The sequence below is a fragment of the Pseudophryne corroboree genome, chromosome 4 (assembly GCF_028390025.1).
Source record: "Pseudophryne corroboree isolate aPseCor3 chromosome 4, aPseCor3.hap2, whole genome shotgun sequence".
In the NCBI taxonomy this organism is placed as follows: domain Eukaryota; kingdom Metazoa; phylum Chordata; class Amphibia; order Anura; family Myobatrachidae; genus Pseudophryne; species Pseudophryne corroboree.
Genome location: NC_086447.1, coordinates 188,538,230 through 188,610,318, shown reverse-complemented (window position 1 = coordinate 188,610,318; position 72,089 = coordinate 188,538,230). Strand labels below are relative to the sequence as shown.

The following is a 72,089-nucleotide window of genomic DNA, read 5'->3' as shown; positions in this document are numbered from 1 at the left end:
AGAATTTCAGCTAGGACGTTTTCTCCATTTTCTACAAGCAGGTGTGGATGCGGGCCTAAAGTTGGGCTCAATTAAGGTACAGATTTCAGCCTTACCGGTTTTCTTTCAAAAACAATTGGCCTCCCTTCCAGAAGTTCAGACTTTCGTGAAAGGTGTGTTGCAAATCCAACCTCCATTTGTGCCCCCAGTGGCACCATGGGATCTTAACGTGGTGTTGCAGTTCCTTCAATCACATTGGTTTGAACCTTTACAGAAGGTGGGGTTGAAATTCCTCACTTGGAAAGTGGTAATTCTGTTGGTCTTGGCATCCGCAAGGCGTGTGTCTGAGTTAGCGGCCTTGTCTCACAAGAGCCCTTATTTGATCTTCCATGAAGATAGAGCAGAGTTGAGGACTCATTAGCAATTTCTGCCGATGGTGGTTTTCATCTTTCCGCATGAACCAACCTATTGTGGTGCCAGTGGCTACTGACGCCTTAATTGAGTCAAAGTCTCTGGATGTGGTCAGAGTTTTGAAAATTTATGTCGCCAGAACGGCTCAGGTTAGGAAAACGGAGGCTCTGTTTGTCCTGTATGCTCCCAACAAGATTGGGTGTCCTGCTTCCAAGCAGACCATTGCACGCTGGATCAGTAATACGATTCAGCATGCTCATTCCACGGCTGGCTTGCCGTTACCGAAACCGGTGAAGTCCCATTCTACTAGAAAGGTGGGCTCGTCCTGGGCGGCTGCCCGGGGCGTCTCGGCATTGCAACTTTGCCGAGCAGCTACTTGGTCGGGTTCAAACACTTTTGCAAAGTTTTACAAGTTTGATACCCTGGCCGATGATGACCTCAAGTTTGGTCAATCGGTGCTGCAGAGTCATCCGCACTCTCCCGCCCATTCTAGAGCTTTGGTATAACCCCATGGTTCTAATGGTGACCCCAGCATCCTCTAGGACGTATGAGAAAATGGGATTTTAATACCTACCGGTAAATCCTTTTCTCTTAGTCCATAGAGGATGCTGGGCACCCTTCCCAGTGCGTACCGTATCTGCAGTTATTAGTTGTGGTTACACACATGTTGTGTTACGTTTATAGTCAGCCTGTTGCTGAAATTGTTCATGCCGTTGGCTTGTGTTCTGTTGAATGCCACGTTGTGCTACATGCGGGAGGTGTGAGCTGGTATGAATCTCACCTTAGTTTAACAATAAATCCTTTCCTCAAAATGTCCGTCTCCCTGGGCACAGTTCCTATAACTGGAGTCTGGAGGAGGGGCATAGATGGAGTAGCCAGTTCACACCTTTTGAAAGTCTTAAAGTGCCCATGTCTCCTGCGGATCCCGTCTATACCCCATGGTTCTAATGGTGACCCCAGCATCCTTTCCGGACTAAGAAAAAATGATTTACTGGTAGTTATTAAAATCCCATTTTCTTGCTGATAATGCAAATACATCGCAGCCACACTACTAATGGTAATGATATCCATGGGAAAGATACAGAAGAACACAGCCAATCAGAAGGAGCCACTGACAGTTGTCATCATCAGATTGTCTTTTGCACCAGGGATCGTGCATGTAAATGATCTGCTCTCTGGCAGGCACATATGCGTCCTCTTTGTGGTTATCAGGGACACGTTTTGTGTGAACACCCTTACTGTACTTTGGGGGTCATTCCGAGTTGATCGCTCACTAGCAGTTTTTAGCAGCCGTGCAAACACATTGCTGCCGCCCACTGGGGAGTGTATTTTCGCTTTGCAGAAGTGTGAACGCTTGTGCGGCAGAGCGCCTGCAAAATCTTTTTGTGCAAAACAAGACCAGCCCTGTAGTTACTCTTCATGTGCATTGATTCTAACGACGGAGGGACGGCTTTTGACGTCACACACCCGCCCAGCGTTCGCCCAGCCACGCCTGCGTTTTTCTAAGCACTCCCTAAAAACGCCCACTTCATGTCAATCTTCTTGCGTTGTGCCGTGCGACTGAAAGTTTCGCTAGAACCTGTGCAGAACCACAAAGGACTTTGTACCCGTACATCGCGCGTGCGCATTGCGGTGCATACGCATGCGCGGATTAGACTTTTTTCACTTATCGCTGCGCTGCGAACATCGGCAGCTAGTGATCAACTCGGAATGACCCCCTTTGCCCACACATCTCCTCCAATCTCTGCCCTGCCTCTCTAAATGCAAGTGGTTATAAAGGCCCATATAGACGGGCCGATGTGGGGAGAGATGTGTGCTGAGCGAACCGCTCAGCACACATCTCTCCTGCCGCTCAGCACAGTGCGATCTGTGCTGAGCGTGCGGGGGGAGACGGGGGGCCGCTCACTTCACCCAGCGGGTGAAGTGAGCGACCCGCTAGATTGGCCTGCATGCAGGCCAATCTAGTAGCAGCGATAGCGATGTGCGGGGCCGCGCATCGCTATCGCTGAGGGGGCTACACACGGAGCGATCATGCTGATATTCTAAGCAAAGGTACACAAAAGGGAAGTGGGGGATAAGGATGTCCTCTGCACTAGAGAAATACTGACATTTTTAATATTTGCTGAAAAATTCCCCAAATTTTATGATTTCAAGAAGTTTTGTTGTCATTCATCATAGGAGGTGCTGCCTTAGACAATAAGTTACAGAACAACACAGGACAGAAAAAGATTGTCTCTTTTGTTGGCGCACTTAGAAAAGAAGAAGAGATTTTACATTTACTCTTATTGTGAACATATCATATTAAAATCTAACTTTTATTAATACTATCTTAAAAATTGTTAGCAATTGAGAAACATAAATGGAAAAAGTGTGTTTTATGGATTTGTGTGAATTTAATGAATAAATTCAATATTATAAACAGAATAAAAGCTGATTCACTGTGCCTGAATTTTCTGCTTCATTTATTTATATCATAGATTTTCAATTGGAGAGCAATGGATGTAGTATAACTGTATGTAGGATTGAATAACATGAACTTCTCACATGGATGGCAAAAAGGGGGGGTATCTAGGGTCCTGATACTGTGAATAATGTGAAAACGATAAGTATTTTTAAAGGACACTCTAGAAAAACCCTGCAACCATCATTAATTCCCTTATTTATTACAAATATTGCCACTGGTATTGTGGCTATCTGAGCCAGTTGCTATTAATTATTACAAGCAGCTACTGGTATTCCCCGTATCCAGATTCCCCATGAATACTACAATAATTATTATATCTGGAATAAAGTCTGGACACGTGATAGCTATATTGCTTATCCCCTCATACAGTTGTTACAGTTCATGCTCGTGTCAACAGAAGTAATTGATAATTCCCTAACTCACCATACAGTGTAAATTACTTTACTTTTTAATTGCCACTGCACTCATGTTCATTAACTTGTGAACCCAAAATATATAACCTCCAGAGTTGTGAGCTCCGTGTGTATTAGGAGCCGCAGTGGTAGTAGGTTTACAATATGAACCTATTGATTTTACTAAAGGGGCATCGCCAGATTGCTATATCAGTTTGAATACGTGTAGGATAGCCAGTTAATGAGGATTAATTACCCTTAGATAATTAATGTGAACAAGGGGTAGCGGATTATAGGCAACCCTTAGGATTTACATTTAGTTATACTTGTGTGATACGGATCGCTCCCCTTATACCCATTGAATATTAACGAAGTAGTACATCCCATTTGCCAACACCAATTAATAATTATACACTAAGATTGAGACACGTGCAAGATGGTTCCAATTTAACCTATTAACATCATTGGGGCACGGCATTATATGGATATGGATATGATTTAGTTGAAACATTCGCTGTACACACGGGACATGTCATGCGCTGATTTTTAATTAGCGGCATATATAGACCCGTAATACAATTACATTCATTGGGTAGGGCTTTGTAAATTGCTACCATAAGGTCACACATATAGATTCCTAATTACCGGCATACACAGACCTGCAGTACAATTATACCCACTGATCAGGGCTGTGTAATTAGGGCTGTGGAAATCATTATTATAAGGTCACACATATTGGACCAATATAGCAATTCAGGGTGCCCTGTTAGTAACATTAACAGGTCCATATTACAAATCCATGGATATGTTTCAATTTAAAAATCGGCCATGCACATGGGGCACGTCTTGTGTTGATTTTTAATTAACGGTATACACAGACCTGCAGTATAATTATATTCACTGACCAGGGCTGTGCAAATTGCTATAGTAAAGTCACACGTATTCAAACTGATATAGCAATCTGGCGACGCCCCTTTAGCAAAACCAATAGGTTCATATCGTAAACCCATTACCACTGCGGCTCCTAATAGACACGGAGCTTACAACTCTGGAGGTTATATATTTTGGGTTCACAAGTTAATGAACATGAGTGCAGTGGCAATTAAAAAGTAAAGTAATTTACACTGTATGGTGAGTTAGGGAATTATCAATTACTTCTGTTTACACGAGCATGAACTGTAACAACTGTATGAGGGGATAAGCAATATAGCTATCACGTGTCCAGACTTCATCCCAGATATAATAACTATTGTAATATTCATGGGGAATCTGGATACGGGGAATACCAGTAGCTGCTTGTAATAATTAATCAGGTCCATATTACAAATCCATGGATATGTTTCAATATAAACATCGGCCATACACATGGGGCACGTCTTGTGTTGATCTTTAATTAACGGTATACACAGACCTGCAGTACAATTATATTCACTGATCAGGTGCTGTGCAAATTGCTATAGTAAAGTCACACGTATTCAAACTGATATAGCAATCTGGCGATGCCCCTTTAGTAAAATCAATAGGTTCATATTGTAAACCTACTACCACTGCGGCTCCTAATACACACGGAGCTCACAACTCTGGAGGTTATATATTTTGGGTTCACAAGTTAATGAACATGAGTGCAGTGGCAATTAAAAAGTAAAGTAATTTACACTGTATGGTGAGTTAGGGAATTATCAATTACTTCTGTTGACACGAGCATGAACTGTAACAACTGTATGAGGGGATAAGCAATATAGCTATCACGTGTCCAGACTTTATTCCAGATATAATAACTATTGTAATATTCATGGGGAATCTGGATACGGGGAATACCAGTAGCTGCTTGTAATAATTAATAGCAACTGGCTCAGATAGCCACAATACCAGTGGCAATATTTGTAATAAATAAGGGAATTAATAATGGTTGCAGGGTTTTTCTAGAGTGTCCTTTAAAAATACTTATCGTTTTCACATTATTCACAGTATCAGGACCCTAGATACCCCCCCTTTTTCCCATCCATGTGAGAAGTTCATGTTATTCAATCCTACATACAGTTATTATACTACATCCATTGCTCTCCAATTGAAAATCTATGATATAAATAAATGAAGCAGAAAATTCAGGCACAGTGAATCAGCTTTTATTCTGTTTATAATATTGAATTTATTCATTAAATTCACACAAATCCATAAAACACACTTTTTCCATTTATGTTTCTCAATTGCTAACAATTTTTAAGATAGTATTAATAAAAGTTAGATTTTAATATGATATGTTCACAATAAGAGTAAATGTAAAATCTCTTCTTCTTTTCTAAGTGCGCCAACAAAAGAGACAATCTTTTTCTGTCCTGTGTTGTTCTGATATTCTAAGCAATCTAGTCAGATTGCTTAGAATATCGCTCAGTGAGTACCCCCTTAAGTGTAAAATGTATCCCAGTCACCATAAGGACAGATGCAAAATAATTTTTGGGGTGGAAATAAAATGTGCAATTTGTGTTTATGTCGAACACTTCATGAGCCCCATTGCGTACACAACATGCTGGGACAGTCGCTGGATGTTTCACTGGGGTGTGTACAGTACAATACAATGCTGCTTAGATTAATTTGGCCACAAACTTGTATCAGCGGAGCCTGTAAGTAATTGCTGGATACTCTCCCAGCACCTCCAGGAATAAATATGTTTTAGTTTAGTTATCAGCATTTCAATTATTGTCTTTTATTCTGTAGTCAGAAGGGGCAGGGGAGCTAAACGGGGGAAAGGGAGGCGGGTACTACTTATTCAGGCTGGCTGGAGGGGACGGGTCAGCAGCACATCAGGCAGGGAGAGAAAGGAGACTGCTGCTGCCCAGCGGCAGCAGTCTCTCTTCCCAGCCCAGAACACGCATGTTGGGCTGCAGAGGGTCCAGGTTGCAGTCTCCTCGCTCCCTGCAAGTGTTACGATGGGGGTAATCACAGTGATCGCCCCCCTCCTTAGATCTTCCCCCTCGCCGAGGGAGACAAGTGAACCCCCCCTTCTTAGCGTGTGTGCTTTTTGAATTACTTTGGGATTAGGTGTGACCACGCCTCCCTGATTTGCCCACACCCCCCCAACACCTGGGCCTTGAGAACAGAAAGTACCCCTTACATTGAGAGCTGCAGATATATACGCTATATATTTAAAGCAAAATGTATTATTCATATTTTAGCAAATGATTGCTATTTTTGGGGGAGTTTCAGTCCAAAAGACCATTGTACTTGCCTCTTGGAGATGTTGGAAAGGTGGTCCAAAAATCAGGCAAGTATTCTGTTGTATCAGTGAAGTAGAAAGAGGACCGCATACAAGCCCATCTCCGTTCAGCTTCCATCCACATTCATGGACATGCCGATAGTATGTGTATAATTTAAATACGCTCGTTATCGGTCATTTTAGCAATTTTCAGGCCAATCAGCTTCTATATTGCAATGTACGGTATATGGCCAGCATAAGGCAAAGACAAGTATTTTGAGTCAGTTTATGAATTACAGGTTTAAGGGGGGTACTCACGGAGATAATCTAAGCAATCTGACTAGATTGCTTAGATTTTAAGCATGATCGGTCTGTGTGTACCCCTCACAGCGATAGCGATGCGCAGCCCCACGCATCGCTATCGCTGGTGCTAGATTGGCCAATCTAGCAGGTCGCTCATTTCACCCACTGGGTGAAATGAGCACACCCCCCCCCCCCGTCCTCCCCCCGCACGCTCAGCACACATCGCTCTGAGCTGAGTGGGGGGAGAGATGCGTGCTGAGCACACGCATAGCGTCTAGTTCCCTTCACAGGAGGCGGACGGGGACGGCAGCGGGCAGCGGAGGCGGACGGGGGACACAGCGGGCAGCAGTGGCGGATCTTGCCACGGTGCGGCGCCCTCCGGATGGCGCCAGCGCCCTCCGGAAGGCAGCGCCCCGGGCAAAAGTCCTGCTTGCCCGTGGCAAGATCCGCTACTGATGATCTCGTTCAACTAATGTTATAATAAGAAAATTTCTTGACCATGACACTGGACCCGGCAGTTTAACAAGATCTTATTTCATGACTACACACTCAAAGATCAATTGGGAACGGCTTTAGATAAGTACTTTGGGGATAATTCCAAGTTGATCGCAGCAGGAAATTTTTTAGCAGTTGGGCAAAACCATGTGCACTGCAGGTGGGGGGGCAGATATAACATTTGCAGAAAGAGTTAGATTTGGGTGGGTTATAGTGTTTCTGTGCAGGGTAAATACTGGCTGCTTTATTTTTACACTGCAAATTAGATTGCAGATTGAACACACCACACCCAAATCTAACTCTCTCTGCACATGTTATATCTGCCTCCCCTGCAGTGCACATAGTTTTGCCCAACTGCTAAAAAATTACCTGCTGCGATCAACTTGGAATTACCCCCTTTGTCCTAGAGATGACATGTCTGAAACAACCAAACTCAGGGGAAAGTGTATACAAATAGGTTCATTATTCAAAAATAAAGTGTAAAATTAAGTTCTACATGCAGGTAACAGAGTGGGAAGAATGCTCAGCAGGGTACTCCAAGACCTATGTCCATTCTATATACAGTGCATCCAGAATGTATTCACAGCGCTTCACTTTTTCCACATTTTGTTATGTTACAGCCTTATTTCACGATGGAATAAATTCATTTTTTTCCCTCAAAATTCTACACACAATACCCCATAATGACAGTGTGAAAAAAGCTTTTTTGAGATTTTTGTAAAAAAATGTTTTTTTTAAAAATGAAGAAATCACATGTACATAAGTATTCACAGCCTTTGCTCAATACTTTGTTGATGCACCTTTGGCAGCAATTACAGCCTCAAGTCTTTTTGCGTATGATGCCATAAGCTTGGCACACCTATCTTTGGGCAGTTTCGCCCATTCCTCTTTGCAGCACCTCTCAAGTTCCATCAGGTTGAATGGCGTTGGTGCACAGCCATTTTCAGATCTCTCCAGAGATATTCAATCGGATTCAAGCGTGGGCTCTGGCTGGGCCACTCAAAGACATTTACATAGTTGTCCTGAAGCCACTCCTTTGATATCTTGGCTGTGTGCTTAGGGTCGTTGTCCTGCTGAACAATGAACCGTCGCCCCAGTCTGAGGTCGAGCGCTCTGGAGCAGGTTTTCTTCCAGGATGTCTCTGTACATTGCTGCATTCATCTTTCCTTCTATCCTGACTAGTCTCCCAGTTCCTTCCGCTGAAAAACATCCCCGCAGCATGATGCTGCCACCACCATGCTTCACTGTAGGGATGGTATTGGCCTGGTGATGGGGAGTGCCTGGTTTCCTCCAAACATGATGCCTGGCATCAGTGCCGTAACTAGGCATTTTAGCGCTGTGTGCAAGAAATGACATTGGCGCCGCCCCCCCATGTAAGATAGGGGCGTGGCTTCATAGGGAAGGGGCGTGGTCACAAAATAATAGCAATTCATACTACGGTGCACAGTAGTCTCCATTATTCAAATTACACTGCACAGTAGCGCCACTACACCAGGTAGAGCCCCTTGTATACATTACAGCAGACAGATTCCCCTTTTTACACATTACAGCAGACAGTCCCCCTTTTTACACATTACGGAAGACAGCGTCCCCTTTTTACACATTACGGCAGACAGTCCCCCTTTTTACACATTACGGCAGACAGCCCAGCGTCCCCTTTTTACACATTACAGCAGACAGCGTCCCCATTTTTACGCATTACGGCAGACGGTGTCCCCCTTTATACACATTGCAGCAGCCAGCGTACCCCTTTTTACACATTACGGCAGCCAGTCCCCCTTTTTACACATTGCGGCAGCCAGGCCCCCTTTTTACATATTACGGCAGACGGTGTCCCCCTTTTTACACATTGCGGCAGCCAGTCCCCCTTTTTACACATTGCGGCAGCCAGTACCCCTTTTTACACATTACGGCAGCCAGTCCCCCTTTTTACACATTACGGCAGACAGTCCCCCTTTTTACACATTACGGCAGACAGCCCAGCGTCCCCTTTTTACACATTACAGCAGACAGCGTCCCCGTTTTTACGCATTACGGCAGACGGTGTCCCCCTTTATACACATTGTAGCAGTCAGCGTCCCCCTTTTTACACATTACAGCAGCCAGTCCCCCTTTTTACACATTGCGGCAGCCAGGCCCCCTTTTTACATATTACGGCAGACGGTGTCCCCCTTTTTACACATTGCGGCAGCCAGTCCCCCTTTTTACACATTGCGGCAGCCAGTACCCCTTTTTACACATTACGGCAGCCAGTCCCCCTTTTTACACATTACGGCAGCCAGTCCCCCTTTTTACACATTGCGGCAGCCAGGCCCCCTTTTTACATATTACGGCAGACGGTGTACCCCTTTTTACACATTGCGGCAGCCAGTCCCCCTTTTTACACATTATGGCAGACGGTGTCCCCCTGTGAGAGAGAGAGAGAAAGAGAGAGATACTTACCATCTCCCCGCTGACAGGCTCCTCGTGCTGACAGCTCCCTCGGTGCAGGCATCGGACAAGGAGGAGGAGGGAGGGGGACTGGAGCCGCAGCAGCGCTATTTCTTTGGTAGTAAGCGCCGCTGCAGCTGTACCCTCTCCTTCCGTATTGGCTGCCCGGCGCTGCTGTGGATGCTGGGATGGAGGAACCACATCCCAGCATCCACAGCAGCGCCGGGCAGCCAATACGGAAGGAGAGGGGAGAGCTGCAGCGGCGCTTATTACCAATGAAATAGCGCTGCTGCGGCTCCAGTCCCCCTCCCTCCTCCTCCTTCTCCGCTGCCCGGCGCTGCTCTCTTCTCCCTCCACAGCGCGGCGGCGCACGGCGCACACAGCAGAGGTGGCATGTACTGAGTCAATTTGACTCATTACATGCCGCTGGCCGTGCGCCCTCAGGGCAACTGCGCTGTGTGCCAGGCCCACACGTAGTTACGGCCCTGCCTGGCATTCACGCCAAAGAGTTCAATCTTTGTCTCATCAGACTAGAGAATTTTGTTTCTCATGGTCTGAGAGTCCTTCAGGTACATTTTAGCAAACTCCAGGTGGGCTACCATGTGCTTTTTACTAAGCAGTGGCTTCCGTCAGGCCACTCTACCATACAGGAGATATTTTCTGTACCTGTCCCCAGATTTGTGCCTCGAGACAATCCTGTCTCGGAGGACTACAGACAGTTCCTTTGACTTCATGCTTGGTTTGTGCTCAGACATGCACTGTCAAGTGTGGGACCTTATATAGGCAGGTGTGTGCCTTTCCAAATCATGTCCAATCAACTGAATTTACCACAGGTGGACTCCAATTAAGCTGTAGGAACATCTCAAGGATGATCTGTAGAAACAGGATGCACCTGAGCTCAATTTTAAGCTACATGGCAAAGGCTGTGAATACTTTTGTACATGTGATTTCTTAGTTTTTTATTTTTAATAGATTTGCAAAAATCTCAAAAAATGTTTTTCACATTGTCATTATGGGGTATTGTGTGTAGAGTTTTGAGGGGGAAAAATGAATTTATTCCATTTTGGAATAAAGCTGTAACAATGTGGAAAAAGTGAAGCACTGTGAATACTTTCCGGATGCACTGAAGGACGGGAAGAATTAGTGTTTCCAAAGTAGATAAAATTGCTCAAACCTTCCATGATTATTCAAAACTTTATAATTTGAGGGGCTCTCCTTCTGACACTGGCTCCTTCAGAACCCACATAAGACATTATTTATCATTGTTAAATTCCCCAAACATCCTAGAAAGTATGAACACCCATTTACAATAGATGAGCTAGAGGTAGCATTAACAGTGGGTGTAGTATGGTATGCCGGCGGCCGGGCTCCCGGCGACCAGCATACTGGCGCCGGGAGCCCGACCGCCGGCATACCGACAGTGTGGCGAGCGCAAAGGAGCCCCTTGCGGGCACGGTGGCGCGCTATGCATGCCACGCTATTTATTCTCCCTCCAGTGGGGTCGTGGACCCCCACGAGGGAGAATATCTGTCGGTATGCCGGGTGTCGGGATTCCGGCGCCAGTATACTGTGCGCCGGGATCCCGACATTCGGCATACTGAAGACCACCCTTAGCAGTGACTCCCAATGGCAAATGTCCAGGCCCTGATGGCTTCCAAACTATTTATTATAAAACTTTCTACCGATGTGTAATGAAATGACAACTATTGAGTGTGTCTTCAAGAAACATAGGGGCTTATGTACTAATACTTGGAGAGAGATAAAGAGGACAGAGATAATGTACCAGCCAATCAACTCATAACTGTCATTTTCAAAAACAGCCTTTAACATGGCAGTTTGGAGCTGATTGGCTGTACTTTATCTCTGTCCACTTTATCTCTCTGCAAGGGTTAGTACAGTGACCCCATAATGCTTATTTCCTTCTACCTCCCCTCCAATACCCCTTTTCAAGATGTAATGAAATATCAGCAGGGCTGCCGACACAATGGGCAGACCATGGTAACATGGAAAAGGATGCAAAAGGTACACCCCATAATGAACTAAGGTCCTCATTCCGAGTTGTACGCACCAAGCAACTTTTTGCTGCTGGTGCGATCAACTAATCTCTGCCTATGGGTGAGTGTATGTTAGTATAGCAGGGCTGCGATCACTTGCCCTGCTATGCTAAAAAAGTTTCCTGCAAAACAAGACCAGCCCTGGACATACTTACCCTGCACGACGGATCCAGCGATGATGGGCTCGGCTTTGACGTCAGACAGCTGCCCTCCGTTCGCCTGGACGTGCCTGCGTTTTTCTCACCACTCCCCGAAAATGGTCTCCAACGGTCAGTTGACGCCCCGGAACGCCTTCCTGCAGTCAATCTTCTTGCAATCGCTGCTGCGACCGCTTTTTCCGCTGTCTGCGACGTGACGCCGGGCAACGACGCGCGTGCGCATTACGGCCCCTGCGCGTGCACAGTAGTGACCCAGTCGCAGCTGTGCGACCGAAAGCACGCTGCGATCGGGGCGGAATTACCCCCTATGGGGGTTATTCAGGTTTGTTAGCAAACTAAAAAAGTTAGCAATTGGGCAAAACCATGTTGCACTGCGGGGGGGGGGGGGGGGTCCAGATGTAACATGTGCAGAGAGATTTAGATTTGGGTGGGTTATGTTGTTTCTGTGCAGGGTAAATAAATACTGGCTGCTTAATTTCTACACTGCAATTTACCTTTCAGTTTGAACACACCCCACCCAAATTTAACTCTCTCTGCACATGTTACATCTGCCCTACCTGCAGTGCAACACGGGTGTTTGCCCAGTTGCTTGTTTGTTTTTTTTGCTTGCTAACAAACTTAAATAACCCCCTATACTCCTGTTTTGGGTGGGGATGGTTGCAGCATCATGGGATCCAATGATGCCTGTCTATTGGTACACCCCACTCCCCTCCGCAAACCTTAACGGGGGTACAGACTGACTAGATTGCTTAGAATTTAAGCACGTATCTGTCGCATGTATGCCCTCCAGCGATAGCGAGGCGCGGCACTGCATATCGCTATCGCCGGTGCTAGGCGAGGTGCTGAGGCTCAATCTAGCAGGTCGCTCACTTCAGTGCTGTGTGAAGTGAGCGGCAGGGACGTGCAGTCAGGGGAGGCAGAGCCTCACCTGTCATGCTCCCTATCGTACTCAGAGTTCTCACTATAAAAATGATTGGGATAACACAAAGAAAATAATAAGATTTTAAACCTACCGGTAAATCTTTTTCTCCTAGTCCGTAGAGGATGCTGGGGACTCCGTAAGGACCATGGGGTATAGACGGGCTCCGCAGGAGACATGGGCACTATAAAGAACTTTAGAATGGGTGTGCACTGGCTCCTCCTTCTATGCCCCTCCTCCAGACCTCAGTTAGAGAAACTGTGCCCAGTGGAGATGGACAATACGAGGAAAGGATTTTGTTAATCTAAGGGCAAGATTCATACCAGCCCACACCATCCACACCATATAACCTGGAATATACGCAACCAGTTAACAGTATGAAAAAAAAAAAAAAACAGTATCAGCTAAAGACTGATCTCAACTGTAACATAACCCTTATGTAAGCAACAACTATATACAAGCTTTGCAGATTTTGTCCGCACTGGGACGGGCACCCAGCATCCTCTACGGACTAGGAGAAAAAGATTTACCGGTAGGTTTAAAATCTTATTTTCTCTTACGTCCTAGAGGATGCCGGAGACTCCGTAAGGACCATGGGGTTTAAACCAAAGCTCCAGACCGGGCGGGAGAGTGCGGACGACTCTGCAGCACCGACTGAGCAAACGCAAGGTCCTCATCAGCCAGAGTATCAAACTTATAGAACTTTGCAAAAGTGTTTGAACCCGACCAGGTAGCTGCTCGGCAAAGCTGTAAAGCTGAGACGCCTTGGGCAGCCGCCCAAGAAGAGCCCACCTTCCTAGTGGAATGGGCCTTTACCGAATTTGGTAACGGCAATCCAGCCGTAGAATGCGCCTGCTGAATCGTGTTACAGATCCAGCGAGCAATAGTCTGCTTCGAAGCAGGAGCGCCAACTTTGTTGGCTGCATACAGGACAAACAGTGCTTCTGTTTTCCTAACTCGAGCAGTCCTGGCTACATAGATTTTTAAGGCCCTGACTACATCCAGGGACTTGGAATCCTCCAAGTCACTTGTAGCCACAGGCACCACAATAGGTTGGTTCATATGAAATGAAGAAACCACCTTAGGCAAAAATTGAGGACGAGTCCACAACTCTGCTCTATCCACATGGAAAGTCAAATAGGGGCTCTTGTGAGACAAGGCCGCCAATTCGGACACCCGCCTTGCAGATGCCAAGGCCAACAACATGACCACCTTCCAAGTGAGAAATTTCAATTCAACCGTTTGAAGAGGTTCAAACAGTGAGACTTCAGGAACCGTAACACCACGTTAAGGTCCCATGGTGCCACTGGGGGCACAAAAGGAGGCTGGATGTGCAGCACTCCCTTTACAAAAGTCTGGACTTCTGGGAGAGAAGCCAATTCCTTCTGATAGAAAATAGACAGGGCCGAAATCTGTACCTTAATGGAGCCTAATTTTAGGCCCATATCCACTCCTGTCTGTAGAAAGTGGAGAAAACGGCTCAGATGGAAATCTTCCGCAGGAGCATTCTTGGCTTCACACCAAGAAACATACTTCCTCCAGATACGGTGATAATGTTTTGCCGTCACCTCCTTCCTAGCCTTTATCAGAGTAGGGATGACTTCCTCTGGAATACCTTTCCCAGCTAGGATTCGGCATTCAACCGCCATGCCGTCAAACGTAACCGCGGTAAGTCTTGGAACACGCAGGGCCCCTGTTGTAACAAGTCCTCCCTGAGAGGAAGAGGCCATGGATCTTCTGTGAGCATCTCCTGAAGATCTGAATACCAGGCCCTTCGAGGCCAATCTGGAACAATGAGTATTGTTTTCACCCTTTTTTGTCTTACGATTCTCAATATTTTTGAGATGAGAGGAAGACCGACTGAAACACCCAAGGTGTCACCAGGGCGTCCACCGCTACTGCCTGAGGGTCCCTTGACCTGGCACAATACCTCCGAAGCTTCTTGTTGAGGCGTGACACCATCATGTCTATGTGAGGAATTCCCCAAAGACTTGTTATCTCTGTAAAAACTTCATGATGAAGTCCCCACTCTCCTGGATGGAGATCGTGTCTGCTGAGGAAGTCTGCTTCCCAGTTGTCCACTCCCGGAATGAAGACCGCTGACAGAGCGCTTACGTGATTTTCCGCCTAGCGAAGAATCCTGGTGGCTTCCGCCATTGCCACTCTGCTCATTGTCCCGCCTTGGCGGTTTACATGAGCCACGGCTGTGACGTTGTCTGATTGAATCAGAACCGGTAGGTCACGAAGAAGATCCTCCGCTTGTCGTAGGCCGTTGTATATGGCCCTCAGTTCCAGTACGTTGATGTGTAGACAAGCCTCCTGGCTTGACCATAGCCCCTGAAAATTTCTTCCTTGTGTGACTGCTCCCCATCCTCGGAGGCTCGCGTCCGTGGTCACCAGAACCCAGTCCAGAATGCCGAACCTGCGACCCTCTAGAAGGTGAGCACTTTGCAGCCACCACAGGAGAGACACCCTGGCCCGGGGGGACAGGCTTATCTTCTGATGTATTAGTAGATGGGACCCGGACCACTTGTCCAGGAGGTCCCACTGAAACGTCCTTGCATGAAACCTGCCGAAGGGGATGGCCTCGTAGGCTGCCACCATTTTCCCCAAAACTCGAGTGCATTGATGAACAGACACTCTTTTTGGTTTTAGCAAGTCTGAGACCATGTTCTGGAGGTCCTTGGCTTTTTCCATCGGGAGAAAAACCCTCTTCTGTTCCGTGTCCAGAAACATGCCTAGGAATGATAGTCGAGTCGTTGGAATCAATTGTGACTTTGGCAGATTGAGAATCCAACCGTGTTGTTGTAGCACTCTCAGGGAGAGCGACACTCTCGATCTTGCTTTTATCAGGAGATCGTCCAAGTATGGGATAATTGTGACTCCCTGCCTGCGCAGGAGCACCATCATCTCCGCCATCACCTTGGTGAAAATCCTCGAAGCCGTGGAAAGCCCAAACGGCAACGTCTGAAACTGGTAATGACAGTCCTGTACAGCGAATCTCAGGTACGCCTGATGAGGAGGATATATGGGGACATGAAGGTATGCATCCTTTATGTCGAGTGACACCATAAAATCCCCACCTTCCAGACTGGAGATCACTGCCCGGAGCGATTCCATTTTGAATTTGAACTTTCTCAAGTACAGGTTTAGGGATTTTAGATTTAAAATGGGTCTGACCGAACCATCCGGCTTCGGGACCACGAACAGCGTAGAATAGTACCCTTTTCCCTGTTGAACAAGGGGAACCTTGACAATCACTTGCTGTTGATACAGCTTTTGAATTGCAGCGAACACTACTTCCCTCTCTGGGGGAGAAGCTGGCAAGGCCGACTTGAAAAATCGGCGAGGGGGCACCTCTTCGAATTCCAGTTTGTAGCCTTGGGATACAATCTCCATCGCCCAAGGATCCACGTCTGACAGAACCCAGACCTGGCTGAAGAATCGAAGACGTGCCCCCACCGGTGCGGACTCCCTCAGTGGAGCCCCAGCGTCATGCGGTGGATTTAGTAGAAGCCGGGGAGGACTTCTGCTCCTGGGAACTAGCCGTAGCAGGCATTCTTTTGCCTCTACCCTTACCTCTGGCGAGGAAAGATGAGCCCCGACCTCTTCTGGACTTACGCGACCGAAAGGACTGCATCTGATACTGTGGAGTTTTCTTTTGCTGTGGGGGAACAAAAGGCAAAAAGGTAGATTTACCCGCGGTAGCTGTGGCAACCAGGTCCGCGAGACCTTCCCCAAATAAAACTTCACCTTTGTATGGCAAAACCTCCATATGTTTCTTTGAGTCGGCATCACCCGTCCATTGGCGAGTCCACAGGGCGCGCCTAGCAGAAATCGCTATGGCGTTGGCTCTCGAACCCAGCAGCCCAACGTCTCTTTGAGCATCCCTCATATATAAGACTGCGTCTTTAATGTGGCCTAAGGTTAATAAAATGGTATCCCTATCTAGGGTATCAAGGTCAGCTGACAAGGTATCTGTCCAAACTGCAACTGCACTACACACCCATGCCGATGCTATTGCCGGTCTGAGCAAAGCACCTGTATGCGCATAAATAGACTTTAAAGTAGTTTCCTGCCTGCGATCAGCAGGATCCTTGAGGGCTGCCGTGTCCGGAGACGGTAGCGCCACTTTCTTGGACAGGCGTGTTAAAGCCTTGTCCACCCTGGCAGAGGTGGATTTAGACCTCATGGGGCCCTAAGCGAAATACCGATTTGGGGCCCCCCTACCTCAAACAATCCATAGCACTATATTTTTGTTCTGACTTATGCCCCCTTACATTACAGATGGAGTTCCGTCTGTGCCTGGGCCTATCACCGCGTCTGGGGCGCGCACGTGTCCGTGACACGCACGCGCCCCATTCACTGCAATGAGAGCGTCTGTGTGCACTCCCGGCGGGGCTAAGCGGTGACCAATCAGACAGAGAGTGCCCCATAGAGGTACTGTGCCCCACGGCGCACGCGCCCCCCAAAAATGGGTGTGGCCAATTAAAATGGGACGTGAAACACAGACATATGCCCCCAATAGTGCAGTGTCAGATCCACAATTGCCCCCACAGTGCCAGATCCACAATTGCTCCCACAGTGCCAGGTATACAAATACCCCCACAGTGCCAGATCCACAAATGCCCCCACAGTGCCAGATCCACAAATGCCCCCACAGTGCCAGGTATACAAATACCCCCACAGTGCCAGATCCACAAATGCCCCCACAGTGCCAGGTATACAAATGCCCCCACAGTGCCAGATCCACAATTGCCCCCACAGTGTCAGATCCACAATTGCCCCCACAGTGTCAGGTAATACCTGACACTGTGGGGGCAATTGTGGATCTGACACTGTGGGGGCAATTGTATACCTGACAGGTATACAAATGCCCACACAGTGCCAGGTATACAAATGCCCCCACAGTGCCAGGTAAACAATTGCCCCCACAGTGCCAGGTATACAAATGCCCCACAGTGCCAGCCAATTGCCCCCACAGTGCCAGGTATACAATTGCCCCCACAGCAGCCAGAACTGCTGCTGCTGCTCCTCCTCCGGGCTCCGGCTGTGAGGGACGAGTGAGTCAGGAGAGGAGACTGCCCGCCAGCGCGGCTGTGTCTTGCGCGGCGGCGTATAGCGGACTTCGTTCAAACCAGCCGCCGGTTCCTGAGCCAATTAGAGCTCGCGGACCGGCGGCTTCTGATTGGCTGCCGGTCCGCGAGCTCTGATTGGCTCACGAACCGGCGGCTGGTTTGAAGTCCGCTATATGCTGCTGCGCCAGACACAGCCGCGCTGGCGGGCGCTCTCCTCTCCTGACAGCTGAGACACGCTGCCGCCGGACTGACCCGGCGGGCCCTAGGCAACCACTTAGGTTGCCTAGCGGCAAATCCGCCACTGCACCCTGGGTGAGGATTCCCAACGTACCCTGTCCCGTGCAGGGAAAGGATATGCCATAAGAATCCTCTTGGGAATCTGCAGTTTTTTATCAGGAGTTTCACAAGCCTTTTCAAATAACTTGTTAAGCTCATGGGATGGGGGAAAGGTTACCTCAGGTTTCTTTTCCTTATACATGCGCACCCTCGTGTCAGGGACCGAGGGGTCATCTGTGATATGCAAAACCTCTTTTATTGCAATAATCATATAATGAATACTTTTTGCCACCCTCGGGTGCAACCTCGCTTCATCGTAGTCGACACTGGAGTCAGAGTCCGTGTCGGTATCAGTGTCTGCTATCTGGGATAGGGGACGTTTTTGAGACCCAGAAGGGCCCGGTGACCCAGCCGAAGCCGTGGATTGACTCCCTGCTCTTTCCCTGGACTCTGCTTTGTCCAATCTTTTATGTAATAAGGTCACATTTGCATTTAAAACATTCCACATGTCCATCCAATCATGAGTCGGCGTTGCCGACGGCGACACCACAATCATCTGCTCCACCTCCTTAGCTGAGCCTTCGGCATCAGACATGCCGACACACTCGTACCGACACCCCCCCACACACAGGGATATAGTTATAAGGAGACAGTACCCCAATAAGGCCCTTTGGAGAGACAGAGAGAGAGTATGCCAGCACACACCCAGCGCCAACTGACACTGGAAAATAATGTCCCAGATAATTGCGCTTTTATATTAAATTACTGTGTAATACACTTACTGCGCCTTACAAGTGCCCCCCCTCCTCTTTTCAGCCCTGTGTCACCGTGTTCAGCAGGGGAGAGACCCGGGAGCCAGCTTCTCAGCAGATCTCTGTGGAGAAAATGGCGCTGGTTAGTGCTGAGAGACCAAGTTCCGCCCCCTCTAGCGGCGGGCTTCGGTCCCGCTCAAAATATCTCAAACTGGCGGGGGATTGAAAGAAAAACTGCCTCCGCAGTATCTATGCCAGATATAGAGGCTTTATTGCTGCCCAGGGCGTCCCCAGGCCCGGCAACAGGGGGGGTCAAAGGGGACAACCGTCCCGGGCCCCGCCGTTGTTAGGGGCCCCAAGGTCCAGGCAGCGGGCAACAGCGGCTGCAGTTCATCACAACTGTCAAAAAAAACTGTTTGCTCCCGGCAACGCGGATTCGCGAGCCGGCCGCTGCGCTGTGATTTAAGTGTGTGTTTGTTTGCGTGCGCCCCCCCAGTCCCGTGTGCTGTTCAACCCCTCAGTGCCCTGTGATTGATCCTGTGTGCTGCTCACCCCTCAGTGCCCTGTTCACCCCTCAGTGCCCCCAGCCCCCAGGTCACCTGTTATCCTGCCAACCAGTCCCCAGCCAGGAAGCTCGGCCGGACAGGTCACCTGTTATCCTGCCAGCCAGTCCCCAGCCAGGACCGCCCCTCCAGCGTCCTCACCGCACGCTTCCTCCCTGTCTCTCTCTGCTGTGTGAGTGAGGAGCCGGACTGAGGCACGGAACGCACAGCAGGAGCTGCCAAGACAGGACAGACAGAGTACTGCGGCCTGTGGGAATTGGGGAGGCGAGCCTGGTGAATTAGAGCGGCTGTGTCAGTGTGTTGCTGCAGCAGCAAGCAGGGTAAGGCTTTTGTATTTCATAAATCATAATACGTGTTTATGTATAGGGAATGGGATTTGGGTTTGGGTTAGGGTTTAGGATTAGTTTGGGGTTAGATGCAGGCAGGCAGGCACATTATGCATGCATATGCATTCTGCACATGGATGCATCTGCATGCATGTGCGTGTCAGATGAGATCAGACTCATCAGAGCAGAATGTCTGTGCTGTGGTGGTGACTGGTCATTCAGGCTCAGTTGCTGCAAGCACAGACTACAAAATTCCTGACCATTGTGAGTCTATGAATCTGAATTTTGGAAAGGGATGATCCCATTATATCGGTATTGTATTGTTCCATTAAAGTTTTGTTTTCTAGACGTTAGAGAGTCTATAATTTTGTTTTATAATACTTGTGTCCTGTAGATAATATGGGTCCCTGTCCTGTTTCCTGGGGGTGGGGATGGTGGGGGGCCCACAGAGATATCAGTGTACCGGGCCCCAAAATTTCTGTTGCCGGCCCTGGGCGCCCCCCCCTGCGCCGTGCACCCATCTGTGCCCGCTAGTGTGCGCGCGTACCTCAGTGAAGATCTGAAGTCTTCTGCCGCCTTGAAGTCTTCTTTTCTTCTTATACTCACCCGGTTTCTATCTTCCGGCTCTGCGAGGAGGACGGCGGCGCGGCTCCGGGACGAACAGCAAGGGGAGACCTGCGTTCCGACTCCCTCTGGAGCTAATGGTGTCCAGTAGCCTAAGAAGCAGAGCCTATCACTTAAGTAGGTCTGCTTCTCTCTCCTCAGTCCCACGATGCAGGGAGCCTGTTGCCAGCAGTGCTCCCTGAAAATAAAAAACCTAACAAAATTCTTTATCAGAGAAACTCAGGAGAGCTCCCCTGTAATGCACCCAATGTCCTCTGGGCACAGGATCTAACTGAGGTCTGGAGGAGGGGCATAGATGGGAGGAGCCAGTGCACACCCATTCTAAAGTTCTTTATAGTGCCCATGTCTCCTGCGGAGCCCGTCTATACCCCATGGTCCTTACGGAGTCCCCAGCATCCTCTAGGACGTAAGAGAAATTTATAACTTATAACATAAGCATCTTCTTTGTATTAATACAATCATCTTTATAGATAAAGCTTACCAGACTTTCAGGGCTCCTGGAACTGCAGGGATAGAGATGAGGCAGCGGCAGCTCAGCCTCATCTCTCACACTGTCATGCACTGTCTGTACAGATAGGCGAGGCTACACAGCGGCCAATCAGACCGCATAGAACAGAGAAATGGGAGGCATGCCTCATAGTAGGGCCGTGCTTCAGCTCTGATGGAAAGCTCGGATTGGTCATGTGACCAATTCAGGAAGTGCAGGCAGCCAGGAAGACCGAAGCTGAGCAGCATGGCAAGGGAGGAGGGAAATGGGGACCCACAGTGCCAGCAGCAGGCTCCCGTGCACAGTGACTGGGGGGAGTAGCTGTGTGTGTGTGTGTGTGTGTGTGTGTGTGTGTGTGTGTGTGTGTGTGTGTGTGTGTGTGTGTGTGTGTGTCAGGAATATGTTTGTCTGGCATCAATAGTGAGTGTTGGGACATGACTCTATGTGTGTCTGGCATCTCTAGTGAGTGCGGGGACAGGTGTGTGTGTGTGTGTGTGTGTGTGTGTGTGTGTGTGAGTGTGTGTGTGGCATCTGTAGTGAGTGCACGGACAGGACTCTGTGTGTGGGTGGCATCTGTAGTGAGTGCGGGGACAGGTGTGTGTGTGTGGCATCTGTAGTGAGTGCGGGGACAGGTGTGTGTGTGGCATCTGTAGTGAGTGCGAGGACAGGTGTGTGTGTGGCATCTGTAGTCAGTGCGGGGAGAGGTGTGTGTGGCATCTGTAGTGAGTGCGGGGACAGCTGTGTGTGGCATCTGTAGTGAGTGCGGGGACAGGTGTGTGTGTGGCATCTGTAGTGAGTGCAGGGAGAGGTGTGTGTGTGGCATCTGTAGTGAGTGCAGGGAGAGGTGTGTGTGTGGCATCTGTAGTGAGTGCAGGGAGAGGTGTGTGTGTGGCATCTGTAGTGAGTGCGGGGACAGGTGTGTGTGTGGCATCTGTAGTGAGTGCAGGGAGAGGTGTGTGTGTGGCATCTGTAGTGAGTGCAGGGACAGGTATGTGTGGCATCTGTAGTGAGTGCAGGGAGAGGTGTGTGTGTGGCATCTGTAGTGAGTGCAGGGACAGGTATGTGTGGCATCTGTAGTGAGTGCAGGGAGAGGTGTGTGTGTGGCATCTGTAGCGAGTGCAGGGACAGGTATGTGTGTCATCTGTAGTGAGTGCAGGGATAGCTGTGTGCGGCATCTGTAGTGAGTGCGGGGACAGCTGTGTGTGGCATCTGTAGTGTGTGTGTGTGTGGCATCTGTAGCGAGTGCAGGGACAGGTATGTGTGTCATCTGTAGTGAGTGCAGGGATAGCTGTGTGCGGCATCTGTAGTGAGTGCGGGGACAGCTGTGTGTGGCATCTGTAGTGTGTGTGTGTGTCATCTGTAGTGAGTGCAGGGACAGGTATGTGTGTCATCTGTAGTGAGTGCAGGGATAGCTGTGTGCGGCATCTGTAGTGAGTGCGGGGACAGATGTGTGTGACATCTGTAGTGTGTGTGTGTGGCATCTGTAGTGAGTGCGGGGATGGGAACAGGTGTGTGTGTGTGGCATCTGTAGTGAGTGCAGGGACAGCTGTGTGTGACATCTGTAGTGAGTGCGGGGACAGCTGTGTGTGACATCTGTAGTGAGTGCGGGGACAGCTGTGTGTGACATCTGTAGTGAGTGCGGGGACAGCTGTGTGTGGCATCTGTAGTGAGTGTGTGTGGCATCTGTAGTGAGTGCGGGGATGGGAACAGGTGTCTGTGGCATCTGTAGTGAGTGCGGGGACAGCTGTGTGTGGCATCTGTAGTGAGTGCAGGGACAGGACTCTGTGTGTGTGGCATCTGTAGTGAGTGCGGGGACAGGTGTGTGTGTGGCATCTGTAGTGAGTGCGGGGACAGGTGTGTGTGGCATCTGTAGTGAGTGCAGGGACAGGACTGTGTGTGTGTGGCATCTGTAGTGAGTGCGGGGACAGGACTGTGTGTGTGTGTGGCATCTGTAGTGAGTGCAGGGACAGCTGTGTGTGACATCTGTAGTGAGTGCGGGGACAGCTGTGTGTGACATCTGTAGTGAGTGCGGGGACAGCTGTGTGTGACATCTGTAGTGAGTGCGGGGACAGCTGTGTGTGGCATCTGTAGTGAGTGTGTGTGGCATCTGTAGTGAGTGCGGGGATGGGAACAGGTGTCTGTGGCATCTGTAGTGAGTGCGGGGACAGCTGTGTGTGGCATCTGTAGTGAGTGCAGGGACAGGACTCTGTGTGTGTGGCATCTGTAGTGAGTGCGGGGACAGGTGTGTGTGTGGCATCTGTAGTGAGTGCGGGGACAGGTGTGTGTGGCATCTGTAGTGAGTGCAGGGACAGGACTGTGTGTGTGTGGCATCTGTAGTGAGTGCGGGGACAGGACTGTGTGTGTGTGGCTTCTGTAGTGAGTGCGGGGACAGGTGTGTGTGTGTGGCATCTGTAGTGAGTGCGGGGACAGGTGTGTGTGGCATCTGTAGTGAGTGTGTGTGGCATCTGTAGTGAGTGCGGGGATGGGAACAGGTGTCTGTGGCATCTGTAGTGAGTGCGGGGACAGCTGTGTGTGACATCTGTAGTGAGTGCGGGGACAGCTGTGTGTGGCATCTGTAGTGAGTGTGTGTGGCATCTGTAGTGAGTGCGGGGATGGGAACAGGTGTCTGTGGCATCTGTAGTGAGTGCGGGGACAGCTGTGTGTGGCATCTGTAGTGAGTGCAGGGACAGGACTCTGTGTGTGTGTGGCTTCTGTAGTGAGTGCGGGGACAGGTGTGTGTGTGGCATCTGTAGTGAGTGCGGGGACAGGTGTGTGTGGCATCTGTAGTGAGTGCGGGGACAGCTGTGTGGCATCTGTAGTGAGTGCGGGGACAGGTGTGTGTGTGGCATCTGTAGTGAGTGCAGGGAGAGGTGTGTGTGGCATCTGTAGTGATTGCGGGGACAGGTGTGTGTGTGGCATCTGTAGTGAGTGCGGGGACAGGACTGTGTGTGTGTGGCATCTGTAGTGAGTGCGGGGACAGGTGTGTGTGTGTGGCTTCTGTAGTGAGTGCAGGGACAGGTGTGTGTGTGTAATCTGTAGTGAGTGCGGGGATAGGACTGTGTGTGTGTGTGTGGCATCTGTAGTAAGTGCGGGGATAGGACTGTGTGTGTGTGTGTGTGTGTGTGTGTGTGTGTGTGTGTGTGTGTGTGTGTGTCATCTGTAGTAAGTGTGGGGACAGGCGTGTTTGGCATCTGTAGTGAGTGTGGGGGCAAGTGTGTGTGTGGCACCTGTAGTGAGTGTGGGGACAGGTGTGTGTGTGTGTGTGTGTGTGTGTGTGTGTGTGTGTGTGTGTGTGGCATCTGTAGTAAGTATGGGGACAGGCGTGTTTGGCATCTGTAGTGAGTGTGGGGGCAAGTGTGTGTGTGGCACCTTTAGTGAGTGCGGGGACAGGTGTGTGTGGCATCTGTATTGAGTGCGGGGACAGGACTCTGTGTGTGTGTGTGTGTGTGTGTGTGTGTGTATGTGTGTGTAATCTATATGGTGCGGGGACAGGACTCTGTGTGTGTGTGGCTACAGGAGTGAGATGTAGTGTACATATATGTTTCTGCTCTCTGTAGAGAGTGCGGGGACAGGACTCTGTGTGTATGTGTGTGTAATCTGTACGGTGCAGGGACAGGACTGTGTGTGTGTGTGTGTGTGTGTGTGTGTGTGTGTGTGTGTAATCTGTACGGTGCGGGGACAGGACTCTGTGTGTGTGTGGCTACAGTAGTGAGATGTAGTGTACATATATGTTTCTGCTCTCCCTCCCCAGGTGCTGCTGACTCTATCACCGATGACTGTATTGCCCTGTCCTTGTGTAACTTGCTGCACCAGGCCTGCGGTGTTCTGCAGGTGAGGGAGCAATGGGGGCACCTCGTCCAGAAGTTAGTATCCAACAGTTTACTCATAACACTAGGGTGATGGCTGTGACCTGGCTATTACTGTATGTATGTATGTATGTATGTATGTATGTATGTATGTTCTCTCTGTGTTTGCATGGATGTAGTGCAGGTACATAAGAGTTAAATTGTGTAGGGGGTGAGACAGGCTCCTGGCACTGAGAGCCACCACCACTTGTGCCTCCCCAGCCTCTGACCTCACTGCACGTCACTGGTGAGCCGCCCCCCGCCCCCCCTCGCGCTGTGCTGAGCGGGGGGAAAGAGGTGTGCTGAGCGGTCTGTGATAGATCTCTTTAGTGGCATATATAAGAATCTTATCTATAGAAGAGAAAGTGCTACAGACCAATTTCCATTAGATAACTTACTTAAACTTTTACCAAAGTGTCAGGTAAGAATCGTACCATGCAGAGAAGCTAAAGATAATGCTTTCAAAATGATTGACCTAATGTAACATGCAAACTGAGATGGGTCCTCCGTGTCCTGTTGATGCATGTAGCGAAGTTGTTTGGCAGGGTTGAATGGAAATATATGATGGGTAGGGATCAGTACGGAATCCCGACCGGCACAATCCCGACAGGGGGGGCGAGCGCAACGCAGCCCCTTGCGGGCTCGCTGCGCTCGTCACACTGCGGGCACGGTGCCTCGCTACCCTCGGCACACTAATTTATTCTCCCTCTATGGGTGTCGTGGACGCCCACAGAGGGAGAATATGTCGGGATTGTGCCGGTCGGGATCCCGTCCGGCGGCATCTTGACCGCATCCCGATGGGTAAGCTTGAGTACTTGGGAATGGGTCTCCAATGTATACAACACGTTCAGGCATTATATAAGGCTCACTTAGCCCAGACCAGAGTCCGTGGCCCCTTCCAGATATATCTTCTATGACAAATGGTTCTCAACATGGATGGTCACTTTCTCCCCTTATACAGTATTTGTGCTCATCACCGAGGCCCTGGCAAGAGCAATTCACTCCACTAACAACATTTGTTTGGATCGTTGTGATTATGCATTATAAATAAGTGCACCTTATATTTATTGCATGTGATGTAATGCATTTATATAAGGTAAATACATTACTCTTGTTTCAGGTCTCCCATGTTATCTATTGATCACAACACATGTACAGAATACAGGTTGAGTCTCCCTTATCCAAAATACTTGGGACCAGAGGTATTTTGGATATGGGATTTTTCCGTATTTTGGAATAATTGCATACCATAATGAGATATCATGATGATGGGACCTAAGTCTAAGCACAGAGTGCATTTATGTTACATATACACCTTATACACACAGCCTGGAGGTCATTTTAGCCAATATTTTTTATAACTTTGTGTATTTCACAAAGTGTGTCTACATTCACACAATTCATTTATGTTTCATATACACCTTATACACACAGCCTGAAGGTCATTTAATACAATATTTTTAATAACTTTGTGTATTAAACAAAGTTTGTGTACATTGAGCCATCAAAAAACAAAGGTTTCACTATCTCACTCTCACTCAAAAAAGTCCGTATTTCGGAATATTCCGTATTTCCTGTACCAGGTTTTTACTTTTTAATCTGTTTGCAGAACTCAGCTTCTTCATTTATTTATTTTTGTGGTTCATTAAAATGATTTACTAATTATCAAGGTTTAGCTGCGTCTATTAATATTTCTTTCCAAGCTTCACTAAAGGATAATTGCAGAGTGAGATAAATATATAACAAACATCCATGGAAATATACTTGGTGGGACCCCACAGCTCTACTCATTTGGGGGATGATTACTATTATACTTTAGTTACATAGCGCCTACATATTATGTGATGCTGTACTGAGACTATAAGTAAACTGCAGTAACCAGGCATGGGTAAAACATACAAATTCCACTTTGATAATGGTCTGGTCAGAATCAAACCCATTCTAATAGTGCTGCCTGTGATGGTTTAGTGTTCACCTGAATATAAGCAGGTTGCAAATATAAAAAATTACTGAATAAAGTGTTTCTTGTGGAGCCTACTCATTATCACTAATGGTCACGTTACACATATGGAAACTAGTTTTTGCATGTTTTAAGCAACGGGCCCATTCAATCTTAACCTGGTATTCAGCAAACGTTCAGTGATGGGAGTTTGCCTGTGGGAACCATCATCATCTTCAAATGAGACTAGTACTAGACAATAACCTTCAATACGCAGATCACCTGCAGTATAAACTGAAGTTTTCTTTTGGACAGTTTCATATTATGAACCTTAAAACCCTTAAATTCAGCGTTGACTTGGTCATATATAATACATCTCGGTAAGGACCATTTCACATAACAGCAAGGACTAAGGGAGATATCCAATTAGCCCCATCCAACGCCACAAATACCTGATAAGTGTTCTCCAAAGCCACGATCACTTCCGTGGAAACACATAGGGCAGCGGCTTTTCGCGGAACGTATGTGTTTTTTCCCGTGCTGTATAGGGTACTTTATTGCACAGTAAAAAAAAACGGGCTATAATTGGATAGCCCGATAAATACCATCGGGAATAAATCGTTAAAGGCCCATTTTGCCGTGCATTTAATTACCGTTGGTTATAGGATACCTCCTAAATATGTCATGCGCAGACATTGTGATTATGGTGTATATTACTAATTGTGTAACCCACATGCTGTTACCACCAGCCAAGTTATCTCTTGCAGGAGGTTCACAGGAAACAGTGGCGGATCTTGCCACGGGCAAGCAGGACTTTTGCCCGGAGGGCGCTGCACCATGGCAAGATCCGCCACTGTGCAGAGTGCCCCCGCGCTGTGCCTCCCCCCGCTGTGAGAAGGGAACCAGACGCTACGCATCTAGTTTCCCTTCGTGGCGCTAGTCCCCCCCGCTGTGAAGGGAATCAGTAACTAAGCGTCTAGTTTCCCTTCATGGAGAGGACCTTTGCTGTGCGGTGCGCGATGACGTCATCGCGCACCGCACAGCATTGTAGCACAGACACTAGGGGTCATAATTGACCTCTAGTGCCTATGCTGTGCTATGGGGGAGACGTCATGACTGACGTCTCTCCCATAGATCCGAGGAGAAGAGCGGCGCCGGGGGGAGGTCTGCAGGTCTGGAATCAGGAGCGTGGTATAGTAAGTATACTTTGTTTTTGTTTTTTTTATTTCCTTTCAGCGGCGCTACAAATGGGGGCGTGACTGACCACACCCCCGCATTAAGCCACGCCCCTAACTTTTGCCTGGGGCGCCACAAGGGCAAGAACCGGCCCTGACAGGAAAGTAGATGGTATCAGGACTGAAGTGGATAAAACCATTTCTATGCACCCCTGTACAATGCCCATATGCCAATATAGTAGCCTCAGCACTCTAAAAGAAAGATTAGGTACTATCTGGTGTGCACTGGCTCCTCCCTCTATGCCCCTCCTCCAGATCTCAGTTAGAATCTGTGCCCGGCCAGAGCTGGCTGCTCCTAGTGGGCTCTCCTGAGCTTGCTAGAAAGAAAGTATTTGTTAGGTTTTTTATTTTCAGTGAGATCTGCTGGCAACAGACTCACTGCTACGTGGGACTGAGGGGAGAGAAGCAAACCTACCTGCGTGCAGCTAGCTTGTGCTTCTTAGGCTACTGGACACCATTAGCTCCAGAGGGCTCGAACACAGGGCCTGACCTCGATCGTCCGTTCCCGAAGCCGCGCCGCCGTCCCCCTTGCAGAGCCAGAAGACAGTAGAAAGATGAAATCGGCGGCAGATGACTCCGGTCTTCATTAAGGTAGCGCACAGCACTGCAGCTGTGCGCCATTGCTCCCACTGCACACCACACACTCCGGTCACTGTAGGGTGCAGGGCGCTGGGGAAGGGGGGGCGCCCTGGGCAGCAATAAGAATACCTTTTGGCACTAAATACACACAATACAGTCTGGAAAACTGTATGTGTGTAAAACCCCCCGCCATTAAGCTATACAAAACGCGGGAGAAGCCCGCCGCTGAGGGGGGCGGGGCCTTCTTCCTCGGCACATCCAGCGCCATTTTCTCTTCACCGCTCCGCTGGAAGGACGCTCCCCAGGCTCTCCCCTGCAGTATCCTGTACAAGAAGGGTAAAAAAGAGAGGGGGGGCACATAAATTTAGGCGCAAATAGGATAATAAGCAGCTATTGGGAAAAATCACTCATTATAGTGTAAATCCCTGTGTTATACGTATAGCGCTGTGGTGTGTGCTGGCATACTCTCTCTCTGTCTCCCCAAAGGACTTTGTGGGGTCCTGTCCTCAGTCAGAGCATTCCCTGTGTGTGTGCGGTGTGTCGGTACGGCTGTGTCGACATGTTTGATGAGGAGGGTTACGTGGAGGCGGAGCAGGGGCAGATAAGTGTGGTGTCGCCCCCGACGGGGCCGACACCGGATTGGATGGATATGTGGAAGGTCTTAACAGACAGTGTCAACTCCTTACATAAAAGGTTCGATGACGCAGCAGCCTTGGGACAGCCGGGATCTCAGCCCGCGCCTGCCCAGGCATCTCAGAGGCCATCAGGGGCTCATAAACGCCCGCTAGCTCAGATGGTAGACACAGATGTCGACACAGAGTCTGACTCCAGTGTAGATGAGGATGAGACAAATGTACAGTCTACAAAGGCCATCCGATGCATGATTACTGCAATGAAAAATGTATTGCACATTTCTGATGTTAACCCGGTTACTACCAAGAAGGGTATTATGTTTGGGGAGAAAAAGCAGCCAGTGACTTTTCCCTTCACTGATGAATTAAATTAATTGTGTGAAGAGGCGTGGAGTTCCCCCGATAAGAAACTAGTGATTTCTAAGAGGTTACTGATGGCGTACCCTTTCCCGCCAACGGACAGGTTACGTTGGGAAACATCCCCTAGGGTGGACAAGGCGCTCACACGCTTATCAAAAAAGGTGGCACTGCCGTCTCAGGATACGGCCGCCCTAAAGGAGCCTGCGGGTAGAAAGCAGGAAGCTATCCTGAAGTCTGTGTATACACACTCGGGTACTATACTGAGACCTTTGTTAACCATAGAACATATAAAAGACGTCGTCTTATATATGCGGGATGCACAGAGGGACATTTGCCTGCTGGCATCTAGAATTAATGCAATGTCCATTTCTGCCAGGAGAGTATTATGGACTCGGCAGTGGACAGGTGATACCGATTCTAAAAAACACATGGAGGTTTTGCCTTATAAGGGTGAGGAATTGTTTGGGGATGGTCTCTCGGACCTCGTATCCACAGCAACAGCTGGGAAGTCAACTTTTTTACCTCAGGTTCCCTCACAGCCTAAGAAAGCACCGTATTATCATGTACAGTCCTTTCGGCCTCAGAAAGGCAAGCGGGTCAGAGGCGCATCCTTTCTGCCCAGAGGCAGGGGTAGAGGAAAGAAGCTGCACCAGGCAGCCAGTTCCCAGGAACAAAAATCCTCCCCCGCTTCCACTAAGTCCACCGCATGACCCTGGGGCTCCACAGGCGGAGCCAGGTGCGGTGGGGGCGCGTCTCCGAAACTTCAGCAACCAGTGGGTTCGCTCACAGGTCGATCTCTGGGCTGTACAAATTGTATCTCAGGGATACAAGCTGGAGTTAGAGGCGACTCCCCCTCGCCGTTACCTCAAATCAGCCTTGCCAGCTGCTCCCAGGGAAAGGGAGGTAGTACTTGCGGCAATTCACAAGCTGTACCTCCAGCAGGTGATAATCAAGGTTCCCCTCCTTCAACAGGGACGGGGTTACTATTCCACAATGTTTGTGGTAATGAAACCAGACGGTTCGGTGAGACCCATTCTGAATTTAAAATCCTTGAACACTTATATAAGGAAGTTCAAGTTCAAAATGGAATCGCTCAGGGCGGTTATTGCAAGCCTGGAAGAGGGGGATTTTATGGTGTCGCTGGACATCAAGGATGCTTACTTGCATGTCCCCATTTACCCACCTCACCAGGAGTACCTCAGGTTTGTGGTACAGGATTGTCATTACCAATTCCAGACATTGCCGTTTGGTCTGTCCACGGCACCGAGAGTATTTACCAAGGTAATGGCCGAAATGATGATACTCCTTCGGAAGAAGGGAGTTATAATTATCCCGTACTTGGACGATCTCCTTATAAAGGCGAGGTCCAGAGAGCAGTTGTTAGTCAGCGTAGCACTCTCTCGGGAAGTGTTGCAACAGCACGGGTGGATTCTGAATATCCCAAAGTCGCAGCTGATTCCTGCGACGCGTCTGCTTTTCCTGGGCATGATTCTGGACATAGAACAGAAGAAGGTGTTTCTCCCGGTGGAGAAGGCCCAGGAATTGTCATCTCTGGTCAGGGACCTCCTGAAACCAAAACAGGTGTCGGTGCATCACTGCACGCGAGTCCTGGGAAAGATGGTGGCTTCTTACGAAGCAATTCCCTTCGGCAGGTTCCATGCAAGGATCTTTCAGTGGGATCTGTTAGACAAATGGTCCGGATCGCATCTTCAGATGCATCGGTTGATCACCCTGTCCCCAAGGGCCAGGGTGTCTCTGCTGTGGTGGCTGCAGAGTACTCATCTTCTCGAGGGCCGCATATTCGGCATACAGGACTGGGTCCTGGTGACCACGGATGCAAGCCTCCGAGGATGGGGGGCAGTCACTCAGGGAAGGAACTTCCAAGGACAGTGGTCAAGTCAGGAGACTTCACTACACATAAATATACTGGAACTAAGGGCCATTTACAACGCCCTGAGTCAAGCAGAGCCCCTGCTTCAAAACCAACCAGTGCTGATTCAATCAGACAACATCACGGCGGTCGCCCATGTAAACCGCCAGGGCGGCACAAGAAGCAGGATGGCGATGGCAGAAGCCACAAGGATTCTTCGATGGGCGGAGAATCACGTGCTAGCACGGTCAGCAGTGTTCATTCCGGGAGTGGACAACTGGGAAGCAGATTTCCTCAGCAGGCACAACCTCCACCCGGGAGAGTGGGGACTTCATCCAGAAGTCTTCACGCAGATTGTAAACCGTTGGGAACGGCCACAGGTGGACATGATGGCGTCCCGCCTCAACAAAAAGCTAAAAAAATATTGCGCCAGGTCAAGGGACCCTCAGGCGATAGCTGTGGACGCACTAGTGACACCGTGGGTGTACCAGTCGGTTTATGTGTTCCCTCCTCTTCCTCTCATACCCAAGGTACTGAGGATAGTAAGAAAGAGAGGAGTAAGAGCTATACTCATCGTTCCGGATTGGCCAAGAAGAACTTGGTACCCAGAACTACAAGAAATGATCTCAGAGGACCCATGGCCTCTGCCTCTCAGACAGGACCTGTTACAGCAGGGGCCCTGTCTGTTCCAAGACTTACCGCGGCTCCGTTTGACGGCATGGCGGTTGAACGCCGGATCCTAACGGAAAAGGGCATTCCAGATTAAGTGATTCCTACGCTGATAAAAGCTAGGAAGGATGTGACAGCAAATCATTATCACCGCATATGGCGGAAATATGTTGCTTGGTGTGAGGCCAGGAAGGCCCCAACAGAGGAATTCCAGCTGGGGCGATTTCTGCACTTCCTACAGTCAGGAGTGACTATGGGCCTAAAATTGGGGTCCATAAAGGTCCAGATTTCGGCCCTATCTATTTTCTTTCAAAAAGAACTGGCTTCACTGCCTGAAGTTCAGACGTTTGTTAAGGGAGTGCTGCATATTCAGCCCCATTTTGTGCCTCCAGTGGCACCTTGGGATCTTAACGTTGTGTTGGATTTCCTAAAATCCCACTGGTTTGAGCCACTTAAGACCGTGGAGCTAAAATATCTCACGTGGAAAGTGGTCATGCTATTGGCCTTAGCTTCGGCTAGGCGTGTGTCAGAATTGGCGGCTTTGTCATGTAAAAGCCCTTATCTGATCTTCCATATGGACAGGGCAGAATTGAGGACTCGTCCCCAATTTCTCCCTAAGGTGGTATCAGCGTTTCATTTGAACCAACCTATTGTAGTGCCTTTGGCTACTCAGGACTTGGAGGACTCCAAGTTACTGGATGTAGTCAGGGCTTTGAAAATCTATGTAGCCAGGACGGCTGGAGTCAGGAAAACTGACTCGCTGTTTATCCTGCATGCACCCAACAAGCTGGGTGCTCCTGCTTCAAAGCAAACTATTGCGCGCTGGATCTGTAACACGATTCAGCAAGCTCATTCTGCGGCAGGATTGCCGCATCTTAAATCAGTAAAAGCCCATTCCACAAGGAAGGTGGGCTCTTCTTGGGCGGCTGCCCGAGGGGTCTCGGCTTTACAGCTTTGCCGAGCTGCTACTTGGTCGGGTTCAAACACATTTGCTAAGTTCTACAAGTTTGATACCCTGGCTGAGGAGGACCTTGCCTTTGCTCATTCGGTGCTGCAGAGTCATCCGCACTCTCCCGCCCGTTTGGGAGCTTTGGTATAATCCCCATGGTCCTTACGGAGTTCCCAGCATCCACTAGGACATCAGAGAAAATGAGAATTTACTCACCGGTAATTCTATTTCTCGTAGTCCGTAGTGGGTGCTGGGCGCCCGTCCCAAGTGCGGACTCTCTGCAATACATGTATATAGTTATTGCTTAACTAAAGGGTTATTGTTATGAGCCATCCTTTCAATGAGGCTCAGTTATTGTTCATACTGTTAACTGGGTATGGTTATCACAAGTTGTGCAGTGTGATTGGTGTGGCTGGTATGAGTCTTACCCTGGATTCCAAATCCTTTCCTTGTTGTGTCAGCTCTTCCGGGCACAGTTTCCCATTCTGAGGTCTGGAGGAGGGGCATAGAGGGAGGAGCCAGTGCACACCAGATAGTACCTAATCTTTCTTTTAGAGTGCCCAGTCTCCTGTGGAGCCCGTCTATTCCCCATGGTCCTTACGGAGTTCCCAGCATCCACTACGGACTACGAGAAATAGAATTACCGGTGAGAAAATTCTTATTATTTCATGGCTGTTCTAAATGTTCTCAATGGTACAAGCAATGGTGGTCATTCCGAGTTGTTCGCTCGGTAATTTTCTTCGCATCGCAGCGATTTTCCGCTAATTGCGCATGCGCAATGTTCGCACTGCGACTGCGCCAAGTAAATTTGCTATGAAGATTGGTATTTTACTCACGGCATTACGAGGTTTTTTCTTCGTTCTGGTGATCGTAATGTGATTGACAGGAAGTGGGTGTTTCTGGGCGGAAACTGGCCGTTTTATGGGTGTGTGTGAAAAAACGCTACCGTTTCTGGGAAAAACGCCGGAGTGACTGGAGAAACGGAGGAGTGTCTGGAGAAACGGAGGAGTGTCTGGGCAAACGCTGGGTGTGTTTGTGACGTCAAACCAGGAACGACAAGCACTGAACTGATCGCACTGGAAGAGTAAGTCTCGAGCTACTCAGAAACTGCACAGAGAAGTCTTTTCACAATATTGCGAATCTTTCGTTCGCAATTTTGAGAAGATAAGATTCACTCCCAGTAGTTGGCGGCTTAGCGTGTGCAATGCTGCTAAAAATAAGATTTTACTTACCGATAAATCTATTTCTCATAGTCCGTAGTGGATGCTGGGGACTCCGTCAGGACCATGGGGAATAGCGGCTCCGCAGGAGACAGGGCACAAAAGCAAGCTTTTAGGATCACATGGTGTGTACTGGCTCCTCCCCCTATGACCCTCCTCCAAGCCTCAGTTAGGTACTGTGCCCGGACGAGCGTACACAATAAGGAAGGATCTTGAATCCCGGGTAAGACTCATACCAGCCACACCAATCACACCGTACAACTTGTGATTTGAACCCAGTTAACAGTATGATAACAATGAAGTAGCCTCTAAAAAAGATGGCTCACAACAATAATAACCCGATTTTTTTGTAACAATAACTATGTACAAGTAATGCAGACAATCCGCACTTGGGATGGGCGCCCAGCATCCACTACGGACTATGAGAAATAGATTTATCGGTAAGTAAAATCTTATTTTCTCTAACGTCCTAGTGGATGCTGGGGACTCCGTCAGGACCATGGGGATTATACCAAAGCTCCCAAACGGGCGGGAGAGTGCGGATGACTCTGCAGCACCGAATGAGAGAACTCCAGGTCCTCCTCAGCCAGGGTATCAAATTTGTAGAATTTAGCAAACGTGTTTGCCCCTGACCAAGTAGCTGCTCGGCAAAGTTGTAAAGCCGAGACCCCTCGGGCAGCCGCCCCAGATGAGCCCACCTTCCTTGTGGAATGGGCATTTACAGATTTTGGCTGTGGCAGGCCTGCCACAGAATGTGCAAGCTCAATTGTACTACAAATCCAACGAGCAATAGTCTGCTTAGAAGCAGGAGCACCCAGCTTTTTGGGTGCCTACAATATAAACAGCAAGTCAGACTTTCTGACTCCAGCCGTCCTGGAATTATATATATATATATATATTTTCAGGGCCCGGACAACGTCTAGCAACTTGGAGTCCTCCAAGTCCCTAGTAGCCGCAGGCACCACAATAGGTTGTTTCAGGTGAAACGCTGACACCACCTTAGGAAGAAACTGGGGACGAGTCCGCAGATCTGCCCTGTCCGAATGGAAAATCAAATATGGGCTTTTGTAAGACAAAGCTGCCAATTTTGACAATCGCCTGGCCGAGGCCAGGGCCAACAACATGGTCACTTTCCATGTGAGATATTTAAAATCCACAGATTTGAGTGGTTCAAACCAATATGATTTGAGGAATCCCAACACTACGTTGAGATCCCACGGTGCCACTGGAGGCACACAAGGGCTGTATATGCAATACTCCCTTGACAAACGTCTGGACTTCAGGAACTGAAGCCAATTCTTTCTGGAAGAAAATCTATAGGGCCGAAACTTGAACCTTAATGGACCCCAATTTGAGGCTCATAGACACTCCTGTTTGCAAAGTGCAGAAATCGACCTAGTTGAATTTTTTCGTGGGGCCTTCCTGGCCTCACCCACGCAACATATTTTTACCACATGTGGTGATAACGTTGTGCGGTCACTTCCTTCCTGGCTTTGACCAGGGTAGGTATGACCTCTTCCAGAATGCCTTTTCCCTTAGGATCCGGCGTTCAAACCGCCATGCCGTCAAACGCAGTCGCGGTAAGTCTTGGAACAGACAAGGTCCCTGCTGGAGCAGGTCCTTTCTTAAAGGCCGATGCCACGGTTCCTCTTGGAACAGACATGGTACTTGCTGAAAGCAAATCCCTTCTTAGCTCCCGAGGCCATTAGTCCTCTGTGAGCATCTCTTGAAGTTCCGGTTACCAAGTCCCTCTTGGCCAATCCGGAGCCACGAGTATAGTTCTTACTCCTCTATGTCTTAAAATTCTCAATACCTTGGTTATGAGAAGCAGAGGAGGGAACACATACACCGACTGTTACACCCACGGTGTTACCAGAACGTCCACAGCTATCGCCTGAAGGTCTCGTGACCTGGCGCAATACCTGTCCCATTTTTTGTTCGGGCGGGACGCCATCATGTCCACCTTTGGTCTTTCCCAATGGTTCACAATCATGCGGAAAACTTCCCGATGAAGTTCCCACTCTCCCGGGTGGAGGTCGTGCCTGCTGAGGAAGTCTGCTTCCCAGTCGTCCACTCCCGGAATGAACACTGCTGACAGTGCTATCACATGATTTTCCGCCTAGCGAAAAATCCTTGCAGTTTTGCCACTGCCCTCCTGCTTCTTGTGCCGCCCTTTCTGTTTACGTGGGCGACTGCCGTGATGTTATCCCCCTGGATCAATACCGGCTGACCTTGAAGCAGAGGTCTTGCTAAGCTTAGAGCATTATAAATTTGCTCTTAGCTCCAGTATATTTATGTGGAGAGAATTCTCCAGACTTGATCACACTCCTTGTGTGACTGCTCCCCAGCCTCTCAGGCTGGCCTCCGTGGTCACGAGCATCCAATCCTGAATGCCGAATCTGCGGCCCTCTAGAAGATGAGCACTCTGTAATCACCACAGGAGAGACACCCTTGTCCTTGGATATAGGGTTATCCGCTGATGCATCTGAAGATGCGATCCGGACCATTTGTCCAGCAGATCCCACTGAAGAGTTCTTGCGTGAAATCTGCCGAATGGAAGCGCTTCGTAATAAGCCACCATTTTTACCAGGACTCTTGTGCAATGATGCACTGACACTTTTCCTGGTTTTAGGAGGATCCCGATTAGCTCGGATAACTCCCTGGCTTTCTCCTCTGGGAGAAACACCTTTTCCTGGACTGTGTCCAGAATCATCCCTAGGACCAGCAGATGTGTCGTCGGAACAACTGCGGTTTTGGAATATTTAGAATCCACCCGTGCTGTCGTAGAACTACTTGAGATAGTGCTACTCCGACCTCCAACTGTTCTCTGGACCTTGTTCTTATCAGGAGGTCGTCCATTTTCTTTGAAGACGAATCCTCCTTTCGGTCATTACCTTGGTAAGGACCCGGGGTGCCTTGGACAATCCAACGGCATCGTCTTGAAACTGATAGTGACAGTTCTGTACCACGAACCTGAGGTACCCTTGGTGAGAAAAGGCAAATTTTGGGACATGGAGGTAAGCATCCCTGATGTCCCGGGACACCATATAGTCCCCTTGTTCTTTGCTATCACTGCTCTGAGTGACTCCATCTGGATTTGAACCCTTGTAAGTGTTCAAATTTTTCAGATTTAGAATAGGTCTCACCTAGCCTTCAGTACCACCATATAGTGTGGAGTAATACCCCTTTCCTTGTTGTCGGAGGGGTAATTTTATTATCACCTGCTGGGAATACAGCTTGTGAATTGTTTTCAATACTGCCTCCCTGTCGGAGGGAGACATTGGTACAGCAGACTACAGGAACCTGCGAGGGGGGAAACCTCTCGACATTCCAATCTGTACCCCTTGGATACTACTTGTAGGATCCAGGGGTCCTGTACGGTCCCAGCGTCATGCTGAGAACTTGGTAGAAGCGGTGGAGGGCTTCTGTTCCTGGGAATGGGCTGCCTGCTGCAGTCTTCTTCCCTTTCCTCTATCCCTGGGCAAATATGACTCTTATAGGGACGAAAGGACTGAGGCTGAAAAGACGGTGTCTTTTTCTGCAGAGATGTGACTTAGGGTAAAAAACGGTGGATTTTCCAGCAGTTGCCCTGGCCACCAGGTCCCATGGACCGACCCCAAATAACTCCTCCCCTTTATACGGCAATACATCTTTGTGCCGTTTGGAATCTGCATCACCTGACCACTGTCGTGTCCATAAACATCTTCTTGCAGATATGGACATCGCATTTACTCTTGATGCCAGAGTGCAAATATCCCTCTGCGCATCTCGCATATATAGAAATGCATCCTTTAAATGCTCTATAGTCAATAAAATACTGTCCCTGTCAAAGGTATCAATATTTTTAGTCAGGGAATCCGACCAAGCCACCTCAGCTCTGCACATCCAGGCTGAGGCGATCGCTGGTCGCAGTATAACACCAGCATGTGTGTGTATACTTTTTAGGATATTTTTCAGCCACCTATCAGCTGGCTCCTTAAGTACGGCCCTATCCGTAGATGGTACCGCCACTTGTTCTGATAAGCGTGTGAGCGCCTTATCCACCCTGAGGGGTGTTTCCCACCGCGCCTTAACTTCTGGCGGGAAAAGGTATACCGCCAATAATTTTCTATCGGGGGAAACCCACGCATCATCACACACTTCATTTAATTTATCTGATTCAGGAAAAACTACAGGTAGTTTTTTCACCTCACACATAATACCCTTTTTTGTGGTACTTGGAGTATCAGAAATATGTAACACCTCCTTCATTGCCCTTAACGTGTGGCCCTAAAAGAAAATACGTTTGTTTCTTCACCGTCGAGACTGAAATCAGTGTCCGTGTCTGGGTCTGTGTCGACCGACTGAGGTAAATGGGCATTTTACAGCCCCTGACGGTGTTTGAGACGCCTGGACAGATACTAATTTGTTCGCCGGCCCTCTCATGTCGTCAACCGGCTTGCAGCGTGTTGACATTGTCACGTAATTTCCATAAATAAGCCATCCATTCCGGTGTCGACTCCCTAGAGAGTGACATCACCATTACAGGCAATTTGCTCAGCCTCCTCACCAATATTTTCCTCATACATGTCGACACACACGTACCGACATACAGCACACACATAGGGAATGCTCTGATAGAGGACAGGACCCACTAGCCCTTTGGGGAGACAGAGGGAGAGTTTGCCAGCACACACCAAAACGCTATAATTATCCAGGGACAACCTTTATATAAGTGTTCCTCCCTTATAGCATTTTAATATATATACATATCGCCAAATCAGTGCCCCCCCTCTCTGTTTTAACCCTGTTTCTGTAGTGCAGTGCAGGGGAGAGCATGGGAGCCTTCCCACCAGCCTTTCTGTGAGGGAAAATGGCGCTGTGTGCTGAGGAGAATAGGCCCCGCCCCCTTTTCGACGGGCTTCTTCTCCGGAGTTTTAGATATCTGGCAGGGGTTAAATACATCCATATAGCCTCAAGGGCTATATGTGATGTATTTTTCGCCATACAGGTATTATACATTGCTGCCCAGGGCGCCCCCCCCCAGCGCCCTGCACCCTCCGTGACCGCTGTGTGAAGTGTGCTGACAACAATGGCGCACAGCTGCAGTGCTGTGCGCTACCTGATGAAGACTGAGAGTCTTCTGCCGCCTGGTTCCGGACCTCTTCATCTTCAGCGTCTGCAAGGGGGGTCGGCGGCGCGGCTCCGGGACGAACCCCAGGGCGAGCCCTGTGTTCCGACTCCCTCTGGAGCTATGTCCAGTAGCCTAAGAATCCAATCCATCCTGCACGCAGGTGAGTTGAAAATCTCTCCCCTAAGTCCCTCGATGCAGTGAGCCTGTTGCCAGCAGGACTCACTGAAAATAAAGAACCTAAAAACTTTTTCTAAGTAACTCTTTAAGAGAGCCACCTAGATTGCACCCTTCTCGGCCAGGCACAAAAACCTAACTGAGGCTTGGAGGAGGGTCATAGGGGGAGGAGCCAGTACACACCATGTGATCCTAAAAGCTTGCTTTTGTGCCCTGTCTCCTGCGGAGCCGCTATTCCCCATGGTCCTGACGGAGTCCCCAGCATCCACTAGGACGTTAGAGAAAGCAGCTTGCGAGCGAACAACTCGGAATGAGGGCCAATGTACATTAGAAACACTGATGTAAAAGCCATTTATGTAGGTTATAACTTACAAAGATAACTTGCATGCAGAGGCCATCATCTCAAGCCAAGGACAGTTCTTGCTCTAACATATTGTGATTCATGTAAATGACCTATTATGGGTCATAGCATATTGTGAGTAGTGTAAATGACTTATTATGGGCCACAGCATATTGTGATTAATGTAAATGACTTATTATGGGCCACAGCATATTGTGAGTAGTATAAATGACCTATTATGGGCCACAGCATATTGTGAGTAGTGTAAATGACCTATTATGGGCCACAGCTCATATAGATCACACAAGACCTTCATTACATACTACTACTACTACTAAGATTTTACTTACCGGTAAATCTATTTCTCGTAGTCCGTAGAGGATGCTGGGACTCCGTAAGGAACATGGGGAATAGACTGGCTCCGCAGGAGATAGGGCACTTTAAGAAAGCTTTGGACTCTGGGTGTGCACTGGCTCCTCCCTCTATGCCCCTCCTCCAGACCTCAGTTAGGGAAACTGTGCCCAGAGGAGATGGACAGTACGAGGAAGGATTTTTGTAAATCTAAGGGCGAGATCCACACCAGCCACACCGTATAACTTGTGATACACTACCCAGTCAACAGTATGAACAACAACATAGTTAAACCGATAAACTATAACATAACCCTTATGTAAGCAACAACTATATACAAGTCTTGCAGAAGAAGTCCGCACTTAGGACGGGCGCCCAGCATCCTCTACGGACTACGAGAAATAGATTTACCGGTAAGTAAAATCTTATTTTCTCTAACGTCCTTGAGGATGCTGGGACTCCGTAAGGACCATGGGGATTATAGCAAAGCTCCCAAACGGGCGGGAGAGTGCGGATGACTCTGCAGCACCGATTGAGCAAACATGAGGTCCTCCTCAGCCAGGGTCTCAAACTTGTAGAACTTTGCAAAGGTGTTTGAACCCGACCAAGTAGCAGCTCGGCACAATTGCAATGCCGAGACCCCTCGGGCAGCCGCCCAAGAAGAGCCCACTTTCCTAGTGGAATGGGCCTTAACCGATTTAGGCAATGGCAAACCTGCCGTAGAATGCGCCTGCTGAATCGTATTACAGATCCAGCGAGCAATAGTCTGCTTTGAAGCAGGAGCGCCAACCTTGTTGGCCGCATACAGAACGAACAAAGCTTCAGTCTTCCTGATTCTAGCCGTTCTGGCCACATAAATCTTCAAAGCCCTGACTACATCCAAGGACTCGGAATCCTCCAAGTCCCGTGTAGCCACAGGCACGATAATAGGTTGGTTCACATGAAAAGATGAGACCACTTTTGGCAGAAAGTGAGGACGAGTCCTCAACTCTGCCCTATCCACGTGAAAAACCAAGTATGGGCTTTTATGTGATAAAGCCGCCAATTCTGAAACACGTCTTGCCAATGCCAACAACATGACCACTTTCCACGTGAGGTATTTCAACTCCACAGTTTTGAGTGGTTCAAACCAAGGTGACTTGAGGAAACGTAACACCACGTTAAGATCCCAAGGCGCCACCGGAGGCACAAAGGGATATGCAGCACACCCTTCACAAAAGTCTGTACTTCAGGAAGAGAGGCTAATTCTCTTTGAAAGAAAATGTTTAAGGCCGAAATTTGGACCTTTATGTACCCTAATTTTAGGCCCAAAGTCACTCCTGTTTGAAGGAAGTGAAGTAGACGGCCCAAATGGAACTCCTCTGTAGGAGCAGCTCTGGCCTCACACCAAGAAACATATTTTCGCCATATACGGTGATAATGTTTTAACGTCACGTCTTTCCTAGCCTTGATTAGGGTAGGAATGACCTCCTCCGGAATCCCTTTCTCCGCTAGGATCCGGCGTTCAACCGCCATGCCGTCAAACGCAGCCACAGTAAGTCTCGGAAAAGACAGGGCCCCTACCGCAGCAGGTCCTGCCTTAGAGGAAGAGGCCACGGATCTTCTGTGAGCAACTCTTGCAGCTCCGGATACCAAGTCCTCCGTGGCCAATCTGGAACAATGAGGATTGTTCTGACCCGGATTATTCTTATTATTCTCAACACTTTGGGTATGAGAGGAAGAGGAGGAAACACATAGACCGATCTGAACACCCAAGGTGTCACCAGAGCGTCTACCGCTACCGCCTGAGGGTCCCTTGACCTGGCGCAATACCGCTTTAGCTTTTTGTTGAGACGGGATGCCATCATGTCTATTTGAGGCAGTCCCCACCGACCCCTGATCTGTGCGAAGACTTCTTAATGAAGTCCCCACTCTCCCGGATGCAGGTCGTGCCTGCTGAGGTAGTCCGCCTCCCAGTTGTCCACCCCCGGGATGAACACTGCTGATAGCGCGCTTACATGGCCTTCCGCGCAGCGTAGAATCCTGGTCGCTTCTGCCATGGCCACTCTGCTCCTCGTTCCGCCTTGGCGGTTTATATGAGCCACTGCTGTGACATTGTCTGACTGAATCAGAACCGGTTTTTCCCGAAGCAATTCCTCCGCTTGACACAGGGCGTTGTATATGGCCCTCAACTCCAGGACGGTGATGTGGAGACAAGTCTCTAGATTTGACCAGAGACCTTGGAAATTTCTTCCCAGTGTGACTGCTCCCCAGCCTCGGAGGCTTGTGTCCGTGGTCACCAGGACCCAGTCCTGAATGCCGAACCTGCGACCCTCTAGTAGGTGAGCACTGTGCAGCCACCACAGGAGAGATACCCTGGTCCTGGGAGACAGGGTGATCCTTCGATGCATTTGTAAATGGGACCCGGACCACTTGTCCAAGAGGTCCCATTGAAAAGTCCTCGCATGGAACCTGCCGAAAGGGATGGCCTCGTATGAAGCCACCATCTTCCCCAGGACCCGCGTGCAATGATGCACTGAAACCTGTTTTGGTTTTAATAGGTTCCTGACCAGGGCTATGAGCTCCTGAACCTTTTTGACCGGAAGAAAAACCTTTTTCTGGTCTGTGTCTAGAATCAGGCCCAAAAAAGTTAGACGCGTTGTAGGGACTAGCTGGGACTTCGGTATATTGAGAATCCAGCCGTGTAACTGCAACGTCTTCATGGACAGAGACACGCTGTCCAGCAACTTCTCCCGAGATCTCGCCTTTATGAGGAGATCGTCCAAGTATGGGATAATTGTGACCCCCTGCCTGCGCAGGAGCACCATCATTTCCGCCATTACCTTGGTGAAAATTCTCGGGGCCGTGGACAGCCCAAACGGCAACGTCTGAAATTGGTATTGACAGTCCTGCACTGCAAATCTCAGGAACGCCTGATGAGGGGGGAATACCTGAACATGAAGGTAAGCATCCTTTATGTCCAGGGACACCATCCAATCCCCCCTCTCCAGGCTGGCGATGACCGCCCTGAGTGATTCCATTTTGAACTTGAACCTCTTCAAGTACAGGTTCAGGGATTTTAGGTTTAAAATGGGTCTGACCGAACCGTCCGGTTTCGGGACCACAAACAGGGTTGGGTAATATCCCTCTCCTTGCTGGAGATGTGGACTGTGACAATCACCTGTTGAAAATACAATTTTTGGATTGCTGCCAACACTAGCTCCCTCTCTGACGGGGAAGCCGGCAGAGCCGATTTGAAAAACCGGCGAGGAGGCAAGTCTTCGAATTCCAGCCTGTATCCTTGAGAAACAATCTCTAATGCCCAGGGATCCACCTGCGAGTGAACCCAGACGTGGCTGAAAAACCGAAGACGAGCCCCCACTAGATCTGCCTCCCCCCCCGGGAAGCCCCAGCGTCATGCGGTGGACTTTGCAGACTCAGGGGAGGACTCCTGCTCTTGGGAACTAGCTGTCTGCAGCTTCTTTCCCTGCCTTTCCCTCTGGCAACAAAGGACGATCCCCGTACCTTTTTGTTTTTATTGGAACGAAAGGACTGCATTTGATAATGAGGTGCCTTTTTTGTATGCTACGGGGGGACATAAGGTAAGAAATTCGACTTACCAGCCGTAGCAGTAGAGACAAGGTCCGAGAGGCCGTCTCCAAACAACTCCTCCCCTTTGTAAGGCAAGGACTCCATATGCCGCTTTGAATCAGCGTCTCCCGTCTACTGTCGGGACCACAAGAGCCGCCTAGCAGAAATAGACATAGCGTTTATTCTGGAGCTTAATAAACAAATGTCTCTATGAGCATCTCTCATATACAAGGCAGCATCTCTGATATGCTCTATGGTCATTTGAATGGCATCCCTATCTAAAGGTGTCAATCTCCGTAGATAAGGAATCTGCCCATGCCACAACCGCACTACAAACCCAGGCCGACGCCATAGCCGGTCTAACAATAGTACCTGAATGAGTGTAAATGTGCTTCATGGTAATTTCCTGCCTGCGATCAGCAGGATCCTTGAGGGAAGCCATATCCTGAGAAGGCAGTGCCACCTTTTTGGACAAGCGTGTCAGCGCCTTGTCTACTTTAGGCGAAGATTCCCATCGTATCCTATCCGTTTGTGGAAAAGGATACTCCATAAGAATCCTTTTGGGAACTTGTGGTCTCCTATCCGGAGATTCCCAAGCCTTTTCGCACAATTCACCAGTTCAAATGAGGACGGAAAGGTGACTTCAGGCTTTTTCCCTTTATACATGTGTACCCTCGTGTCAGGGACAGGGTGTTCCTCAGTAATATGCAAAACCTCTTTAATGGCAATAATCATGTACCGAATACCTTTTGCCACCCTCGGCTGTAATTTTGCATCTTCATAGTCGACACTAGAGTCAGTATCCGTGTCGGTATCTGTGTCATCGATCTGGGATATGGTGCGCTTCTGAGACCCCGAAGGGCCTGGCGCCATAGGGACAGGCATGGACTGGCTACCTGACTGATCCCTAGCTTCAGCTTTGTCTAACCTTTTATGCAATAGATTGACATTTGCATTCAAGACATTCAGCATATCCACCCATTCCGGTGTCGGTGTTGCCGACGGCGACATGACATTCAAGCACTCCCCCTCCACATTAAGCGAGCCTTCCTCGTCAAACATGTCGACACACGCGTACCGACACTTCACACACACAGGGAACCTCTTTTCTGAAGACAGTATCCCCTTCAAGGCCCTTTGGAGAGACAGAGAGATAGTATGCCAGCACACACCCCAGCGCAATGACCCTGGAGACCAACACAAAATGTTTTTCCCCCAGCCGCGCTGTATAATATGTTATCCGCCAATTATGTCCCCCCCCCCCTCTCTTTTAAACACCCCTTCACCGTGTGTAAGCAGGGGAGAGCCCGGGGAGCTTCCTCTCAGCGGTGCTGTGGAGAGAATATGGCGCTGGTGAGTGCTGAGGGAGAAGCCCCGCCCTCTCGGCGGCGGGCTTCTGTCCCGCTCAAACTTACTAAAATATGGCGGGGGCTCTTTTATATACATGTACAGTGCCCACCTGTACATGTATATTGTCTTTTGCCATAATAGAGGTGTTATATTGCTGCCCAGGGCGCCCCCCCCTGCGCCCTGCACCCTTACAGTGACCGGAGTATGTGAGGTGTATGGGAGCAATGACGCACAGCTGCAGTGCTGTGTGTTACCTCAGTGAAGCTGAAGGCTTCTGCCGCCTGACGTCTTCTGACTTCGGTTCTTCTGGCTCTGTGAGGAGAACGGCGGCGCGGCTCCGGGGGTGGACGCCCAGTAAGAACCTGCGTTCACCCCCTCTGGAGCTAATGGTGTCCAGTAGCCGAGGAAGCAGAGCCTATCTTAGACAAGAAGGTCTGCCCCTCTCTCCTCAGTCCCTCGATGCAGGGAGCCTGTTGCCAGCAGTGCTCCCTGTGAAAAAGTAGAAAAAAATCCAAACAAAAATGCTTCTAGGCAGAGAACTCAGGAGGGCTCTCTGCAGTGCACCCATCCTGCTCTGGGCACAGTGTAAAACTGGAGGAGGGGCATAGAGGGAGGAGCCAGTGCACACTCAGAATCCAAAGCTTTCTTAAAGTACCCTATCTCCTGCGGAGCCCGTCTATTCCCCATGGTCCTTACGGAGTCCCAGCATCCTCAAGGACGTTAGAGAAAATAAGAATTTACTTACCGATAATTCTATTTCTCGGAGTCCGTAGTGGATGCTGGGGTTCCTGAAAGGACCATGGGGAATAGCGGCTCCGCAGGAGACAGGGCACAAAAAGTAAAGCTTTTCCAGATCAGGTGGTGTGCACTGGCTCCTCCCCCTATGACCCTCCTCCAGACTCCAGTTAGGTACTGTGCCCGGACGAGCGTACACAATAAGGGAGGATTTTGAATCCCGGGTAAGACTCATACCAGCCACACCAATCACACCGTACAACTTGTGATCTAAACCCAGTTAACAGTATGATAACAGAAGAGCCTCTGAAAGATGGCTCCCTAAACAATAACCCGAATTAGTTAACAATAACTATGTACAAGTATTGCAGATAATCCGCACTTGGGATGGGCGCCCAGCATCCACTACGGACTCCGAGAAATAGAATTATCGGTAAGTAAATTCTTATTTTCTCTATCGTCCTAGTGGATGCTGGGGTTCCTGAAAGGACCATGGGGATTATATCAAAGCTCCCAAACGGGCGGGAGAGTGCGGATGACTCTGCAGCACCGAATGAGAGAACTCCAGGTCCTCCTTTGCCAGGGTATCAAATTTGTAGAATTTTACAAACGTGTTCTCCCCTGACCACGTAGCTGCTCGGCAGAGTTGTAATGCCGAGACCCCTCGGGCAGCCGCCCAAGATGAGCCCACCTTCCTTGTGGAATGGGCCTTAACAGATTTAGGCTGTGGCAGGCCTGCCACAGAATGTGCAAGTTGAATTGTGTTACAAATCCAACGAGCAATCGACTGCTTAGAAGCAGGCGCACCCAACTTGTTGGGTGCATACAGTATAAACAGCGAGTCAGATTTTCTGACTCCAGCCGTCCTTGAAATGTATATTTTTAAAGCTCTGACAACGTCCAACAACTTGGAGTCCTCCAAGTCGCTTGTAGCCGCAGGCACTACAATAGGCTGGTTCAGGTGAAACGCTGATACCACCTTAGGGAGAAAATGCGGACGCGTCCGCAGCTCTGCCCTATCCGAATGGAAAATTAAATAAGGGCTTTTATAAGATAAAGCCGCCAGTTCAGATACTCTCCTGGCGGACGCCAGGGCCAGTAACATAGTCACTTTCCATGTGAGATATTTCAAATCCACATTTTTTAGTGGTTCAAACCAATGGGATTTGAGGAAATCTAAAACTACATTTAGATCCCACGGTGCCACCGGAGGCACCACAGGAGGCTGTATATGCAGTACTCCTTTGACAAAAGTCTGGACCTCAGGAACTGAGGCCAATTCTTTTTGGAAGAATATTGACAGGGCCGAAATTTGAACCTTAATAGATCCCAATTTGAGACCCATAGACAATCCTGATTGCAGGAAATGTAGGAAACGACCCAGTTGAAATTCCTCCGTCGGAGCACTCCGATCCTCGCACCACGCAACATATTTCCGCCAAATGCGGTGATAATGCTTCGCGGTGACTTCCTTTCTTGCCTTAATCAAGGTAGGAATGACTTCTTCTGGAATGCCCTTTCCTTTTAGGATCTGGCGTTCAACCGCCATGCCGTCAAACGCAGCCGCGGTAAGTCTTGGAATAGACACGGTCCCTGCTGAAGCAGGTCCTGTCTTAGAGGTAGAGGCCACGGATCGTCCGTGACCATCTCTTGAAGTTCCGGGTACCAAGACCTTCTTGGCCAATCCGGAGCCACTAGTATCGTTCTTACTCCGCTTTGCCGTATGATTCTCAATACCTTTGGTATGAGAGGCAGAGGAGGAAACACATACACCGACTGGTACACCCAAGGTGTTACCAGCGCGTCCACAGCTATTGCCTGCGGATCTCTTGACCTGGCGCAATACCTGTCCAGTTTTTTGTTGAGGCGAGACGCCATCATGTCCACCATTGGTCTTTCCCAACGGTTTATTAGCATGTGGAAAACTTCTGGATGAAGTCCCCACTCTCCCGGGTGAAGATCGTGTCTGCTGAGGAAGTCTGCTTCCCAGTTGTCCACTCCCGGGATGAACACTGCTGACAGTGCTATCACGTGATTCTCCGCCCAGCGAAGGATCCTGGCAGCTTCTGCCATTGCACTCCTGCTTCTTGTGCCGCCCTGTCTGTTTACATGGGCGACTGCCGTGATGTTGTCCGACTGGATCAACACCGGTCTTCCTTGAAGCAGAGGTTCCGCCTGGCTTAGAGCATTGTAGATTACTCTTAGTTCCAGAATGTTTATGTGAAGAGACTTTTCCAGGCTCGACCACACTCCCTGGAAGTTTCTTCCTTGTGTGACTGCTCCCCAGCCTCTCAGGCTGGCGTCCGTGGTCACCAGGATCCAATCCTGTATGCCGAATCTGCGGCCCTCCAATAGATGAGCCCTCTGCAACCACCACAGAAGAGATACCCTTGTCCTTGGAGACAGGGTTATCCGCAGGTGCATCTGAAGATGCGTGCATTGATGTACAGACACCTTTCCTGGTTTTAGGAGATTCCTGACCAGGTCGGATAACTCCTTGGCTTTTTCCTCGGGAAGAAAAACCTTTTTCTGAACCGTGTCCAGAATCATCCCTAGGAACAGCAGACGAGTTGTCGGCATTAATTTGGATTTTGGAATATTCAGAATCCATCCGTGCTGCTTTAGCACCTCTTGAGATATTGCTAATCCCATCTCTAGCTGTTCTCTGGACCTTGCCCTTATTAGGAGATCGTCCAAGTATGGGATAATTAATACGCCTTTTCTTCGAAGAAGAATCATCATCTCGGCCATTACCTTTGTAAAGACCCGAGGTGCCGTGGACAAACCAAACGGCAGCGTCTGAAACTGATAGTGACAGTTTTGTACAACGAACCTGAGGTACCCCTGGTGTGAGGGGTAAATTGGAACGTGGAGATACGCATCCTTGATGTCCAAGGATACCATACAGTCCCCTTCTTCCAGGTTCGCTATCACTGCTCTGAGTGACTCCATCTTGAACTTGAACTTCTTTATGTACAGGTTCAAGGACTTCAGATTTAGAATAGGCCTTACCGAGCCATCCGGCTTCGGTACCACAAATAGAGTGGAATAATACCCCTTCCCTTGTTGTAGAAGAGGTACCTTGACTATCACCTGCTGAGAGTACAGCTTGTGAATGGCTTCCAAAACCGTCTCCCTTTCGGAAGGGGACGTTGGTAAAGCAGACTTCAGGAAACGGCGAGGTGGATCTGTCTCTAATTCCAACCTGTACCCCTGAGATATTATCTGCAGGATCCAGGGATCTACCTGCGAGTGAGCCCACTGCGCGCTGTAATTTTTGAGACGACCTCCCACCGTCCCCGAGTCCGCTTGAGAAGCCCCAGCGTCATGCTGAGGCTTTTGTAGAAACCGGGGAGGGCTTCTGTTCCTGGGAAGGAGCTGCCTGTTGCTGTTTCTTCCCTCGACCTCTGCCTCGTGGCAGATATGAATAGCCCTTTGCTCTCTTATTTTTAAAGGAACGAAAGGGCTGCGGTTGAAAAGTCGGTGCCTTTTTCTGTTGGGGAGTGACTTGAGGTAGAAAGGTGGATTTCCCGGCTGTAGCCGTGGCCACCAAATCTGATAGACCGACTCCAAATAACTCCTCCCCTTTATACGGCAAAACTTCCATATGCCGTTTTGAATCCGCATCGCCTGTCCACTGTCGCGTCCATAAAGCTCTTCTGGCCGAAATGGACATAGCACTTACCCGTGATGCCAGTGTGCAGATATCCCTCTGTGCATCACGCATATAAAGAAATGCATCCTTTATTTGTTCTAACGACAGTAAAATATTGTCCCTGTCCAGGGTATCAATATTTTCAATCAGGGACTCTGACCAAACTACCCCAGCACTGCACATCCAGGCAGTCGCTATAGCTGGTCGTAGTATAACACCTGCATGTGTGTATATACTTTTTTGGATATTTTCCATCCTCCTATCTGATGGATCTTTAAGTGCGGCCGTCTCAGGAGAAGGTAACGCCACTTGTTTTGATAAGCGTGTTAGCGCCTTGTCCACCCTAGGAGGTGTTTCCCAGCGCTCCCTAACCTCTGGCGGGAAAGGGTATAATGCCAATAATTTCTTTGAAATTATCAGCTTTTTATCAGGGGCAACCCACGCTTCATCACACACGTCATTTAATTCTTCTGATTCAGGAAAAACTATAGGTAGTTTTTTCACACCCCACATAATACCCTGTTTAGTGGTACCTGTAGTATCAGCTAAATGTAACGCCTCCTTCATTGCCAAAATCATATAACGTGTGGCCCTACTGGAAAATACGGTTGATTCGTCACCACTGGAATCAGTGCCTGTGTCTGGGTCTGTGTCGACCGACTGAGGCAAAGGGCGTTTTACAGCCCCTGACGGTGTTTGAGGCGCCTGGACAGGCACTAATTGATTGTCCGGCCGCCTCATGTCGTCAAACGACTGCTTTAGCGTGTTGACACTATCCCGTAATTCCATAAATAAAGGCATCCATTCTGGTGTCGACCCCCTAGGAGGTGACATCCCCATATTTGGCAATTGCTCCGCCTCCACACCAATATCGTCCTCATACATGTCGACACACACGTACCGACACACAGCAGACACACAGGGAATGCTCTAAACGAAGACAGGACCCACTAGCCCTTTGGGGAGACAGAGGGAGAGTCTGCCAGCACACACCAAAAAGCGCTATATATGACAGGGATAGCCTTATAATAAGTGCTCCCTTATAGCTGCTTTATATATATCAAGATATTGCCATTAAATTTGCCCCCCCTCTCTGTTTTACCCTGTTTCTGTAGTGCAGTGCAGGGGAGAGACCTGGGAGCCGTCCTGACCAGCGGAGCTGTGAGAGGAAATGGCGCCGTGTGCTGAGGAGATAGGCCCCGCCCCTTTTTCGGCGGGCTCGTCTCCCGCTATTTTGTGAATACAGGCAGGGGTTAAATATCTCCATATAGCCTCTGGGGGCTATATGTGAGGTATTTTTAGCCTTTATATAGGTTTACATTTGCCTCCCAGGGCGCCCCCCCCCAGCGCCCTGCACCCTCAGTGACTGCGTGTGAAGTGTGCTGAGAGGAAAATGGCGCACAGCTGCAGTGCTGTGCGCTACCTTTAGAAGACTGCAGGAGTCTTCAGCCGCCGATTCTGGACCTCTTCTTACTTCAGCATCTGCAAGGGGGCCGGCGGCGCGGCTCCGGTGACCATCCAGGCTGTACCTGTGATCGTCCCTCTGGAGCTGATGTCCAGTAGCCAAGAAGCCAATCCATCCTGCACGCAGGTGAGTTCACTTCTTCTCCCCTCTGTCCCTCGTTGCAGTGATCCTGTTGCCAGCAGGAATCACTGTAAAATAAAAAACCTAAGCTAAACTTTCTCTAAGCAGCTCTTTATGAGAGCCACCTAGAATTGCACCCTTCTCGGCCGGGCACAAAAATCTAACTGGAGTCTGGAGGAGGGTCATAGGGGGAGGAGCCAGTGCACACCACCTGATCTGGAAAAGCTTTACTTTTTGTGCCCTGTCTCCTGCGGAGCCGCTATTCCCCATGGTCCTTTCAGGAACCCCAGCATCCACTAGGACGATAGAGAAAATAGTATATATATAGCACTCTTTCTGAAGGCTCACATGACACAGTAGGGTAGAAGTTCCTGTACTGGACACAGAAGCCCTGCAGTCAAAGTAACATTAAGGCAACACAGATATCTATCTCACAGAAGCAGTGGTTGGGTAGGTGCGGAGAGGGGGGGGTGGGTGGAATGAGGGGGCGGTTTTGCCTTAGTTCTGTTCACTGTTGTTACATAAAACGTATCCATGCTTACATGTCAATAGGTGGGAGTACCTGACCCAGATATCTCTGTGATTCAATGAAATGCCTTTTACAAAAACATATTGCAAAATAATGTAACTCATTTGCTGCCTGAGATCCAGCAGGTTTACTGCACGACACGTCCCAGGTATGCTCAGCAGCTGTTTCCTATGGGAACAACATGCTTCCTGCTGAAAGAGCATTTTTACTGCTTACAGGATAGACAGTCACTGGAAGCAGCGGCTTTTGATCAGAAGTTCACAATTACCACAGAACAGGTCTTCATTTACACATCAAAGGAGGCACTTAAAAAGGAGTCACCTTTCCTGTAGGTCCCCTCGTTCCCTGGTCTGGGAAGCTGAAACAGAAACGTCTTACACATTAATGTACTGTATGGCACAACTTGTCAGCAGCTCACGATACTGAAATGAGTACTGCATACTATACTCAGGGTATACCCTAAAGCGGGCACTAGATCAATGGGTGAGTACTGGAAACTGGTGCACAGTTAACAGCAAGTCCTGTAACCAATAGCAGCAAATGACTTACTTCTGATACATTTCCTAAATTGTGCAACAAAAATAACAATGGCTGTATTTTATGCAGATACATGTGTACCAGTTTTCATTATTTGCTGATAGATAGATAGATAGATAGATAGATAGATAGATAGATAGATAGATAGATAGATAGATAGATAGATAGAAAGCAGTGTGTGCAGGGTGATTGTATCTATAGTTATATATATCACACTGTATACTGTACCTTCCAGATGTCATGTCACGTGCCGCAGCCTACCAGTAATGGAGGAGAGACAGTGGGAACACAGAAACGAGATATTACTGCCACATAACCCAGCATTCAGTTTGTGGTTGGATTCAAACTACTATGGTTCAGTACATTTCTGGGCACATGCATTGAAAGAAGGATTTAGACAGAAAGAGGTAGGACCAAAGAATAGAATAAAAATTAATTGTGTGTGCACAGTCTGTAATTAACAAGAGCTGATTCATACGGGTGTGGTATTGAAAGTCGACAGTAACTAGGTCGACCACTATTGGTCGACAGTAACTAGGTCGACAGGGTCTTTAGGTAGACATGTTCTAGGTCGACAGGTCAAAAGGTCGACATGAGTTTTTAATGTTATTTTGGTGTCGTTTTCTTCGTAGAGTGACCGGGAACCCCAATTGGTGCACCGCTTCGCTCGCCATGCTTTGGGCATGGTGCCTTCGCTCGACACAGATTACCGTTCCAATCGTAGTCCACGTGGATCGTTAAGTATGAAAAGGTTCAAAAAAAGAAAAAAAATAAGAATTTACTTACCGATAATTCTATTTCTCATAGTCCGTAGTGGATGCTGGGACTCCGTAAGGACCATGGGGAATAGCGGCTCCGCAGGAGACTGGGCACAAAAGTAAAAGCTTGAACTAGCTGGTGTGCACTGGCTCCTCCCCCTATGACCCTCCTCCAAGCCTCAGTTAGGATACTGTGCCCGGACGAGCGTACATAATAAGGAAGGATCTTGAATCCCGGGTAAGACTCATACCAGCCACACCAATCACACCGTACAACCTGTGATCTGAACCCAGTTAACAGTATGATATACGAAGGAGCCTCTGAAAAGATGGCTCACAACAATAATAACCCGAATTTTGTAACAATAACTATATACAAGTATTGCCGACAATCCGCACTTGGGATGGGCGCCCAGCATCCACTACGGACTATGAGAAATAGAATTATCGGTAAGTAAATTCTTATTTTCTCTAACGTCCTAAGTGGATGCTGGGACTCCGTAAGGACCATGGGGATTATACCAAAGCTCCCAAACGGGCGGGAGAGTGCGGATGACTCTGCAGCACCGAATGAGAGAACTCCAGGTCCTCCTCAGCCAGGGTATCAAATTTGTAGAATTTAGCAAACGTGTTTGCCCCTGACCAAGTAGCTGCTCGGCAAAGTTGTAAAGCCGAGACCCCTCGGGCAGCCGCCCAAGATGAGCCCACCTTCCTTGTGGAATGGGCTTTTACAGATTTTGGCTGTGGCAGGCCTGCCACAGAATGTGCAAGCTGAATTGTACTACAAATCCAACGAGCAATCGTCTGCTTAGAAGCAGGAGCACCCAGCTTGTTGGGTGCATACAGGATAAACAGCGAGTCAGATTTCCTGACTCCAGCCGTCCTGGAAATATATATTTTCAGGGCCCTGACTACGTCCAGTAACTTGGAGTCCTCCAAGTCCCTAGTAGCCGCAGGCACCACAATAGGCTGGTTCACGTGAAACGTTGAAACCACCTTTGGGAGAAATTGAGGACGAGTCCTCAATTCTGCCCTATCCGTGTGAAAAATCAGGTAAGGGCTTTTATAAGATAAAGCCGCCAATTCTGACACGCGCCTGGCTGAAGCCAGGGCCAACAGCATGACCACTTTCCATGTGAGATATTTTAATTCCACAGTGGTGAGTGGTTCAAACCAATGTGATTTTAGGAACCCCAAAACCACATTGAGATCCCAAGGTGCCACCGGGGGCACAAAAGGAGGCTGTATATGCAGTACCCCTTTGACAAACGTCTGGACTTCAGGCACTGAAGCCAGTTCTTTTTGGAAGAAAATCGACAGGGCCGAAATTTGAACCTTAATGGACCCTAATTTTAGGCCCATAGACAGTCCTGTTTGCAGGAAATGTAGGAAGCGACCCAGTTGAAATTCCTCTGTAGGGGCCTCTTTGGCCTCACACCACGCAACATATTTTCGCCAAATGCGGTGATAATGTTTTGCGGTTACATCCTTCCTGGCCTTTATCAGGGTAGGGATGACTTCTTCTGGAATGCCTTTTTCCTTCAGGATCCGGCGTTCAACCGCCATGCCGTCAAACGCAGCCGCGGTAAGTCTTGGAACAGACAAGGCCCCTGCTGGAACAGGTCCTTTCTTAGAGGTAGAGGCCACGGTTCCTCCGTGAGCATCTCTTGAAGTTCCGGGTACCAAGTCCTTCTTGGCCAATCCGGAACCACGAGTATAGTTCTTACTCCTCTCCTTTTTATGATTCTCAGTACTTTTGGTATGAGAGGCAGAGGAGGGAACACATACACTGACTGGTACACCCATGGTGTTACCAGAGCGTCCACCGCTATTGCCTGAGGGTCCCTTGACCTGGCGCAATATCTGTCTAGTTTTTTGTTGAGACGGGACGCCATCATGTCCACCTTTGGTTTTTCCCAACGGTTTACCATCTCTTGGAAGACTTCTGGATGAAGTCCCCACTCCCCCGGGTGAAGGTCGTGTCTGCTGAGGAAGTCCGCTTCCCAGTTGTCCACTCCCGGAATGAACACTGCTGACAGTGCTATCACATGATTCTCCGCCCAGCGAAGAATCCTTGCAGCTTCTGCCATCGCCCTCCTGCTTCTCGTGCCGCCCTGTCTGTTTACGTGGGCGACTGACGTGATGTTGTCCGATTGGATCAATACCGCCTGACCCTGAAGCAGGGGTTTTGCTTGACTTAGGGCATTGTAAATGGCCCTTAGTTCCAGAATGTTTATATGAAGAGATGTTTCCATGCTTGACCACAAGCCCTGGAAATTTCGTCCCTGTGTGACTGCTCCCCAGCCTCTCAGGCTGGCATCCGTGGTCACCAGGATCCAATCCTGAATGCCGAATCTGCGGCCCTCTAGTAGATGAGCACTCTGCAGCCACCACAGAAGAGACACCCTTGTCCTTGGCGACAGGGTTATCCGCTGATGCATCTGAAGATGCGATCCGGACCATTTGTCCAGAAGATCCCACTGAAACGTTCTTGCATGGAATCTTCCGAATGGAATCGCTTCGTAAGACGCCACCATTTTTCCCAGGACCCTCGTGCACTGATGCACTGACACCTGGCCTGGTTTTAGGAGATTCCTGACTAGCTCGGATAACTCCCTGGCCTTCTCCTCTGGGAGAAACACCTTTTTCTGGACTGTGTCCAGAATCATTCCTAGAAACAGGAGACGTGTTGTTGGAATCAGCTGCGATTTTGGAATATTTAGAATCCACCCGTGCTGACGTAACACTAACTGAGATAGTGCTACTCCAACTTCTAACTGTTCCCTGGACCTTGCCCTTATCAGGAGATCGTCCAAGTAAGGGATAATTAAAACGCCTTTTCTTCGAAGAAGAATCATCATTTCGGCCATTACCTTGGTAAAGACCCGAGGTGCCGTGGACAACCCAAACGGCAGCGTCTGAAACTGATAATGACAGTTTTGTACTACAAACCTGAGGTACCCTTGGTGAGAAGGGTAGATTGGGACGTGGAGATAAGCATCTTTGATGTCCAGAGACACCATATAGTCCCCTTCTTCCAGGTTTGCTATCACTGCTCTGAGTGACTCCATCTTGAATTTGAACCTCTTTATGTAAGTGTTCAAGGATTTTAGATTTAAAATTGGTCTCACCGAGCCGTCCGGCTTCGGTACCACAAACAGCGTGGAATAATACCCCTTTCCCTGTTGTAGGAGAGGTACCTTGATTATCACCTGCTGGGAATACAGCTTGTGAATGGCTTCCAAAACTGCCTCCCTGTCGGAGGGAGACTTTGGTAGAGCAGACTTCAGGAACCGGCGAGGGGGAGACGTCTCGAATTCCAGTTTGTACCCCTGTGATACTACCTGCAGAATCCAGGGGTCCATTTGCGAGTGAGCCCACTGCGCGTTGAAATTTTTGAGACGGGCCCCCACCGTGTCAGAGTCCGCTTGTAAAGCCCCAGCGTCATGCTGAAGACTTGGCAGAAGCAGAGGAGGGCTTCTGCTCCTGGGAAGAGGCTGCCTGGTGCAGTCTTTTTCCTCTTCCTCTGCCCCGGGGCAGAAATGAGTGGCCTTTTGCCCGCTTGTACTTATGGGAACGAAAGGACTGAGTTTGAAAAGACGGTGTCTTTTTCTGCTGAGAGGTGACCTGGGGTAAAAAGGTGGACTTTCCGGCCGTTGCCGTGGCCACCAGGTCCGATAGACCGGCCCCAAATAACTCCTCCCCTTTATACGGCAATACTTCCATATGTCGTTTGGAATCCGCATCCCCTGACCACTGTCGCGTCCATAACGCTCTTCTGGCAGAAATGGACATAGCACTCACTCTTGATGCCAGGGTGCAAATATCCCTCTGTGCATCACGCATATATAGTAATGCATCCTTCAAATGCTCTATAGTTAGTAATATACTGTCCCTATCCAGGGTATCAATATTTTCAGTCAGGGAATCCGACCACGCCACTCCAGCACTGCACATCCAGGCTGAGGCGATTGCTGGTCGCAGTATAACACCAGTATGTGTGTATATACCCTTCAGGATATTTTCCAGCCTTCTATCCGATGGTTCTTTGAGGGCGGCCGTATCAGGAGACGGTAACGCTACTTGTTTAGATAAACGTGTGAGCGCTTTATCTACTCTAGGGGGTGTTTCCCAACGCGCCCTAACCTCTGGCGGGAAAGGGTATAGTGCCAATAATTTATTAGAAATTAGCACTTTTTTATCGGGGGAAACCCACGCTTTATCACACACCTCATTTAATTCATCTGACTCAGGAAAAGCTACTGGTAGTTTTTTTTACTCCCCACATAATACCCTTCTTTGTGGTACTTGTAGTGTCAGAAATGTTCAATGCCTCCTTCATTGCCGTGATCATGTAACGTGTGGCCCTACTGGACATTACGTTTGTCTCCTCACCGTCGACACTGGACTCAGTATCTGTGTCTGGGTCTGTGTCGACCCACTGAGGTAACGGGCGTTTTATCGCCCCTGACGGTGTCTGAGACGCCTGGACAGGCACTAATTGATTTGTCGGCTGTCTCGTGTCGTCAACAGTTTTTTGTAAAGTGCTGACATTGTCACGTAGTTCTTTAAATACAACCATCCAGTCAGGTGTCGACTCCCTAGGGGGTGACATCACTAACACAGGCAATTGCTCTGCTTCCACATCATTTTCCTCCTCATACATGTCGACACAATCGTACCGACACCCAGCACACACACAGGGAATGCTCTGATAGAGGACAGGACCCCACTAGCCCTTTGGGGAGACAGAGGGAGAGTTTGCCAGCACACACCAGAGCGCTATATATATATATATATATATATATATATATATATATATATATATATATATATATATATATATATATATATAGATAACCTTATATAAGTGTTACTCCCTTTTATAGCTGCTGTTTATAATTTAGCTGCCAATAGTGCCCCCCCTCTCTCGTTTTTACCCTGATTCTGTAGGGACTGCAGGGGAGAGTCAGGGAGCCGTCCTTCCAGCGGAACTGTGAGGGAAAATGGCGCTTGTGTGCTGAGGAGATAAGGCCGTCGTGAAGGGGCGGAGCCTATCTCCCGCTTTTTTCTGGAAAACTGGCAGGGGTTAAATACATCCATATAGCCCAGGAGCTATATGTGATGTATTTCTTTTGCCATCCTAAGGTATTTCAGTTTTTATTGCGTCTCAGGGCGCTCCCCCCCAGCGCCCTGCACCCTCAGTGACCGGAGTGTGAAGTGTGCTGAGAGCAACCTTAGTTGAAGACCGGAACGTCTTCTGCCGCCGATTTCACCGGACCTCTTCGTTCTTCTGGCTCTGTAAGGGGGCCGGCGGCGCGGCTCCGGGACCCATCCAGGCTGAACCTGTGATCGTCCCTCTGGAGCTAATGTCCAGTAGCCTAAGAAGCCCAATCCACTCTGCACGCAGGTGAGTTCGCTTCTTCTCCCCTTAGTCCCACGATGCAGTGAGCCTGTTGCCAGCAGGACTCACTGAAAATAAAAAACCTAAAATAAACTTTTACTCTAAGCAGCTCAGGAGAGCCACCTAGCATGCACCCTTCTCGTTCGGGCACAAGAATCTAACTGAGGCTTGGAGGAGGGTCATAGGGGGAGGAGCCAGTGCACACCAGCTAGTTCAAGCTTTTACTTTTGTGCCCAGTCTCCTGCGGAGCCGCTATTCCCCATGGTCCTTACGGAGTCCCAGCATCCACTTAGGACGTTAGAGAAATTGTGAAAAACTCATGTCGGCCTTTTGACCTGTCGACCTAGAACATGTCGACCTAAAGACCCTGTCGACCTAGACACCCTGTCAACCTAGTTACTGTCGACCAATAGTGGTCGACCTAGTTACTGTCGACTTTCAATCCGGATCCCGATTCATACACCTTTTCCACTGCTGCTAAAACCTGGGCTATTTTGCGTGATAACTCGGGACACAGCTCCAAGGACAAGAAGCAGTGTAAACGAGTAATCCAGGTCATCCGACCTGGATCCTGTTTACAGCATAGTATTTGGGTAAAAACGGGAGGCTGTAATCACTCCCTGGCTGTCTCCCCGGTGACCACATGACAGACAGACACCCCCCAGCCCAGGTCATAAGTCCAGTCCGGTGTTCCAGGGTCTGGACCGTTCTGACTTTGACCCAATCACAGGGAGATCTGAATTTTTACCTGCGCTCGGAGAGGTCATCTCTTAGTACCGGTAGAAGGGAGAAATTGCACCCTTGTATAGTGTACATGGCGAAACCGGGGAAATAACCAAGCTCAGAGCCGCAGTGTGAAAGGGGTCTGTCCAAATTCCTAGGAACTGGGATTTTAGTGGAAAAGGGGTATTAGAGACATTATTTAGGTATGTTTTCCTGAAAGGACATATAGTACATGCAGTGCTGTGATATAACAAAACATGATGTTCCTCATCAGGTGTATATTTGTAATAGAATACATATGTGGGTTGTGATGCACTATTTGCTTTGTCTTCATCCTCATACAAAATACATATACATATTTTTGTGAAGATAATGTCCTGCAGTGCCCATTACCCCTTCTTGTTTTATTTGGAGTCAAACAATGTTAATGAAAACCAGCCAACTGGAACATTGATTTGCTAATGGTTACACTTATTTCTTGACCAAATTAACCTGCACTGTATTCATACCTTTACAGGTCAACAGTCTAGAATTAGCTACGTTAAATGGGAACATAAATGAGAAAGAAATGGGGAAGAAAAAAAAAAAAACCCGCACAGCATTAATTCCTGGGGGAAATAACTCATGGTGGCAGGCAACCAGTAAACTGTAGAGGCAAACATAAAAATGTATACAATGTGTGTTTGTTAGGACTGTAAAGATCTGCAGATAAGTTGAACTGCCCAAGACACATCATGTAATAATCCAAAGCATAGTTGCCCTTATTAACCAATCAGCTTCTACGTATCATTTTATAGAAAGTATTGATAAATGCTAGCTAGAAGCTGATTAGCTGGTAAAGGCAACTTCTCCATCTTTAGATGCTTTGATACATCTCCCACTTTCAAATATGAAAAGTATAACACATGACATAGTTGCAGTGGGTTACAGCATATTGAATTAAACCATGTTGAGGCACTGGGCCTACTTATCAAAAGAAGAGCCCTAAATCTAGAGCAAACTATTTTTTTGCCGAATTTAGTAATACTCCCCATTTACCATTCCCCACAGTCTGCGATTGCCTTAGCAAGTCATCTCAAGGGATGTCATATGATAAGTTCCCCATGCAATACATGGAGAATTACTATGGAAAGTGGCAGTACCTGTACCACTGGCTGTCCTCTTCAGATACCTATAACTCAGGATGGTATAGCAGATGCAGTAATTACTTTTCCAGGTACAGATCTGTAAATAATAATAATAATTATATCAGTGTGACTGTGCAAAATGGACCAAGGGGTAAATGTATTATAGCGGCATGATCATTACCGAGGCGAAGCAGGAAGGGACATCGACAATCGCACTCCCCCCTCTGTCGATTTCCCCCTGAGCTCACAGCGCATAAGTTTAGTGCCAATGTGCTCTGTCTCCCTACCGGACAGGTATCCCAAATGAGTGTTTGCCTCCCCGCCGGGCAGGCAAGCCACAGGGAGGTTGAGATGGGAGGAGGTTTAGGTGTAGGCACCAGTGGGGAGGGTTAGGGGGGCATTGGGGAAAGGCAAGTATACCATCAGGGATTCTCACCATCGGAATGCAGCCGTCAGTATTTTGACCGACTGCGTCCCAGGCGCCGGCATATCAAACCCAGTCTCCATAAACAATATGTGGGGGATGGATCACAGTGTTACATTATATATCTTCAGTCCCTATAAACTTCACAAGCTTTTATTTTACTCACTGTACGCACCAGTCACAATTACTAGCAGTTTTCTTTGGTTCCAGTATGAATGGTCAACCATGTTATGGTCGACAGTCATTAGGTCGACCACTATTGGTCGACATTGGTATGGTCAACATGGACAAATGGTTGACACGTGAAAATGGTCAACACGTGAAAAGGTCGACATGAGTTTTTTCACTTTTTTTAGTGTCGTTTTCTGTGTAAAGTGACGGGGAACTCCAATTAGTGCACCGCGTCCGCTCGCCATGCTTCGGGCAAGGTGGCTCGCTGCGCTCGGCACAGATTACCGTTCCCAATCGTAGTCCACGTGAATCATAAAGTATGGAAAAGTTACCCAAAAGAAAAAATAAATAATAATTATATATATATATATATATTTTATGTGTGAAAAACTCATGTCGGCCTTTTTTTATGTGTCGACCATGTGTCCATGTCAGTGTCGACCAATAGTGTTCAACCCAATGACTGTCGACCATAACATGGTCGACCATCCAAACGGATACCGTTTTCTTTATGGTACTATTTTAAGCTTTCATACCAGGAGTCACAAACTGAATGTTTACCGCAATATTCACTTTCAGCACATTCACATAAGTTGGGGAAAGTAACTAGTGTTGTCTCATGGCAGAAAATATATGTATCGGTTGCTGCATTTCCCTACCAATGATGCATTGCATTAGATCCATTGTAGCACACCTCAAACGGAAGTATTTGGGATAGAGGTAGATGTACTAAACTTTCTTAAGAGGGGAGAAGTGGACAAGTTATGACGTTGCCCACATCAGCCAATCCAAATCAACCTATCATTTTATAGCATGTACTTGACTGGTTGCTAATCAGCTTTGAAATAGCATTTATCAAGTACATTCTATAAAGGATAAGTAGAATCTGGCTAGTTGCTACGGGCAACTTCTCCACTCTTTAAAAGTTTTAATGCATCTCCCCTTAAATCACTTCTGAAAATAATGTATCAGTGACTTTACACATTCTGCAAGATAAAAAAAATCCTGGAAAAGTTTTTTTTCCCATAAAAAGATCATTAATTTATTCATGAAAAATGAATGCACAGTAGCACTAATCAAACACACTAGTACATTTTAGTATAAAAAGAGACATTAAGTTCTGGGATGAGAAGATTAAAGAGACATAAGAATAAGTGCTTGCCAGATGGATGCACACAAAAATGGGGACCATGTATTCATGATATGGGCTCAAGTGCATCACATTGATTTGCGCACCTGCTTCCAAAAGCTTTAAAAACTTTTTTTTTTTTTTTAAAGCCTCTATATACACAAAAACAAAACAAATAGTAAAATAAAAAAAAAATAAAAAAAGATAAAAACAAAAACATAAAATTCACAACACATTACCTTCCTAATATACACATATTCCTCCTGCAAGGAAAAATAAAAAATAAATCCTATAGCACCCTTCAAATCGGTATCCGAACAATCCTCTATAGTCTCCTTCACTGAAGGTAGAACCTCAAGTTACCTAAACACTAGACATCCCTCCTAGGGATGAGATTTAAATGCACTATCACTATGCATACGCAGCAAAGAGCAAACTACCTACAGTACCCCTACTTCACTTCCCTTGAACAAAGTTGCTTAGCCACATCACTCTAGAAGAGTCACACATCTGACAATTGAGTTAATGTGTTGGGGGGGTTACAATTACATTAGGATGTCTGGCCTTCAGCCTCAACAAAGCACAGCACACAATGCTTAGCTCAATACTCTGTGCTGAAGAACGCTAGGTTTTGTAGAATTAAGAGCCTCTCTGGCAGTGAGAGGTATACATAGGAATAGTATCTGTACAAAGACAATGCTGCGCAGTATAATGAATAGTATCTGTACAAGGACAATGAATATGGTGCACAGTACAACAAATGCAGAACATTACAAAGCATATATCTTTACAAAGGTGTGTAGCCTTCAGTAATTCCCTACTGTGATCTTGACGCGGAGGTGAGGCTTCTCCAGGAGGAAGTAGTTAGGAGATCACATACATTAAGGTGGTTGAAACAACGCAGTTAGAATTTGCATTGCAACAGGCTGAGTAATAGTATGAAATATCCAAACATGTAGACATGATAAGCACTCTCTTCTGGGACTGATGTACGTGACACAGGTGTACTAGTCAACACAGGTCCCTATGTATTCCCATATTTCAGATTAAATCACCACGGTCTCCACATGGAGGGTGTAGGAGGCTGGATCTCTGGGGTCCTGTCACTGTCCTGCACAGCCTCCATACTTCCCTTGCCAATATCTGCTTCTTCCATATCAGAGCAGCTGTCATCCGATGAAGAGCCCAGCAAACTCAGGCCACATGATGGGTCAGAGGTTGGCGAATCCAGCAGTACGTCCAGGACAAGATCCTGGAGGCCTCCTTCGCTCAAAGGCATGGACTCCAGTAGATGATTGAGCAACTCAGCAGCCAGGCTGGAGTCAATACCCGGACAGCTGGACACAAAGGTGTGCACTTCATGCATGCACTGGATATACCCTGCTGCAAACCGCTCGCTGGCCTCACGCTGCAACCGATCGGTCTCTGCAAAAAGAACAAAGCAGATATATATTACAACATGTAGACATGGGACAAGGAGCTGGCAGTTTTCAACATACATAAACCATCTGAACTTGAGAACATCAGCACGTATATTATATTGGAATTAAAGAGAAGCTTCTGTGGTTGCTATTACAGGAAATAGCAATGCCTACTAGCAGCTGCAAACTGTGTATTGTGTGCTCTAGAACCGTCTTATTGAACTACAAACACCCACCATCTGTTCTGGTCTGAAGAATCCGTTGCACGCGTTTCACCGTCAGCTCTAGAACCTCCGCATTCTCTACCTTTGATTGAAACTAATGAGAGAATACATTGAAATTATGATACAACAAAAGCTTGTGAAGCGTTCTTCATCTCTTAAGAGCAAACTCTTCTGGCTTCTCTGTACAGTCCTTAGTGTACTACAAAGAGCAGCAAGCCATCCACTTTACAATTGGTTTAATTATATTTTATAGTATTGTCAAAGTTTATTTAGAAGGCGCCACAAGTTCCGCAGGGACAGACAATGAAGCAGAATAACACAAATGATACAGCAATGTACAAGTCCTGTGAGAAGAGTTAGTACAGTAGACAATGTATTGTTAGACTGATTTATAGTGTTATATAATGTTATGGCTGACCCTTCCATCATGTAACTGACATGTTCAGGCATTAATATTTCATGCTGAACACGCACCTCATTGTCAGCTAGAATGCCTCGCAGCTCCTGCAGGCTCTCGTTAATCCTCGCCCTTCTCTTCTTCTCAACCAAAGGTTTCCTTGTCTAAAAAACAAGGGGAAAGATAGGTGTTGGTCATATTGGCGCACACACATATTTATATACACTTATTTTAGTGCCAGCATATCTAAGCAGCGCTTTATAATAGAACGACATAAAGCATATCAAAACAAGACTGGGTATTAACAAAGAAGGAGGTAAGAGCATGTTGCTTGAAAGATTACAATATTACAATCTATAGGAAAATAATAAATTTGGTAAAGTTAAAATTAAGTAACAGATCGGGATGGAAAAGTGATTATTGGTACTATAAGATTCTATGGGGTGGGGAGTGTTTGAGTATAAAGAGAAAAAATATCTAAAAATAAATGCAGACATTGGATTAACTCTCTTCATTTAGGCCGTCTTATGATTTGCTTCCTTTAAACCAGGCTTTCCCAACCACGGTCCTCAAGGCACACTAACAGTGCATGTTTTAGTGATATCCAGGCTTCAGCACAGGTGACTTAATTAGTAGCTCAGTTATTTTGAGTTAACCATCTGTGCTGCAGCCTGGATATCACTAAAACCTGCACTGTTGGTGTGCCTTGAGGACCGTGGTTGGGAAAGCCTGCTTTAAACAGTTTTAGTTGCTGCCAATTTAAAGTCTAATAGAGAGGATGTGTAATAGGTTCCGAGATTAAGGGGCTGGCGTGATTTTAGAGATTCCATTGCTAATTTAAAAGCAACAATCTGCGGTGTAACAGGAACGCTCTAAGCGGCTGAACAACCTGCAAGGGTGCTTGGAGCGTTCAGCGATCCTGACTGCAGGGTGACGTTCCAGCACCGCTGTAGCCACAAGCAATGGCCATGCCACCCTCCAAGCTCTGCACAACGGCACTGCTCTCACACCACTAGTTAGGGCCCTGGCAACAATTAGTTGGAAGGCAAAAAAGTTAAAAAGGTTTTAAATGTAGCTGCAAGATTGCAGAAAGATCTGACAGACCTATTACATAACCCCCTAAATGTCATTAGCACATCAATATTGCATACAAAGTGCATTTTCCTATGAATTATCCCTCCTCTAAAGACCATCAACCTAACCAAGGTGCATCAGTAAAAGGGACAATCCACCACACTCATACCCCTACATTATAGTTACAGACACCCTACCTGGTGTCATACCTTTCTCTATCTTCAAGTCCACATGAAACCAGAATACTCTGGGCTAAACAGCAATCAGGGATGCTTTCATCTGTACTAAACAAGAGCTATAAAAATCAAGTTTGTCAAGTAAATTGGCTTAAAAGCTAGTCATAACTCTGACCATAAAAACACAAGAACCTTCCTTAAAGAATGACAACAGTAGAAACACATAGTACATCAGCTCGGTGATGCTTCAGTCTCAAAGCAGGCAAACAAACACAAAATTAGTATTACATTCAACACATGTACAAACAATGTCATCTGTATGATGCTACAGAAAGAAGCTGCGTGATGCCTTATACATAGAATATAAAATTACTAGTATAACGGACATGCCATATACCTTCATCTAAAAACAAATTTAGGCTTCTTCAGTGACCACTAACCTAACATCTCTTTCCTCCAATACAGAAAGACAACCTATCTGATGTGGCCTTTTAATAATCACAGGAACATCAACATCGGAAATCACATCACAAGCATCGATGCTAGTCCAGTATTCGTCCCACATAGATAAACCATGGACAGTGGACACTGTCACTAAGCATACAGAAGGAGGATGATGCAAAACATCAACATCGCAACTACGTCCAGGTCAGCACGCAATGAGCAGCGTATATGCGATGGCACAATGACCTACAACCTCTGCCATGGAGATACAGGGTCAGTCATGTGTACCCGCGGGTCTCTCGCCTGCACATCGCATATTAGAAAATGTGGGCAGATAAGCACATGGACAAGGCCGAGCTGATCTATACATGAAGGTCGTGCGATATACGGGCGATCGCAGACACATCAGAACACCCTAGTGTATCAGCGATAAAGATATACGCTCTTCACCGGCCACTGGAAGACATCGGTCGGAACATGCGCATACCTAGGCCTAGTGAACCCATGGAGCGTAAATGCGACTTCTCACCTGCCTGTCCCCCCGATCCATGGTGTGTGTGTGCGTGTATGTGTACAGAGGATAGGAGGTTACAGAGTGTATGTGTGTGTGAGCAGGGCGATCTCTCACACCGGCTGCTCCCCCCGATCCATGTGATTGTACAATGTTCTCTGGGTCCCTTTGTGACGTCACAATGCGGCTGCTCGCACTTTTTCTCCCTATACCCCTGCTCTGTCTCATTTGCATCTGAATGACGTCACGTGGTATGCGGCCCAATGGCTGCTCTGTCCATTGTCCCCAGCGGCAGCTGCTGTGTGTAAGGGCAGGGGGAACAGAAATGCTTTGGTTGTAAGAACCTCCCGTAGCTGTTTTTTCATCATGATGTTGTTTTCTTTTGGAAGATCGTATCTTGCATGTAATCCCCTTCAGACTTCTTCCTTATAAAGTTAATACTGTGTTATTAAATATGTACAAAAAATAATAAATAAAAAATTATAATAAAAATCACACTACTGGTTCATTAAAGTGACTGTATGGTAGGTATTTCCAAACAGCCGTGCTGCATTGGTCATTTAATGCAGAAGATGATCAGCAAAATAATGCTAGTCTCTGTGATTGATATTGATATTATTTAGACAAATGCACAGTTAGGGGTTAGATTAGAGTTTCCCAAACTCCGCCAGGTTTTATGGATATCCATGCTTAAGCACAGGTGACTGAATCAGTACCTTGATTAATTTGATTGAACCACAATTCATTCGCACAGCCATTCGCATGCTGATTGATAGGAAGAGGGCGTTTGTGGGTGGGACTCAAAAATGGGCAGTACGGATGGTGTAATGGCTAGCATTACTGCCTCACAGCACTGGACTCAAACATGGGCAGTAAGGATGGTGTAATGCACAGGTTCTCAAACTCGGTCCTCAGGACCCCACACAGTGCATGTTTTGCAGGTCTCCTCACAGCATCACAAGTGAAATAATTAGCTCCACCTGTGGACCTTTTAAAATGTGTCAGTGAGTAATTAATACACCTGTGCACTTGCTGGGTTACCTGCAAAACATGCACTGTGTGGGGTCCTGAGGACCGAGTTTGAGAACCACTGGTGTAATGGTTAGCATTACTGCCTCACAGCACTGAGGTCATGGGTTCGATTCCCACCATGTCCCTAACTTTGCGGAGCTTGTATATTCTCCCTGTACTTGCGTGGGTTTCCTCTAGGTACTCCGGTTTCCTCCCATTATCCAAAAATATACTGGTAGGTTAATTGGCTCCCAATAATATTAACCCTAGTGTGAATGTGTACATGTGATAAGGAATATAGATTGTAAGCTCCACTGGGGCAGGGACTGATGTGAATGGGCAAATATTCTCTGTAAAGCGCTGCAGAATATGTGTGTGCTATATAAATAACTGGTAATAAATAAAAATGGATATCCTTAAAACCTGGGCTGTAATGACGGAGTCTGGGAAACTCTGGGCTAGGTCAATATTTCACAAGCGCAGTTAAAAAGAAAAGCCAATGTTGTGCGCAGTGGAATTGGAGAATAAGAATATCACTGCTACAGACTGGGAATTTTAGATTGATTCTATAAAAACATAGTGGGGCTGATTCCAAGTTTAACGCAGCTGCGTACATGTGCTTGTTTTCTTCTGCTTTAGCATCTGCGACTTTACGCTGATGGCGCGCTACAAAGCCCTTCCCTTCAAAGCCGACAGCTCTGCCAGGCCCCAGGAATGGGGGGCGTGGCATATGTGCGTCCGCAGGCGCCAGCGGGTGGGCACCTATGATAGATTTGGTGGGCGGCGGGGGGCAGCTGCGATTCCCCCTCCCCACTGCACATCACCGCACATAGGAGAGAGGCTGACTGCTGCTGCTGCCTCTCTCCCTAGCCCAGCATTCAACAGCAGCAGTCAGTCCTCTCTCCCTACCTGCCCACTGCCTGCAATGGGGAGGGGGGGGGGGGTGGGCTGAGCTCCTCCAACAGTCCCGGGTAAAGAGTTCCCGCCCCCTCCCCCCCCCCCCCCCCTCTTGGGACCACTACTGCTGTGTCCTGTGTTTGACTGTGTAAGGACTGAGATGCAGAATAGCTCACTTTCCCAAACTCAGCCATTGCAGTCCAGGTTTTAAGGATATCCAGGCTTGAGTCCAGGTGGCTCAGTCAAATTGATGGAGGTACTAATTAAGTCACCTGCACTTAAGCATGGATAGCCTTAAAACCTGGACTGTAATGGCGGGGTTTGGGAAACACTGGTATAACTTACCTTGCATAAAATTGCCTGGTGTACATAATAACTTGGCCACTCAGTGAATAAACTGAGGACGTAGTATCCTAAGCTTCCTGCAGCTCAGTATGTTTGTCTGAGGCTTTCTCTGAGTATTTCTAAAATAGTATTCGCATCTATGTATGTTTCATCTGTTATATGTTCAAGTACTCACTTGGTTTAAAGACTCCATAATAAAAGGTATAAAAGGTATATTGTATTACACAGTACTGATAGACATAAAAGAGTGCCCCAAAAAGAGAATCTTCATTCTTCTCTATGGTAAATTCAGCCATTACACTGACTATATGAAGGGAGCACCAGCGACTCGCAAACTTTTACATTGTATATGAAGCTAACCTCTTTATTAGTTGGTTCTACACATTAATAGAATATTTTTACTAAGAGCCAAACCTTTGGAGCAAAAACCTTTTTGCTCCAAATACCCATTTTTTTCCCAATTGCTGCTTTATACTGAAAACATTTTCCTGCTTTTGCTCTATTAGCCACCACAAAAATGTTCTGATTCTGAGTCAGATGCCCACTTTCAAGCATCATATATTATGAGTATGGCTTCCAAATATTGTGAGCGATTATGCATCTGTGTTTGCAAATCCTGTAGTTCAGTGACACGCCTATGAAACTCTCATAAGATGAACCATCGTCTGAGTAGCCACCTCCCAGTCGCCACCCAGAAACATCCAATCCATTTTTAATACACTACTCCCTGGGTGCATCACAATTGGGACTCTGTATGAATACAGGACCTGATTCAGACCTGATTGCTGCTGTGCGTTTTTGTACAGCAGGCGATTATCGATGGACTGCGCATGAACCTCAATGTGCACGCACGTCGCTAAACAGCAACAGGCATCACTAAACAGCGACAAGCTGGTGCGAAAATCACAATTCATTCGCACAGCCATTCGCATGCTGATTGATAGGAAGAGGGCGTTTGTGGGTGGGAACTGACCATTTTCTGGGAGTGTCAGGGAAAACGCAGGCGTTCCCAAACGTTTTCAGGGAGGGTGTGTGATGTCAGCTCTGGCCTCGACCAGCCCGTTCTTTTCTGGGCTGTGCACAGACTGCACACACTGGAAAAAAACATTTGATGATGAGTAATGTGCGAACGGATTTGCAGCTGTCCGCTGACTGAGGGACATTTTTTGCACGGCATACAAATGCGAACGCACACATGCACAGGCGAATTTAAACTCCCCTTGGACGGCGACTATCTGATCGCAGGACAGCAAAATTAGCAGCCTAGCAATCAGGTCTGAAGTAAGCCCACAATCATATGCAGTGGAAACGCTCAACTACATCTGACATGGACATGGCATGTGTGGCTCCAGAGTTTGCAGAGGGAAGAAAGAAATGACTACTTTTGATTACCAGCCTTATGTGTCGCCAGCGCCTCTTCCCATACAGTTATTAGTTTTTAATAGAATCTTGCACCACACTTAATGAGATAAATGACATTTACATTTTCTTCACATTTATTGTCTATTGACTTTCAGGGAAACTGTACCCCAAGGCTATAATTACCTTTAATGTGTCCTTTGTCCTGTTGCCACTCCTTTTGATGTATCCTGTAAATGTACATTTATTGGGAAGATGACTGAAGTGTAAGCTGCAGGGGGCAGTCACTCTTCTTGCTTGTAGTCTTCAGCGGGGGCATTGTCTCAATAGCACAGTGCTGTGTAAAAGCACAAGCACTTCTAAAGTTGTTTCCTCTGTTTAGGAAACATGTTGCCAGCATTGGAATACAATGTAGAGTCAGCTACCCCTTTGTATACAACATCTTACAGATAGCATGCTGACTGTATCCTGTCCAGAAAAATGGCTACATAGGAAGAGATGGCAACTGCACAATACAATTGATGGCTGTAGTAGAATCCACATTTCATTTATTTACCAAGCACTGTACAAACACATCCACATTGAGGGGAAATCTCAAAGCACTTTACTCCTGAAATCACACATACAATGCTGCCTGTTGTGTCCAGGATGGATCGAGTCACACGTCTATCCAGTGACGTGCGGTGGGGTGAGGCAGGTGAGGCAGAGCCTTTCCTGTCATACTTACGTTTAAACCAGAATTTTGTCTGAACAAAGTATATGAAAAATACTAATAATTTGTTTGAAATATCTTCTTTGCATTATTCTAATAATTTTTATAGTCCAAACTCTGGAGTAAAAAGTCTATGGCAGGTGAGGCAGTGCCTCACCTGCTTATCTTTTCCGCACATCTCTGATCAAACCTCACCAAATTTCTAGGGGTTTATACTGCTGTACCTTAGTATAATGCCCAGATGTACCCTTCGGTTCATATATTGCATGGAATTCTGGCTCTGGGGTTAGCTAGTGCCTCCTGAGCCATTTAGCTCACCGCACGTCCCTGAGCTCTACAGTGGTAGCCCCATTATAATACGATTGGCGTAGATCAGAGGGGAAGCTGTTAGCATCCTGGCACTTGGGATGCTGGCGGTCATGTGACATCACTCAGAATCCTGGCATCGGAACACCGATTACTGACATCCCAAAAGTAAGTATCGGGGTGACTGTTAGGTTTAGGGGATGGGGGGATGGGGGGTGGTAGGGTTAGGTACTAGAGGGGTGGTTAGCCATAATCGCCAACCCCCGAGTCTTAGCCCTAGCCGCCACCCCTGCACTCTTAGCCCTAGCCGCCACCCACCGAATATTAGCCCCAGCCGCCATCCAAGGCAGGTTAGGGTAGGGGACAGGGGAGGGGTGAAATAATGACCCTGTCCCCTGTCAGTAGTTTAATTGTCGGGATGACGGTGTTGGGCATCCCCACCGCCGGGATCATGTATCACACCCAGAGTATTGTGCAGAATGTTGGTAACATAGTGACAAGATGACTGGTATTTTCCTGTGCCTTTGGTCATCTTCTGACCACACTAACAGGAAGCAACTAAACTGATAAAAGGGTTAGGGGGACATTTACTAAGCAGTGATAAGAGCGGAGCAGTGAGCCAGTTGAGAAATTTCCCCATCAACCAATCAGCAGCTCTGTATCATTTTATAGTATGCAAATTATAGATGTTACTACAGTGCTGATTGGTTGCCATGGGCACTTCTCCACTGGCTCACTTCTCCACTCTTATTACTGCTTAGTAAATGTACCCTTTAGAGTCTCTGGAGTACGAGGAAAGGCTTGCTAGGTTAAATATGTATACACTAGAAAAGAGGCGTCTGAGAGGAGACATTATTAATATATACAAATATGTAAAGGGTAATTACAAGGAGCTAGCAGCAGATTTGTTTAGTAAAATAACTCTATATAGGACGCGTAGGCACTCGCTTAGGTTAGAGGAGAGGAAATTCCGTACACAACATCGGAAAGGGTTCTTCACTGTAAGGGCAATAAAGATTTGGAACTCCCTGCCGGAGAGGGTAATAATGGCAGACTCTGTAAATGTATTTAAAAGCAGATTGGAAAAATTCCTAACTGGTAAATATATCCAGGGCTATAGCATTTAACATATTGACATTACATTATCTGGGAGTGGTAAGAATCATTGTTTTCATTTGGTACTAAGCCATTACTTTAGCAGACACATTATAATTAGTGATGAGCGCCTGAAATTTTTCGGGTTTTGTGTTTTGGTTTTGGGTTCGGTTCCGCGGCCGTGTTTTGGGTTCGACCGCGTTTTGACAAAACCTCACCGAATTTTTTTTTGTCGGATTC

General features: G+C 47.9%; 1 protein-coding gene and 1 long non-coding RNA gene across 2 annotated transcripts; one reads left to right on the top strand and one right to left on the bottom strand.

Moving 5' to 3' along the window:
* Positions 1-19,214: 19,214 nt before the first annotated feature.
* LOC134909152 (uncharacterized) lies at positions 19,215-66,619 on the top strand. The gene is made up of 3 exons (XR_010175856.1): positions 19,215-19,787; positions 52,377-52,548; positions 65,635-66,619. It is a non-coding gene; the product is annotated as an uncharacterized LOC134909152 (long non-coding RNA).
* On the bottom strand, positions 61,763-66,361 carry LOC134909151 (transcription cofactor HES-6-like). The gene is made up of 4 exons (XM_063915658.1): positions 66,143-66,361; positions 63,997-64,083; positions 63,535-63,616; positions 61,763-63,302 (listed from the first exon to the last, which is right to left on the bottom strand). Exons 1-4 carry the CDS (start codon positions 66,356-66,358, stop codon positions 62,929-62,931), a joined length of 759 nt encoding a protein of 252 aa, XP_063771728.1. The 5' UTR covers positions 66,359-66,361; the 3' UTR covers positions 61,763-62,928.
* Positions 66,620-72,089: the final 5,470 nt, after the last annotated feature.

Coding starts and splice junctions, on each gene's coding strand:
- LOC134909151 (XM_063915658.1), bottom strand. CDS start 66,358: ATGCAAATGAGACAGAGCAGGGGTATAGGGAGAAAAAGTGCGAGCAGC. Junction 64,084..66,142: donor TGGATCGGGGGGACAGGCAG/GTGAGAAGTCGC, acceptor CTTGTTTTTTAG/ACAAGGAAACCTTTGGTTGA. Junction 63,303..63,534: donor TCTTCAGACCAGAACAGATG/GTGGGTGTTTGT, acceptor TTCTTTTTGCAG/AGACCGATCGGTTGCAGCGT.